Source organism: Vigna unguiculata, chromosome 7 (assembly GCF_037176805.1).
Source record: "Vigna unguiculata cultivar grain cowpea cultivar isolate G323 ecotype 2 chromosome 7, ASM3717680v1, whole genome shotgun sequence".
NCBI lineage: Eukaryota > Viridiplantae > Streptophyta > Magnoliopsida > Fabales > Fabaceae > Vigna > Vigna unguiculata.
Genome location: NC_140798.1, coordinates 39,057,944 through 39,130,032, shown reverse-complemented (window position 1 = coordinate 39,130,032; position 72,089 = coordinate 39,057,944). Strand labels below are relative to the sequence as shown.

At 31.2% G+C, this 72,089-nt stretch overlaps 6 protein-coding genes, 1 long non-coding RNA gene and 1 pseudogene across 7 annotated transcripts; 1 reads left to right on the top strand and 7 right to left on the bottom strand.

Annotated features, from left to right (window-relative positions):
• Positions 1 to 4,949: 4,949 nt before the first annotated feature.
• Positions 4,950 to 7,500, bottom strand: LOC114192734 (uncharacterized). The gene is made up of 2 exons (XM_028082533.2): positions 6,496 to 7,500; positions 4,950 to 5,602 (listed from the first exon to the last, which is right to left on the bottom strand). The coding sequence occupies exons 1-2, from the start codon at positions 7,220 to 7,222 to the stop codon at positions 5,280 to 5,282; spliced, it is 1,050 nt and encodes a 349-aa protein (XP_027938334.1). The 5' UTR covers positions 7,223 to 7,500; the 3' UTR covers positions 4,950 to 5,279.
• Positions 7,501 to 9,958: 2,458 nt separating this feature from the next.
• On the bottom strand, positions 9,959 to 10,918 carry LOC114190884 (AWPM-19-like family protein). Its single transcript, XM_028079955.2, has 3 exons — positions 10,721 to 10,918; positions 10,455 to 10,632; positions 9,959 to 10,364 (listed from the first exon to the last, which is right to left on the bottom strand). The coding sequence occupies exons 1-3, from the start codon at positions 10,845 to 10,847 to the stop codon at positions 10,127 to 10,129; spliced, it is 543 nt and encodes a 180-aa protein (XP_027935756.1). The 5' UTR covers positions 10,848 to 10,918; the 3' UTR covers positions 9,959 to 10,126.
• A 5,571-nt stretch (positions 10,919 to 16,489) lies between these two features.
• On the bottom strand, positions 16,490 to 17,264 carry LOC114192203 (uncharacterized). Its single transcript, XR_003606071.2, has 2 exons — positions 16,951 to 17,264; positions 16,490 to 16,713 (listed from the first exon to the last, which is right to left on the bottom strand). It is a non-coding gene; the product is annotated as an uncharacterized LOC114192203 (long non-coding RNA).
• Positions 17,265 to 18,031: 767 nt separating this feature from the next.
• Positions 18,032 to 22,236, bottom strand: LOC114192382 (ABC transporter G family member 21-like). Its single transcript, XM_028082089.2, has 5 exons — positions 21,743 to 22,236; positions 20,746 to 21,553; positions 19,359 to 19,529; positions 19,091 to 19,269; positions 18,032 to 18,995 (listed from the first exon to the last, which is right to left on the bottom strand). Exons 1-5 carry the CDS (start codon positions 21,974 to 21,976, stop codon positions 18,342 to 18,344), a joined length of 2,046 nt encoding a protein of 681 aa, XP_027937890.1. The 5' UTR covers positions 21,977 to 22,236; the 3' UTR covers positions 18,032 to 18,341.
• Positions 22,237 to 28,198: 5,962 nt separating this feature from the next.
• Positions 28,199 to 28,825, bottom strand: LOC114191398 (phosphoserine aminotransferase 1, chloroplastic pseudogene; annotated as a pseudogene).
• Positions 28,826 to 46,468: 17,643 nt separating this feature from the next.
• Positions 46,469 to 49,143, top strand: LOC114192562 (V-type proton ATPase subunit c''2). Its single transcript, XM_028082316.2, has 4 exons — positions 46,469 to 46,655; positions 46,744 to 46,821; positions 48,412 to 48,582; positions 48,697 to 49,143. The coding sequence occupies exons 1-4, from the start codon at positions 46,531 to 46,533 to the stop codon at positions 48,863 to 48,865; spliced, it is 543 nt and encodes a 180-aa protein (XP_027938117.1). The 5' UTR covers positions 46,469 to 46,530; the 3' UTR covers positions 48,866 to 49,143.
• A 557-nt stretch (positions 49,144 to 49,700) lies between these two features.
• LOC114191463 (phosphoenolpyruvate carboxylase 4-like) lies at positions 49,701 to 57,103 on the bottom strand. Its single transcript, XM_028080635.2, has 20 exons — positions 56,813 to 57,103; positions 56,228 to 56,391; positions 55,970 to 56,084; positions 55,571 to 55,648; positions 55,387 to 55,455; positions 55,156 to 55,234; positions 54,968 to 55,044; positions 54,796 to 54,891; positions 54,187 to 54,322; positions 53,739 to 53,843; positions 53,434 to 53,501; positions 53,112 to 53,357; positions 52,845 to 52,970; positions 52,665 to 52,766; positions 52,446 to 52,592; positions 51,920 to 52,018; positions 51,503 to 51,591; positions 51,240 to 51,366; positions 50,948 to 51,154; positions 49,701 to 50,694 (listed from the first exon to the last, which is right to left on the bottom strand). Exons 1-20 carry the CDS (start codon positions 56,966 to 56,968, stop codon positions 49,870 to 49,872), a joined length of 3,111 nt encoding a protein of 1,036 aa, XP_027936436.1. The 5' UTR covers positions 56,969 to 57,103; the 3' UTR covers positions 49,701 to 49,869.
• Positions 57,104 to 65,127: 8,024 nt separating this feature from the next.
• On the bottom strand, positions 65,128 to 65,951 carry LOC114190830 (protein IDA). The gene has a single exon (XM_028079879.2). It carries the CDS (start codon positions 65,666 to 65,668, stop codon positions 65,387 to 65,389), a length of 282 nt encoding a protein of 93 aa, XP_027935680.1. The 5' UTR covers positions 65,669 to 65,951; the 3' UTR covers positions 65,128 to 65,386.
• Between the last annotated feature and the right edge of the window lie 6,138 nt (positions 65,952 to 72,089).

The following is a 72,089-nucleotide window of genomic DNA, read 5'->3' as shown; positions in this document are numbered from 1 at the left end:
TTTAAATCATACTCATTATTCTTTTAATTATCATTTATACTTGTTTGCTACTCTTTACATAATTTACATACCTGAACTTATTGTATATTTTCATTCTTACAAATAATCTTAAAAGATAAATAAAAGACGGAAAGGTAATATAATAATTTCCAATCCATCCTCCTCCAAAAAAATATTAATAATTTAAATAAAAATTCAAAATGATTTCACATTTATAAAATTTTTAATTTAACTTATTTAAAGATGTAAATTAATCTACAATATATACAAACAATGCAAAAAATCAGCACTTAAACGTGTTTTTGTCTATATTTTAAGCAAAATATACATTTTACAAATTAATTTCAATCATAAATTTATAAATTCTCATAAATTTATAAATTGAGGAGATGTAAAGTCTAGAATAGATAAAAAAAAAAAACACTTCACTTTTGAAAAAAGAAATTAATAACAGTAACAACCCTTCATAAATTAAGACTATCAAGTCTTCTAATAGAAGATATTAGTTACAGACTTATGATATATTACTACTTTTATACGATAATTTAATCATAAATTACGATATTGAAAAACGCGTAACTTAAATGGTTTTTTTTTCTTGAGGAAAAATATATAACTTAAATAGTTAAAATTCTTATTTCATCATTGCAAAACCTACAACTATTTCAAATGTTTGGAGGACCACACACCAACCCTTGTCCTTATCTTTTGTAAGCATATCACACCAAGCTTAGATTTGAAGAAACTATAATATTAATGGCTTAAGTTTGAAGAAATAAAAAAAATAAAACACACTTTCAACTACAATGTCTATTACCTACTACTTTGTATTTAAAATTTACATTTTTTTGCCTAACGCAGGCTCTTATTTTAATGGCCATTATATAACCTTCAATATGAACTGTATTTAATTATTGTAAATTATTGATTAAATATTTGGTATTTAAGATAAATATGTCTTTTCTTTTTAAAATTTGTAAATTTTAAATATTTGTGTTAATCTCTTAATCTAGAAATACATATTTTTTTATCTCCAGAAATTAAATTTGAAAGATTATTTTTTCTTCTAAAACTGTTTTTGAAAATTTGGAGGCCTAAAACGAAAAAATAGTTTTAGTTTTTGGAGATTAAAAATAAAATTTTATCTTCATGAAAAACTCTGGTTATAGTAAAGAGTTCTCGGGTGGATGAATAATTATTGACGTAATTAAGGAATATGTTTTAAATTAAAATAATGTTTAAATTTTAAAAGTAATTAGACAAAATTTTGTAAAATATAATAACTTAAATTAATTTGTTGTACTACTGAATGTGACAAATGAGAAAGTTAATTGTTGGCACTAATCGCTTTTTGTGAAGAAGAACATTGCGATGAATTTGTATTTTTTAAGTAATGAAGACATGTGAACACAGCACCATTGTTGTCACCAGCTCATGTTTTGGTGGCACTGTGTCTGTTTCCACTGCATCATCAACATTTGTTACACTCACATTATAGCAAACAAATGCATCTACATTAATATGGTGTTGGATCTGACTTTGCTTTTCATCTCTCTCTGCTGTGTCCTTCTATTTTTATTTTTTTTTCATTTTTCCATTTATGAAGCAATGAATTCAAGATTATCAATAACACTGCGTTTAATACTAGACCTGAGTATTTCAGCATACGTCTTTATTTCTATGTTCTTCAATAATATTTTATTATTAAAATCATACTATTACTAAACTATTTTTAACCTTACATATTAAACAAATTCCCATTACTTTGCAATTTAAAATTGACATGCTCATTACTTATTTTCTAGCCCAGACAGGTATTTGACCAAATTTAGTCCTGCATCAATAATATTAGTGGGCCACTTTCAGAAAGAAAGGCTTTTTCTTCCTGCAGTTCGTGATTATTAAACGCACCTTCATATTACAAACAAGAAAGCTAAAACACCTTCCCTTGTGCATTTCAAGCCAGAAAAGAAGAGAGATTAAAACAGCTGGAAATATTGTTTTGAAAATCCTATTCCAAAAAATATTTTGGAAATTTATTCTAAAAATGTAAAAGATTTTTAAAATATGTAATCTAAAAATCACGTTTACAAAACTTAAAAGAATCATTTAAAAATTATGGAGATACAAGAAAAATTCTCTAAAAAGTAACCGGTTTTTGTGAGTTGTATACAGTTCACACCATTTTCTTCCTGCACCTTTGAAAATTTCATCATGCACCAAAACATGATGTCAAGTGACCAAATCACCTTTTCAAATTTAGCTGTATATTTAGACACAAAATAACGGTCGGAAACCAAGTTGTATTTAAATTAGCTCCAATAATATTTTATTGTTAAAATCATATTATTCTTTAGTTCATTCTCAGCTGATAATGTTATAAAAAAATTAACGTCAAATTAAAAAAATTATATTTATTTATTTTTAAAATTTAAAATTAAAATATATTAAAATTTTGAATAGAAATCAATGTCAAAATTTAAGAACTAAAAATACATTTAATTTTAATTTTATAAATAATATATATTTTAAGATAATAGTATTAAATTAATTTTGTTTCTAAAACGGTATTTCCAGAAGTTAATTTGTTTTGACTTTCTTAATAATGTTAATTTGTTCCATAATGTTCTTTCCCAAAGGGTTAAATTTTGTTGTGGAGACACAACAAATTTTGAAAAGAGCATAAGAAGTTTAATATTTTACATATTTTGGAAGGTGAAAGAAGATCTTAAGTGTGTGTGAAAAAGACCCACTCTATTTTGCAAAAGAAAACAATACAAATTCAAAGCAACTGTATTTATTCAATTATTTTAAAGTGACTTATAATATATATATATATATATATATATATATATATATATATATATATATATCCAACTAAGAATAAGTAAAGCATAAAAAGAGAACAAGGTCTTAGTAAAACAAATATACTAAACATGACTCCTCACTAAAATTGTCAAAATGTTCTTAACTCTTACCTCACACCAATCACACCACTCAGTTTCCAACTTAAACTTTTAAATGTATGATTTATATTGACCATGTTTTACAGTCAATGTATACAATTTAATTTTTGTTCAGAATACAATATATTAACAAAAGGACATGTGATGAACAAAACTGCACGTGACAAGAATGAAAATATTTTATATAACCATACAATAATGTAATAAAATGAGATAGCATATTTTATATACATTTATCGGCTTCCTTAAGTTCCTGGTGCTGATAATTAGTAAAGGAGAATTTATCACGAAAACGAATAAAATTAATTAGGATTTTACAATTAGAAATAGAAATCTAAGTGTGAATAGTTACAGAAAAAAGTATAGTTAATAATTTTTTTATGGTTATCATAAATACATTTTTTTTATGATTTTTTTGTCAATGGACATTACAGAAAAAAGTATAGTTAATATATTTTTTTTATATATACAACATTTAAAAAAAAAAACTTAACAACCAGGATAATATTAGTGTCAGTGACAAAAAATCATTAAAAACATTGATAAACAACTAACCATGACAGATGTTAATAAAAATATATAATTCACATCCACCAAAAAATAAAAACAATCTTCACAACACTGATTAAGTAATATCGAATAAGAAATAATAGTTATCTACAACAGTAATAATATATAATCATAACAATTTAAATAAAAAATAACTCCTATCAATATCAATAAAACAAATCATCACAAAAATAATTATCAGACCAATATTTTTCGATTTTAACAAAGTCGACAACATTCGACTAAATTTGAAGTGTGGAAACTACTTGTATTGAAATGGAATTTAAAGTTTTTTTAATTTAAACAAATTAATATTTTTTCCTAAATAATCTATTTTATCACGAAACATTTTATATTCTCTATAAAAAAAATTATCCTCGTGATATCTTCACTCTTCCTCAAAATAATTAAAACAATTAAATAACGATATTTAATATTAAACTAAAAAACATTATATATATATATATATATATATATATATATATATATATAATATGATAGAAAAAAAATGGTGAAACGTAGAAAATAGAGCCTTTAATGAAAGAAAACAATATATAAGAAAATAAATAAAATAAGTCACCACGTTTCTTTATTTCTTTATTTCGTCAAACCTAACATAAATAAACAATAATTGCATGAATAGGAGCCTCTAAAAATATTTTCATATATTTTTTTTTAAATAGAGGGTGGATGACTTTTGTTCATATTCCTGGACTTTTTTCTTTGATGCTTCAAAGACTCTACCTCCTTCAGTAATTATAATTCCAAAAATATCCACAAACTACTAACATCATGAGTTAGTAACTGCATCAAACTTATGTGGTAAGGAAACCCTGTTAAACTTGATAACCTGGAATCCATTGATTCTCTTAAAACTTGCATGGAAGCTCTAAAAGTGATTTTTTGAACTGTATCATTGTGATGAACAGTGATAGTAAAATACAATGGTGTATCGTGTCTTGAAAAATGCAGAAGAAATGATAAAAATAAGATGAAAAGGAAGAAGAAAAGAGATTGCGTGGGTGGGTGATAAAGTAGTAGGATTGGTGAGTTAAAGATGCTGGCTGGAAAGGCAGACTGTAGACTGTACTAGGCAGGAAGAGAGAGATGGGACGAGAAGGGCATTTTGGGAAGTTCAGTGTATCATCGAGGAGACTCTATCATGGTTTTGGCGTATATGAGAGGAGGAAGAGTGAGAAGCGTAGGGTACACAACCCCAACTGGTGGGGTTCCTGTCCTATGTGGTCAAAAGAAATTGACTCAGAGTCTTTGACTGTCCCTAGTGAACTACTACAATTCTATTGCATTCACAACACAATCATCCATCACCACTCTCATAATGCCCTCTTACCTTCCATTCCCATGATGTCCATTTCACTCAACAAAACCATTCAAACAATTAAGAATTTCTATAACTAGAGAAACAAACAAATGTGAGACAATAATTAAATTAAATTATATACATCATAACAATCCCAGTGAAAAATTAATGTTAGAGATCATTAAAGAATTGGAACATCCTTCACATATATATAAGCTACCTCACATACAACATGTGGGATCTCATTCATACCCAAACCTCCTCAAAACTATACCACAACAATTGAATTTTAAGAGAGAAAAGAATGCCCGAGTACCATTTTCTAATAAATCACATACTATAATAATAAGAAGAATAATTAAACAACTAACTAGACAATGCAATGGCGATAAGAAGCATATATTATTATATATTTTGCATATTATAATTAATTAATTAATTAATTATCTTTGGCCGTGGCGTTCAGAATTAATGAGTGATTGAATAGCACCGGAAAGGTTGGTGACGGCTGCAACAAGGGTGGCGATGCCTTGCCGGTGAACCTCAGTGCGAGCTTCCTCCATCTGAAGCCGTCTTTGTTCCAGCTCAATCAGTTCGCGGTGCCGTATCTCCTTCTTCTCTTCACAGCTCCTGAGAGCTCGTGCTAGAACGGACGCACCCCGCATTATGCTTGAACCAAGATTTTTAACTTTCCTACGTTTTGATTCCGATCCATCATCAGCGTCATCCTCACTGTGTTCCGTGCCTTCTGATGATTCCGACCTCTCTATAATCAAACATGTTCCACAACACAATCACAAAATCAAAATCCGTCACATCACTACAATTAAGGTTCATTAATTATTAGAGCTACATATGTGTTATAGTATTATTATATTTGATGGAGGGATGGATATATAATATCTTGTGACAAAGACTAAGTCCCCAATAGAATGTGAATGTATTTAATGAGTATTTAATTTGCATGAGTTGGGTTATGAGAGGAGAGGGTGTTGGTGAATGAATGCATTGGGTACGTGAAAAAGATTACTTATTTGTTTAATCTAGAGTGAGATTTGAAGTGTTTGTTAATAATAAGGATTAAGGATTGTGTTAATGATTACACCCAGAGAATTAAGCGAGTTAGAATCTATTTTCTTGGACAGCCCACAAAATCCATGACAATCATGAGGTGGTACCCTTCCACACACCGGTCTGCATGATTGTACTGTAGCGCCCTTTATTTTTCTCTCAGTGTTATTTTGAATGAATAGAAATGAGAAAATAAAATGGAAGCCAGGACATTTTCCCCAAATTTTTTAATGGGGAGCAGAATCTTTGTGCAGTGGAGCAACGTGGTGTAAGATGCCACCAATAGCACCGCACTGCCACACTCTCCTCATGCACCGTTCGATGCACCCCACAGCTCCATCCAACGGTCATAAATCAAGTTGTATTTAAAATAGCATGGAGGTTATTGTACCATATAATAAAAAAAAGATGGAAAATGGGTCCCATTAAGTGTGGCAGGGTTTTCAGACCCTGCAAGTTTGACCGATAACCCACACACAACACAACATCCAAAAATTGTCAAAAAGAAAACTAAAAAAAAAAAGTGTAAGAGAGTGTGTGTGAGCTGTGTAGCACATTGCTAACGCTAATGCCAGTGTTGATGCATACCTGAAACCGCCGGAGGGGTGGAACTAACCGGTGGTGGTGGTGGAGGAGGTGGTGATGAGTCTGTAATTAATGCAACCGGAGGCTGTGGTTGTAGTTGTGGTTGTCTTTGGATTTGGGTTTGAGATTGTGATTGTGGTTGTGGTTGTTTCCTTTGAAGGACTTCGGTGATGGCGTGATAGACTTCGTAGACCATGTTGGAGGGGAGGTTTTGTTCCTTACGTTGTTGTTTGTTTAGAGTCCAATAAGAAGGGAAGTGTTTGATCTCGTGAGAGTGTTGATGCTGGTGTTGCTGTTGTGATTTGGACTCGTAGTCACGGACCTTTTTGTAATCGCGGAGGAGATTGTCCCATTTGTCGTTGCATTGGTTCTGGCTTCTCAAGCAGCCATGGCTCCAGCAATAGTTTTCGACCCATTTCCAGCGTAGCTCACCGCTGGTTCTGGCGGAGGAGGAAGGGGAGGTACATGCAGGCCTGGTGGGGTCGTGTGGGGTTTTGAGCCTACGTTCGTCGTCTAGCTTCTTGGCAGTTATGAGGATGAGGGTCTCTTGGATGGTCCAGTTGCCCTTGCGGTATTCTCTAGCGAGGGAGGAGGAGGAGGACGGTGGTGCAGCGGAAGCGGCGCCCTGGATGAGTGGCACGGGGTGGTGGTGGTGGTGGTGGAGGGGTTGGCGGTGGGGGTCAGGCAAGAGTGGTGGATGAGGCAATGGGGTGGTGGAAGGGTCAGACATGGTTTTTGATTTGGCATGAAATTGAAGTGAAGAGTGGTGGTGTGAAGAAGTGAAAAATGAATGATGTTATGAGTGTGTAATGTGTGTGTTTTAATTTGATGGTTAGGGTGTTGCGTTTGATTTGAGAGTGAGATTTGTGTGTTGAGGGAAGGGAATTGAGGATTGTGTGGAGAGCGGAGTAGGTGAATGATTTAGAGCATCGGTTATGGAATGGTGCCACGTGCGGAGTGGGGTGGAACGCAGTTTAGCTGCACGTGGCTCCACTGTGGAATTGGATGAGTACTCTTTGTAAGGAGTAAAGTTGATCCCTTTCCCTTTCCATTGAGAGTGTTCCAGTTCCTGAGTCACACCAAATGGAAATTATCATGCTAAAACCATGTACCCACCCAAATTTACCTCCTTCTCCCAACTCATTAATACAACTATCAACTAACTTCATTGACAAACATGTAATTAAATGTTACTAACAGTGCTTTTTTTTATACTAATATAATTAATTACACTGTTTTTAATCACCAGATCTTCATTTTATTTTTATTATTGTATACCATATTGAAAAACTATAAATGGGAGAGACAATTCAATCTTCAAAATCCTCCTTTTCAAAGCTTGAGTATTTCCAAATATTGGTGTTCTCTCTCATGCAAAACATTGGACAAAAATACAAATTTTAGTTTGATGTGTGAGATGGTAGGTCTTACACAATGGTGTCCCAATAGTTATGGGATATATAACTGCTGTCCCAACAATCTTTAGTAAATGACTAAAATCCCAAGTTCCCACTGATTTGGAAGCTTCAATGGTCACAAAAGCATCGAGCTTTAGCAGTAGCTTCTTTGGCATGACATTTTGCCAACAACATATACTATATTTGCTATCTCTATAGTTGTGAGACATGGAAGGCCAGTAGAACCACTTCCAATTAAGTTCCCGAAATTTCTTCTCATTGGGTGATACGCAAGCTTGAATATTCATATTCAATGTTGTACAATCCCGTCCTAGGTACCTTGTTATTAGCATGTACAATCCAGCATTGTACCCAGAGTTCAATCACATAAACAACATCCCATCTCCATTTAAACTACTACATATTGTACAATATTTGTGCATTCCCTCTTTCAAGCAGCCATGTTTGCCATGCTTACAATGCTTTCTTGGTCTCCTCCCAAACTTAGTTTGTGGATCCCGATGTCTATGAGAGCACTTTGGATTATTCAAATCCAAAAGGAACCTTTAGTCTTTGTTTGGATCTAATTGTCCCCGTGTGAGGGAAGAAAATAGGGGATCTGTGAGAATGAGTGACCCATTAGATGATATTTTTTGAAAAGAAATGCTATAAAAAATTGTAGAACCAATATATGCACCATTCAAATCTACTCTTGCTTAGGGTGCAAAATGTTAATATTATTCCGCTAGTTCTGCCACTTATGATAGGATGAACATAAAGATACTGCAGGAAGGAAGCATGGTGTTGAAGTGAGTATGGAACTATGGAGGTACGCTAGTGTGGTATAAAGATAGAGAGTGAAGCAGAAAATTAAGTATTGAGTATGCTGACGCAGGGTGTAGTGAACAAATAGAGACACTGCTTCCTCTAACGCAAAAAAGGACTTTTCTGACTTTTATAAAGATTTGAGTGTTTTTTAAGAAACGTTTAAGTCAGACCAACCGTTTTAAAGTTTTACTATAAGGAAAATTATGTTTTGAAAAAAAAAATTGTCAAAAGTTTTCATAAATAAAATTAAAAAGTTTTTAACTAAAATGAAAAATAAATAAATTAAAATAAATATTTTTTATTTTTTAATCAAAATAAAATAATAAAATTGTACGATGTTTGCCAAAATAAAATAAAAATAAAATAATAAAATTGTACTTGTCAAAATTTGTTAAAAAAAAATTGAAAAAATTGTATTTTTTTTCTTAAATTGATAATTTGTCAACATTTTCCTTAATTGTCTAGAATAGTGAAAGGTTGATATACGGCAAGACAAAAACACTCAAATGATGATATTTTAGTTAAAGTTATTTTTGTTAAGTAGTGCTTCAAAAATACTTTTTTAAAAAAAAATAGGATAGCTTTGCTGTTATCTTGTTATCTGTATAACACGTTTTCTGTGTATCTAGTGTTGTGCACAAATATGGTTCCCCTTCATTCTGAATTAAAATTTTTATGTTCTCATTTTATATCTCCTATCTGGGTTATTCTACCCCCTCTGTTTCACTTTCTCTTTTCTATTCCAACAATTTTATATTATTAAAAAGAGTGTGAAAGTATTGTTTTGAGGATTGTCAAAGAATTATTTTCCATATTATTTTAATCTTGTTTCTTTTTGTTTAGTTTTCTTTTTATCACGTGTAAACAAACATATATGTTACGATGGTTGAGTTCCATGCTGTCGAAATTGTAGAAGTAGAATATTCGTTATTGAGTTACGATAATGTGAGATGAGGAAGTGACAATGTCGTGTCTCACATTCATAGTTTTGTTACTCCTTTAATTATATTTGTATGCACTAATTAGTTTCAGGTTGTCTGATTTGTTTCAAGATATTTATGGATAATGAAATCGAATAAGTATATTTATTTAACATGTTTTTGTTATATGGTAATTTATCGTATAATTTGGTCATGACAGTCATAAATTATTTCATAAATTTAAATCTAAACTCTGCTTAACTGTTTCTCTTAAATAATTTAACGTAAAAAATATGGGGCAGAGGGAGTGAAAGAGAGATATGGAAGCAAAATAGAAACGCCATTAGAAGCATTTGATTGATATACAGAATTTGATGCTACAAAGGGAGTTTTGCAAGAGATGCAAAGAAAGAAAATGCATGGAAAGAAAAAGGGAAAAGAAAAGGCAGAAAGATAAAGTAGAAGACGATGGAGGAGAAGAAGTGGAGTTTAGACACGAGTTCCAGTAGCAGAAACAGGCGCAGGCTTGTGCATTGCATCTCCTGTAGTGGCTCCCATAGGATAGTCATTGTCACGGTAGCCGGGACCATATCTGCTGCTATATAACCCCGCGTGTATCAGCAACACGTACAACAACTGTGTGAATGTGAGTATGATTATGAACGCCTCCACCATCTTCAACCTCCACCCTCTGTGCCCTCCGATGTTTATTTCCTTGCAAGCCAACCTGCAACATATACATAACTCAAATCACTTTCTTACTATCTAAATTCAACTCTAAATTCAATTATTTATACCCATGCATGCTTTACTTTACCCGAATGCTAGAGCAGTCACACCCCAAGCAACCACTGATGCTGCTCCTGCAGATGCTAAACTGTCACTCCTCCATGTCCTCATGTGATTGCCACCCAAAAACTTCGACACTATGCCCAGAATCGCTGCTAGTATAGAGAAGGTTAAGAAAAACATGGTTGCACCGTTTCCTCCGAAACCTGCAACCACCACAGGGTCATTTCATTTAACGTTTTAGCCTCCGCTGCAAAACAAAAAGAGGTGTAGAGATACGAAGTGTGAGCTTACTAGGGTGGTAAGTTTGGCCATTGATAAACCTGTTCAGACACCAGCTAGAAAAACCTAGAACTATGAAGTACATGATCAGGTTAAGAAACAGCAGAGGAGCTGCCACGTTCCTTCCCACTGTGGCCATTGCTCAGAGCAGCTACTGATTTTTTCACTAATTTTTAAGATAATAAAGTGAGGGAATTTGTTCGTGTTTGGATAAGGGTAAGGTGCATTGTGAACCCATATATATAGATAGGGACTCCAAAGGTTGTCGAAGACACGTGTCACGCAGCAAACTCTTGCATGTTTGGTTTCGGGTACAGGTGGCAGGACTAGGACACTTGTCGTTCTTTTGTTATTGTGTTTAGCACATTTTTTTTCGGCTGATCTCTGTTCAAATTGGAATCCAGAAGTTTGATAAATCGGTGCATTATCCAGAAAGAAAAAGAATAAAACAAAACGCTTTGGTTTTTCATGTACAATCGAAACAAGAACTTTTGTTGTTAGAAACATATTTAAAATTATGCTTATTTTCCTTAAAAATGATAATTATTTTCTTTGATGCTTATTTTTTATGTATTCATTATAATTTAATATTTTACCAAGTAGAAAAAAGAATTTGTCGCGATACATCTTTTTCTGTTTTAAAACACAAATGAAAGTCCGAAAACTGAAATATAAAATAGTATTTAAATTTCTTGCAAGATTTTGAGTCAATAATAAAAAAGATATTGATGTATTATTTATTTATCAGAGTGGTGCAGTGCAGGGTGGATATGTATTGGTTGAACACCTGTGCAGATGTTCAGTCCAGAAGCATCCTTATCCAATTGGGCAAATATAATATGATGAGAATTTGAAATATTGTGTTTTGGAAGTCACCCACCGTTTCCAAGGTTGAAACTTAAAGCTAGATTTTTTATGTTTACTTACGATAATCGTGTTTATCTGGTGATATTTGAGAATGATATTAACACAAAAAAATCTTTTAACGTATGATATTTTTGACTTTTAATGTCTGTCTAAATATTGACGTTGTACTGGGTAACATTAAAACAATGTCAGAAAACAAAACAGACCTCACTTAACGTCAGGGCAATAGGGATCCGACATTAAAAGCAGTATACGTCAATTTTCGCGCTAAATGGAACAAAAAAACAGAGTAATTTGACTTCTGTTGGGCGCTGATAGACGTTAAATAACGTCGGCCACAGTAAGCTCAGACGTTAAATAATGTCTGTCAGAGCACCACCAGACGTCAATCTGCTCTGTTTTTTTCTTTAATTTGGTTGTTTTTACAACATTCCCACACCTGAAAATTAGCAAATTCTCAGAACAGTTTCATAATAATTTCAGCACAATTATGGAGTTACAGTTATATCTAATAACACTTAAGTTTCAACATATATTCTAAACTAATATACACAATTTCCATTAATCTTCTTGCTTGTTACACTAAACATTACAAATAAAATAAACACATATCAAAATCATAAGTTGACATACAAAAATTAAGAACTTTAAACTAAATGAGTTCTAACCTTTGAATATAATACTTTAAGTTGTTGGCCTCTAGGCTTACTCACAATTCTAATGAAATTTTGGAAACATAAAACATATGTTAGTTTTTATAACTAAGTAGATACATAGGTTATGATTGAAAAAAATTAATACTTACTCTTGTAACATGTTTTTCAAAGCAGATGGAATCTTCCTATGACATAAATAAAACCATACAACCGTGCATTGTCTTGGAATGATGACACATAGTTGCCAATGATACCTACCGTTAATCACAAGTACTTAGCAGAAATAATTAATAATACTTCATAAAATATTACTAGAAAAAAAACATACGCATCAATGTATGGCGCAAAGTAGATTTCTCTATTTGACTCAACCATCCATGTTTGCAAATAAAGTTTGATGTGGTCATGTGAGTTTCCTGAAGGTTGAATGGTTTGAGGTTCAATGAATCCATATACGGCAGATCGACCTTGGTCCACATTGAATCTATAATAAATCTACATACATAAAATAAAAATTAATGCAACAATAATATTAAAAAATCAAATACAATTAGTCCAATTTTACAAATAACAATAAATATAATTTTATTTCGTAATTTTACAAATATTATTATAAAAATTCAATTAAAAAAAGAAATAGGCCAAAAAAACTAAAAAAAAAAATAGTCTAAGATAAAAATTATAATTGCAAATAAAAAAATACAAGCAATTACATACATACAATGAAAAAGAGATAACAAGTAAAATAATCTCAAAACGAAGCAAATGGGGATGAAAACGCATAATATTCGATTGAAAACGCCTAAAATCAACCCACAATCAAATACTAACTAGTTTGGTGGTGAAAAATGTTCGAAACTCACCTAGAGGAGGTTGGAATAATGGTCACCGACGGGAAGGATCGCGAAACACTGCAAATGAGGATGGAAACGGAAAATATTCGGTTCAAAACGCCTAAAATCAATCCATAATCAAATCCCAACAAATTTGGTGGTGAAAAACATTCAAAAATTACCTGGAAGAGCTCGGAATGGTGGTTGCCGATGGAGAAGCTTTGCGAAAAATTGGTGGCGTGACGAAACAATTAGGGTTTATGCGTTTCGCGTAGAGAAAACTCAAAAATTAATGTCGAGGCTGCGTGGTCAAAGATTACTTAACGTCTGTGCAGAAGGGGTCAGACGTTAAATTAAGTCGGGGCAGAGTAGGTCAGACGTTAAATTAAGTCGGGGACAGAGAGCTCAGACGTTAATTTTTACATAACATTGGGGTACTGTGGGTCAGACGTTAAATTACGTCTGTGTTGAAATGAGCAAACGTTAAAAAAGTCAAATAATTTACAAAAATGCCACCGATTATTTTTAACGTGGGACTTTTTCTGGACAGACGTTATATGGGTGACGTTATAGGGCTTTTTTGTGTTAGAAGAAAAATTGTGAAATTGACTTATTTTTTATTTCTCCTCAATTGTGAAATTTTTGGGTGATGACAAAAATCACTCGTAGTTTCAACTTATTTATATTTTTAAAATTATATATAATAATAATTAAAAAAATATTTATCAAAATTTTTTAAATATATTATATTTTTATTAAAATATTTTTTTCAATTATTTATTTAAATATTTTTACAAAATAAATTTTACTCGTCTAAATATAATTTTAAAGTGCCGATAATCATGTTTTAATTGAATTTAATTTTTAATCTACCACATTTTCTTTAAATTAAATTTTAATTTTAATTTATCACACAACACTCACCTATTTTCACAAATTATACTTTTAAATTCAATTATTTTTATCCCTAAATCTCTTAAAAAAACAGCTTAAACTTCATTTCATAATACTTCTTCTAGATATTAATTTTCACAAGAACAAAGTTACTTTATCTTTTCGATAACTATAGAGTGATGTTAAAAGGATCTATATATATATATATATATATATATATATATATATATATATATATATTAAATATTAAGAAATTGTGTTAAAAGTAATTATATAATATGATATTATAAAAGAATTTACACTCTTTACATAATCCTTTTATTGTTTGAAACCATTTCAATCACTAAATAAGGCTTTGTGGGCAGCGCTTTAGTTATTATGGTTTCCGTCTCTTCCCTAAATGAACAGCCAAACATAAAATAGAGACGAAAATTTATCATTTAGTCATATCTAGCATAACTAGAGAATAATCATCATATATAAAAGGCCAATACATATATATCAGAGGATTTAATGTGTCACTGTTATGAAAAAGTAGAGATACTTTTCTTGGAAGGCTTGGGAGGAAGTTTCTTGAGAGTTGATTTAGAAGTTGGACACTTGGATGCACCATTTCTAGCTTTGGCTTTGGGGTACCCTCCATTTTAGGTCTTTCTCACCCTTTAGGATGCCATCTTGCTCAAAATATCCAAAATAAATTAATTAACAATCATTATAGGATATACATTTGTAACTACATGAGTTTTTCTTTTTATTGGAAAATTTAATTTGAAAGTTATTAAAAACTACTGTAATTGGACGAAGGACTAATTTGTATGTGAATTATATAAGAAAATGTTTTTGTTGTAAAATTATTGAAAGGGATATGAGGTTTTTTTTTTTTTTTTATTATAGCAATAGTTGATTGCGTATTTAATTATTAATGAACTTTGTACACAAAACTTATTTACTTGTAATTATAAGTCATAAGCTTACCATAATTTTTCGAATATAATTCTTCTCGAAATAATATTATTGCTTTAAATATTCAAGTCTAAACAAAAAATCCAATCTATTGGAAATCTATATTTTAATTGAAACTAGCAAATCAACCATTTAAGTTTAGTTGAACCAGATTTCAGATTCATCTGAAAGCACAAAGTTAGAACTGTTTTTCTAGAGGACCATTTAAAATTATAATACTAATTACCCAGTATTATTTAATAAAAATATATTGTTTTGTAGTAATTGTGGCCAGTAATGTTATTTTATATTTTCTTAAGCCCAAATTTAAAATAAAAGATAATTAGTTATTATGTTTGATGATCTTAGTAAAATTTTAAATCGAATCTGTCCCACAATATCCATTCCAATATTTTTCATTAACCCTTTTAAACTCATATTTGCCCGAACTCATCCAAGGCAATTGCTTCCTCTGCACTCTATCAATTCAAAAGATGGAAGTGGGGTTGTTATGGAGTGATAAAGGGTATTTAAATGTTTTCTTATATTTCAGGAAGAAATTGATGGGTGCACGAAGCAATTGGCCTCAGCCAAAAATCAATTTTAACATGTGGTTTGATTGGGCCTGATCCATATGTTTGATTGTTCCATCCCATTAGAGGGTCAGTTTTTCCCACACCTCTATAAATTTCTTCATGCACCTATATATAATTTCTTTTTTCTTTTTTTAATTACACAATTCAAAAATTAAAAATTATTTTAAATTTTAAAACTTTTTTTCTAGAATATTAATTTTTAAATTTTACAATAAGCCTTTGTAAGAGAAAAATTAGTTCCCAAATTGCATAATCATCCGAAAGCTAAAAAACAACTACCACGTACATTTCAGAAAGGTTAAAATAGGAAATTTATTTGTATGGAGTTTAGGAAGAAGCTTATGAAGCTGCACGAAGAAACTGTCATTTACAAGTCCGCTCAAGACGAGGCAAATTTCAAATTTCGTAAATTGAGCGGATTAGTTAAGGTGTTTATCTGTAAAACGGATAAAAAAATTAAGGATTAATTAAAATGAAATAAAATTTTGAGATATTCATTTATAGAAAGAAAGTTTAATATTTAATTAGAACGAAACTAAAATTTTGAAGTGTTTATTTATTTCTAAAGTTCAACAGAAATATTTTTTAATTACGCATCCAATTTCATCAGTTTTAATACACAAGGAAGGAGCAATCAAACATGACAGGATTTTTTTTTTCTCACATTAGTTTATTCTGTGGACGGTTTACGTTTCTGTTTTTTGTCTTCTTGGGCCGGTTGCGGGTCTTATTTATTTTTCATTCTATTTACGCTAGTCTTTATACTTACAAAGAACAACTAATTTTTTATTGGCTATTTTCATTCATTTCAGCAATAAAATTGTTTTTATAATACTTTTTTGCTAAAAAAAAGTATTTGTAATTTAAAACTTAATAAAAAAAAAGGAGTCTGAAAGAAAAATTATAAAGTATGACAGGTATTTTATATCTACACGGGTGTGTGAGAGAAAAAGATAGTCAAAATTAAAGAGAATTTGTGCTTGATGAACATGGTTATACAATATAAGTATATCTTTTATTTATCAGGCCAAGACAGCTTGCACATGACACGAAATTAACATAAGCAAGTAGTACAGAGTCTATAAACAGCAGCACTGCTTAAAAACATGTTTGAAAAGCACCACATAACAGTAACCTTATCAAGTCTTCCCATAATTCCAAGACCATTCCTATTACTCATTCTTTCATACATCTTCAGCTTATTTATTGCTGCTTCCCTGAAAAAGCATGAAAAAGACTATTCGATCAGTGCCATAGAGAACTAAATTAAGGAAAATCACGCATGCATGCATGCATGCTTTCATTGTTGTAGGCTATGTTGTGAAATCATCACTTTCCAAACTGAGATACATGATTACATGAAATGAACTTGAAAAGAATTTGTTTATATATATATATATATATATATATATATATATATATATATATATATATATTCACACATATATAAATACCTTCTTCCTTGTCTGGGTTGAAGTTTTCTTTGGAGCTGGTTTGGAGGGTGGGGCTTTGGGATTGCCTGAACTAGGTTTTGCAGAAGCATCTTTCTTGACCTGCCCTGCAGAGTGAGATTTCTCAACAGGTTTCTCAGCTTTGAGTGATGCCATCTTACACTACTCTTCTAAGCAAACACTTCTCCTAGTCTCAGGTTTTAACACTACACCATACATCAATTTATAGCAGAGTTTAAGCATAGTTACACCAAATTGCCAGAAACCAATGGAATAAACTCAACTATGAGCTAATGGAGGGATAATGCTGCAGCATCTTATGCTTTATCTTAGTTAGGCAGCAGATATTATTGGATTCATATTCTACAATTTGGTTTCACATGTTGAGGCCTGCATCATTCATATGCTGTTTTATCAGAACCCTTCTAGAAGACTGGTATTTCTTCCTTTGATAACAGCTATATATATATATATATATATATATATATATATATATATATATATATATATATATATATATATATATATATATATATATATATATATATATATATATATATATTAGGCAATAGCAAAAGTATTTGTGCCTGACATATTCCAAGAATTAACAACAGATAAATTAATTGTTTGTACCTTTTTTTTTTTTCTGTTAACGAATGAGATTGATTTGCTATAAAATATAAAGTGGACCGGAGGTAACAAATATACTTGTTTTGCGTTTTTTTTTTCTATATTTATGCACGAATTTGTTAGTGGGAAAACAAACTTTTTCTTTTAAGTTATATCTGCATTGATTAGTGTATAATTTGTGATTCTTGAGAAGTCTTGCGTTGTCTCTGCCTACATTTTTATGTCTTTTGTACAAATTCATCTCAACTAGTTTTAAGTTGAAATCTGTATGTGATCAAAGAAGCCCAAAATTGGAAGGACCTTTAACTTGTCCAGGATAATACATGAAGACTTTATCTGTGCATTCATTCTTTTTTACATAATAGATTAAACTTCATATATGATGAAGGGTTCCTTGATGTAGGAGTGTAAGACATAACAGAACATAAAGAAGTAAAAAAAATTACATAAAGAATGAAGAATGGAGTGCTGGTCTGATAGATAAACAAGGCCAAATACATACTTCTTAATAATAGGTTACAAGTTGCTACAAGAACTGTGTCAAAGAAGATCTAGAATCACCTTTTTGATGGCAGCAACAAACCATTGCCCTCTTGATAACTAATACACTAGATGGAGTATACGGGTTGTTCTCCATAAAAAAAATTGGAATATATATTCAACAAATTTTGGTCGCTTCATTTATGTTAATCAACAGGGCTTAAGATATTCGAACAACCAAACATGAAATAAGTAACAGGGTCTCTAATTTGTTAAGTCTTTAGTCAGTGAGGCTGCCCCATCCTCAAGGCTAGATATGCTGCAATTCTGTATCCAATTAACATTACAGTCAATGCAGCCACTTCACCCCACATGTTATCACCAAGCTCAAGACACTTTATTGCTGGGAAATCTCTCACTCTACAATGTAACCCTGGTCCACACTCATACACCTCATTTATTGGATACTGCACTGCTACCAGAAGCTTATAGCAGTAGTGACTGAAAGAAATGTACTTCAACCAAGCTATAAAAGCAGGCATCTGCTGAATATAGTAACCACCGGCCAAGAGAAACACCAGCATGGTCACTGAAGCTAGAGTTGTGGCTTGCTTCACATCCATGAGGATGGCACCAAGTGCTAGGCCTATTCCTTGAGACACCAGCACATTGAAAAGCATGATCAAGAGGGTTAACACAAATGTGACCAACGAAGGCTTAAGTCCACCCATCCAATAGGAAATAGTTACAAATATGGTAGGAAGCACTAGCTCCATTGGTAAGTCCCCCACCATTCTGGCAACATAATACGAGGAGAGTTGGTACATCCCCGAAGATCTTTCCTTTATTAGCATTGGCCTCTCCAGTGGAAATGCAAAGATGGCATTGAAGAGAGGGAAGAATCCCCAGAAGATGGAGAAGAAGAAAAGGAGTCCCACCTGTTACAAGGGTTATATTGTTATAAGTTCCACTGAATCACTTTGTAGTGAGTTTTTAATAACTGACACAAGAATATAGTTCATAAATAAAATACCTGATCTTGTACATGTGCAGCATCAGAGTGCCACCACAAAAGTCCTGAGAGAAAGGATACAGACAGGACCTGGAAAATCCTTAAACCAGAAAAAGATTCATGCCTCCTCTCTTGTAAACCTCTCTTAAGAAGCACCCTGAATTGCTCCCACCAGCTGGTACTCCATTGGTTATCAGAGCCTACCGGGCATAAGCAATGACCATTTAGTCATGGTGTTATGTATAACTAACTGTTGTCAACATCAAGAGAGAAAGAAAATTTCACTTACGTCTAGGTGTTCCTGACGTAGAAGCCAGAGGGTCACTGTTATTTTGCTGAATGTCTTCTTTAAGAGCAGGGTATAAGTTCTTCTTAAAGGATGAAATTAGGGACTGTTTCACTGAAGCTTGATCCTCATGGTGGTCTATCTGATCATCATGTTTCACATCAGCAACTATGCCTGCCAAACCACAGAATCCAACCAAAGTATTAGAGCTCGTCACCATGCCTTTCAACAAATCCAATTCCAATCCAACAAACGATGTTACTTATGTGACCAAATATTACAAGACATCCAACGACTACTCGTCAATTCAGATATCTTGTGCAATTCTAGTGAATTCAGTTTAATGTCTCATCTAGTTTTAGAATTAAAGTTGGATGGCTACATCATCAGCAACACTGGCTTAAAGAGTCCATGGTTGTTAGGTTGTTGATTAAATTGATGCCTAAAATTGCGCTGACAGAAACATCTTTTGCCTTGAAGAAAAAGTACCACAGCAGCAAGCGTGAGGGTAAAAGTAACGACTCTTTATTCAAAGAAGAAAAAGAATAGCAAGCACTTATGCAAGGATAAAAAAAGAATTGTTTTTTACAAGCATTCATAAAAAATATTTGAAGGTAAATGAAAGACAATAAACACAAATCAACTCTAATTAAACCCAGACCGCACCTATATCTTTCACAAAAACTTTATCAGGCCACCATGAGAATCGGACCATTCCAAACACCTTTAACATTTTTTTTAGATAACGTTTGTGTGTGGTTATTAAAATAAAAAAGATTACATAAAGTTTGTTCAGTATTGATGTATGCCAACACAAAAGGGGATGAATAACTTTCTCTGATAGTAAAGTCTTATCAATTTACTGCTTCTAATGACCCATTGTTACCAGGTGTCGCCGCCTTGACAATGGTTCATGAGTTCAGATAAAATCCTCAATCTTTAGACACCTCCATTATTTAAAATCTGAAAAGGAACCCTCACCTACCCAGCTTACGACAAGTGTAAAATCTCAAGAGTCAATCTTGTTTCGTGAAGTTGACATCCACAAACTCCCAAAATTTCCTTTCGCATCACAGAAATAAAAAACAGCAACGTTTCGGTTTTCAAAGTCATAAAGACATGTTCAGTGCCCCATTGACAGACTTTCGAAACAAATTCCCCTCACCATACCACATATTAAAAAATTTGTGGCCAGCATTAATGTCACCACACACTTCTCACTGTACTTTATATTAAATCTAATCTAATCTAATCAATCATCATGTTTAGTTTAACCCTAACTCACTCGACAGGTAAAAATTTAAACAAGTATAACATCATATGTTTTAAAATCATGTTTAACCATGCATTACTTTTTACTCAAAATAAAAAGGATGAACTTGGTACTTACCATTAGCAAGGTCAAGGAGGAAATCTGCCGGGTTCATGAAATTGAAAGCCGGGACATACCCAATGGATCCGAGATAGTCCATGACCCGATCCGCATGCCCGCTATAAATCGGGTACCCGTCAGACAAAACCACCACCTTATCAAACATCCTATACAACCGGCTGGAAGGCTGGTGGATGGTGGTGACTACGGTCCGACCCGCCCGGGCGAGCCCGCGGAGCACGGACACAATAAGTTGGGCCGTTGTGGAGTCCAAACCCGAAGTTGGCTCATCGACGAACAACAAACTCGGGTTGACTAACATCTCCTGCCCGATACTGACCCGTTTCCGTTCCCCACCCGAAATGCCCCGGAATAGAGCCATGCATCCTCCAACGGGGCTATTACGGCACCGTGTGAGGCCAAGCTCCACGATCACCATCTCCGCGTGCTCCTTCTTCTCTTCTCTGCTCAAACTCTTGGGTAGCCTCAATAGAGCTGCGTAAGTGAGAGTCTCCAACACTGTGAGGTGAGGGTAGAGAACGTCGTCTTGGGGAACGAACCCAACCTTGCGTTTCACGAAGGAGCTGTCGCTGTGTCCGTTGTACGTTATCGTGCCGGACACTTTTCCGGCAAGCCTCCCCGCCAGGGCGGTTAAGAGGGTCGTCTTGCCGCTCCCCGAGGGACCCAGCATTGCCGTTAACTCGCCGGGATTCGCTACTCCGGTCACGCCGCTCAGCACCTTTCTTCTCAGCTTGGACTCATTACGTAAAACGCAACCCTTCTTCTTCTGGCTCGCGTAGGTTATAGTGTAGGACACGTCTTCGAACTACACCACACAAGATAGACCAATTTACAGTGATTAGAGAAATATTCTTGTTACAACCATCTATTATTTCATGCTTTCTTCATATTAATCATATATATATTTGGACAAATATTTGAAGCTATGAAATAAGATAAAAACAAATGTAACATATAAATATATATGATGAGGAGAGAGGAGATGGATGAGTACTTTGAGGGTAATGGGGCGCAAGGATTGGTGAAGAACGGATAATCTTGGTGGTGGTGGTGGAGTTGGGTGAGTGTGATGCTGCGAGGGAATGCCATTATCATCCAATTCCAAACTTGGTTTGATTTTGTTAGTAGCAGAAGCTTCTGGTTCATGATGGACCGAGCTGGTCTCTGGTCGGGTTGATATGGGTGGAATGTTTGCTGCAATAGTGGTTTCTTGCTCAGGGGGCATCATCTCAGAAGTTAGTGATCCAGTGAGATATGAAAGAAGAGATGGTAAGTGTGTATGAATTAGAGAGAAGGAGGAGTAGAAAGGAGAAAGAAGAGGTTTGTAGAGTCACATGAGAGAACAGGTGTATGTATAAAGTGGGGAAGCTAGGCACGAGAAGCACACAAGGATGTGATTGAACGATAACACAATATATAGTCTTAGGAAGAGAGACCACCATCTGCGGCTACTGTTTCGGTGTTGCTGTCACTACTGTTGTTTGCTGTTCAATCATGTTTTTGTTTTGTAATCTGTTGGCTATGCTCAAATATAAGATAATAATAAGAATAATAATACTAAAAAAGAATGGGTTTTGGTATCTGCTAATTTTTCCTTTTGGGTTTTACCTTTACAACGGGAAATGTATTGTTGATGGATGGATGGATGGATATCATGCATTGCATTCAACCCGGCCACGTGTGTGGAGGGCATTTATTTGATTCCTTATCTTTTCTGTGAAAAAAAGTATGCAGATTTTTAAAGTTTCTGGGAAAAGGTTTGTAATAATACTAATAATCAAAACACCTTCGGGGCCCAATATCTGAATTCATAATATCCACTTGTCCTCAAAGTATGAAAATGTGTAATGCCTTTTCTGTAGCTTCCACTCCATTATTTTCCTTTTTTACCATCGTCATTAAGAGAATCACTAAACATTTTTTAAATTTATTCTATAAGTTCTAGGAATGTATATATATTTATATTATCAATCATGTTTTTGTTTTTGTTTTATTCTTATGTGCAGTTTGGAGTAACAGAAATTGATACATCTATTAGAAAGAAAATGAAAAATGTAATGGACATAGCTGTGATATGAATGTTAAACTACCTTAATAGATGTGAAGTGACGACCTTTCTCATTATGTAATCAAAGTCAGTGAGCATGTACTTTATTTTGGATAGAGCTACCCGAAAATATCTGAATAATAAAGTAAAAAGTGAAAACCTTTTTTTACACACGCAATTGCCCGAGAATAAAGCTGGCCAACTAAAATTACATATCATACATCAATTATCCGTATAATTGTAAAGTACAACTTCGGATAAACAAAACAAAGTAATCTATATTTCATTAAAAACAGAGAGTAATATGAAATCTTCTAAAATGAGAAAAAACGTGTTGTAAGTACTAAATACGAAACTAATTTCTTAAAAAGATAAGATAATTATGAATTTTAGCAGGAGCCATTATAACTTATTCAAAAATTTGGATCTTTTGTTTACCCTTTCCAGCTAAACATTAACAGAGTTATCTTAAAAAAATCTTATCTCTTCTACTTTGAGCGCTCTACTTTTCTTTTTCCTTTTGACCGTAAACAACATGCATGGTAGCACCACATAAAATATCTTGAATTATATGTACTGGTCTTAGGAAAGATTAAGAATGCAATGCATTGTCCCAGACTCTTGTTTTACTGTAGAAGACATGGGGTAGGACACCAAACAAACCTGTACTGAAAGCACATGAAAATTCTTTTTATATATGTATGTAGGTAGGATAACTACCAAAAAAACACTCGTTTTCCTTAGACTGTCTTTATAGGGTATCTGTTTTCCGAGGGTGTGTTTGAAAAAAAAGAAAGTATAAGAAAAAAAGCATGGTTCCCCCAAAGACTTTCTAGGTGTCAAGTACCGATTCATCGATAGAAGTAGTGGCGGAGATTAGTGTCGTCTTTCCCATAAAAGGCATGGCTTACAGAATGGAGTCATTATCAATGAAAGGGAGCTTCTTTTAAACCTTTTACTTTCATTTAACCAATTGGGGTAGCTCAGTTTTTTTTTTTCTTTCTTCTTTTTTGTTACTTAGAAGAAAAACCTTAAGGATATCTCAGAATATTTTTATTCAATTTACCGGTATTTATGTAGTTTAGAACTCTAATATATCTCTCAAGTTAGAAAATTGGCATCGAACAAAAATGTTAAGTTATTCTGCAAAATATGAGGTTAATTAGGGTTAGGGCTTGAAATTGTTGTTGTATTGAAGGTGGAAAGGTAGGAAGGACGAATAATATATTCAAAACACGGTAAGATATTCCCACTATTTGGCTATATATGTTCCACCTCACAGTTGGTGGCTGATCAGAGGAAGCTAGCTTAAGAAGATTTGAAATGAGGTAAAATATTCTAAAACTCTTTCGACCAAATATTCAGATTATATCTTGACGTTACGTGTCCAAGTTCTGGTGTTGTAAAGGATTAAAACCCTGCCTTCAACTAAGAGACAAACACACAAGACATTCAACCTTAAATAAACAGTTAATGAATGCATGTTTTTCCTAATTCAGAATTTCAAATGTCATCATAATGCAGCTCCTTTTTCCTTCAAGGATTTCATTAATGCAAACTAATATTAATCATTTTTGTGTGTAAGATAGTAAAATTAGTTAATCTATCGATACTTTTTTATTTTTCTCCTTTAATATTTCTTCATGAAAAGATTCTAGTCTTTTTATATTACAAACCAAAAATTCTGGAGTCACATTCGATCCATAAAAGAATTTCATCCCTTTAGATTTTGCTTGCTCCATTTTTATCATCATACCAATCAAAAGCTTATACATAATATCATTATAAACTATTAAACCAGTAACGTATTCTCAACTAGATCTTTTTAAAATATATCACGAATAAGCTGGACAGCCTTTAGCTGTTCTCTCAGTAACACACTTAATTACTGAACAAAGGTTTTTTCTACTCAACTGTGATAATTTTTTCCACCTTCTCACAATAACATACAAAATTAAAAAATTCTAAAATTTTAAATTTATCAATTGAGTTAATCATATCACCTTTAGATATAGCTCCCTAAAAAGCCGTGTATACCTTTACTGGTGTCAAAATCTGAAAATAATTATTAAATGTTGAATAATATACTAATTTATAGTTAAATAAAAATATATTTTATATAATAATTAAATTCTTCAATTATATTTTCTGATTTTAATTTTTAGTTTGCATTATTTGTTTTGTTTAAGTTTTAATTACCATGATGGTTATTAGATAATTAAATACATGTGATTAATAGTAAACTGCGAAAGACATGTATGTATGTAATTAAAAAATTAAAGGGAGTTATGAGGGTCATTATATATAAGGACTTAAGAGATATAAGGTAATTTTCCTTAAATTTAATTACTATAGTTAGACAAAACACGTCTTAAAATATTTATATTTATACACTTCCAATTTAGTATTAAATATTTTTTATTTACATCCTTAATAATATCGGTGCAAGATCTTTTTTTTTTATCGGCAAAGAATTAAATTAAATTAATAATAGAGCACTTGAGGGGGTGCTCTAACCCATTTACAAAAGGATGAGAAAAGATGCAGTGCATCTCCAAAACCTGTCAAAACAATGATAAAATTTTCACGTACAAAAGCTAAGACACCCCGAGACATTGGACATAAAATATATATATCATAGGGGCAATCGAACAACATCTAAACAACATTCTTGGAAAGGAAATAGAGCTTGAGTAGGAGCTAACAACATACTATGCTTCTACAATAATTTGGCAGGTGCAAGATCTTATCTATGATAAACTTAATTTTGGAAAACTATTAGTCTTGTTTTTTTATCAGCAATAACTAATATATAAGTAAAAAAATGAGACATTAGCAATGTTTCAACCCGTGTACAAAACTAATCAAAACAAAAGAGATGAGAAAATAACCTATAATACTAAATCTTCTTTTCAACATACAAATCTTCAAGCAATATCCAAATCTGCATATGATAAAACATAAATGAGATGCATCTTATCATCTTTATAGACCCAAAATATTACAAAGAATATATGTATACAATTGTGTCGTAAGGTCATCTCCTACCAAGATAGATCTAATAATCTATATATAACATAAAATAAATTTGTAAAAGACGTTGAACCGATTTTTCGAATACACCACACAAGGTGCATAAATTGCAGGATAATTTCACCTCTCTCTTAACTAAATTATCTTTTGTGACCACACAATTCAAACTCACTCATCCAACAAAGTGTAGTGTACTAGGGATTGCTTTTAATTCCCAAATATGATGTTATAAGCTTACTTAATAGTAAAAATTTTGGTCTACTCTCCCTTCCATTCCCATGTGTCTTGTTCTTGAGTTGATGGTCTATAACGTGAGATTTCTTCTCTCAATTCATTAATTTGATTTAATTCTCACTCAAACCATTCTCTTTTTCATTTAAATTTCCATTCCCATGGTTGATGTATTTATCGGAGATCTCATATAAAATATAGATAAGATAAATAAATTTATAACAAATATAAATCTCATCTTACAATAACTTGATTTTATAAGGCTAAATTATATTTAAAATATACTTTTAAAATTATATCAAAATCATGTTAAAATTTATCCTAACGAAATTTGTTATGATGAAAGTGTTGAAGATTATATATCAACTACTCACAAGAATCTTATCTTAGAGACTAATTTTGTAAATTTGATTTATAAATAACACCTATTTCTTAAAAGTATTTATTATACTTGTTTAAAATATTTATGAATTCCAAAATTCAATTTTTTTGTTCATCTTTTTCGCAATTAATTTTTTTTTTCGTTGAAAACTTTCCTTTTTCATAAACGAACTTGGCTTAAAGCATAGCTATCGAGTATGCATATACCAACCATATTATAATTTATAAAAGAAAAAAACCAATTGACTGGTTGTGAGTCAACTTTTCTAAGAAGGTGAAATAAGGTTTTTAATTCCTATTTTTTGACGTTAGTAACAAACTAAAATGACCCATTTTTTTCATTCTAAACTTTAGAAAGGGACCCAAAATCCTAAAAATATAGAAAGAATATTATGAGCACCGAATGAAGAATGAACTTGATTTATGTTTTGTTAGATGGTTGTGTGGTTAAATTTTATGATTTCATTAGGATACGATGATATTTTGTGTCTCCTACCCATATAGAAACACAATAATAATATTACATTGGAAAGGATTAAGTCAAACGTATTGAAAGTATCAAATCTCTTTATTTAATTTTTGAAATGTTGAATAAAATTGAAATGTACGTATATCCATTCTGCCTTTTCCTTCTTTTATTGTAGGGCACACATTGTTGTGTTATTCCTTTTTATAATAATTAAGCACAAGTGGGTACTTGCCAAGTGTTCGAGCATTGATCTAGTGTCGGACGCTTTCAACAATTTCCAACATGAAAAAGAATAAAATGACTCACTTTATCTTCAAATTGGAACCTTGGTTGACAATTTGACACCGTTTTCTTTTCAATTAAATCTTTCATTCCATCCTCTTTCTCTCAATTATGCATCTTATTTCTCTTATCAAAATAACAATAACTATTCCGTTTTAAAGTCATGACACGGCACAAATCATGATGTACGATACTTTAGTTTTTACTATATCTCTCGTGTATTCACAACTCTACACCTCACAAATATTATATAAAAAATATAAGTATATAGAACTCTATTCAATGTCAAAATCTTAGAGAATGTTTTAGGTTGGTTTAATAAATAGGTCAACCGTTTACATAATTACAAACTGTAGAGAGAAGAGTATGATGTTGTTGAAGATTAGTAAAGCAAGCTTTTTCCCCAGTTTGATAATCTTGTTATTGGGAAAATATGATAATTATGTTAATTTTTTCTTTTGTGTTTGTCAAAACACTATCAAATCTATATATTTAGTAAAATTACTGATTTGGTTTTATGTTTCATTTTCATGTTGAGAAATTATGAATATTTTAGTATTTTATTGAATATTCTTTAATATGTTATATTAAAACAGACGTAAATGTCATTTTGACCTCTTAAAATTAGGTTAAGTTTATTTTTATCTCTCAAATTTCTTTTTATGACTCCCTAATTATATCAATTTTGATCTTTAAAAATCATTTCACAATAAGGACCATAAGTGGATTATTTTTAAATTATAAATTAAAAATAACACTTTTAATATGAAAGACAAACACTAGTGCAAGATTCTCATTTTACCTCGCCTTATATGTCTCGGTTGGTCAGGAATCGAAGCATGTAATGGCGCTGTGACATTTTTGCAATTAGAGCCAAATTTTAGGCCTCGGTTCTCCAAATACCCGAAGCCAAAAAGGGGTATAGGCCCCGGTTCGCCCAAAACTGGTGCCAAATAGTGGTATAGGCCTCGGTCCAGTAAGACCCGAAGCCAAAAAGTGGTTGGACGTTAGCTGTTTGGCCTTGCTCCAAGCAGACCCGGTGCCAAAAGGGGGTCTATGGTTACCTTTGTGTACTTTTCGGATTTCCCAAACCAGATCACGTTGGGTTTGCAGTACTTCTGCGCCTCCTTGGCGGCCTTGTCGCCCGAGGAGCCCGTGACGATGAAGTCGACGACGTCGTCAGGGGAGCAGAGATTGAGCAGCACGACGGCGAACTGGGTTGTGGCGCCGCCCTGGAGGAAGAGGACAGAATACTCTGGCGGGATCTGGAGGAGGGTGCGGAGATCCGATTCGGCCTTTTGGATTATGGAGAGAAACTCCTTGCCGCGGTGGCTCATTTCCATGACGCTCATGCCGGATCCGCCCCAATTGTAGAGCTCGGATTGGGCACGAAGGAGAACCTTTTCCAGGAGGGTGGCGGTGCCGGCGACGAAGTTGAAGACGCGATCTTGGGCGTGGGTGAGGGGTGGGGGTTGGGTGTGGAGTTGGGTGGCGCATTTGATTGATGTGGGTTTGAAGAAGGTGGGGCGAGGGGAAGAGAGGCGGAAAGGGGTGGTGCGGTTCTGGAAGAGAGCGGTGTGATTGAGACATTGATTAAAGGGAAGGATTTCAAGTTGGAGATTTTCAGGAGCCATTGTCTTTTGGTTGGGTTGATGAGGCTGGTTAAAGACAAGAGGCATTCAAATGGAATCTGCCCTGGACTGAGGCTCTTATCAGTGATGATTGCGGAGATGAAGTGGTGGAGAGTAGATCGCTGCCGGAGAAACTGATGGCGGATATGGCACCAGTTTTGAAACAACCGAGACATAAAAGTGGGTATATGGCTTCGGGTGATAACCGAGGCCCAAAGGGGTATATTTTGGCCTCGCCCCAATATATCTCAGTTCCAGACCCGAGGCAAAATGTGAAAAATAACCGGGACTGAAAACCCTTACTGCACTGATAAACTCGGCTCGAATTTGAGAAATAAAAAAAAACATTGAATACTTATCACATAATACGAAGGAATTTTAAAGAGAAAGACAATTATAAGAAAATAAGAAAAACATTGAAGTTATCCATTTTTATTAATTGCATTTTTTTAATCCTTTAAAGTATGTCTTTTTTCTTTAATTTGAATTAAAAGTTAATTAAAACCTACAATTTGCAGTCTTTATTTATTATTATGTCAAAAAGAGAGTAAGTGGTTGATTTTGTAAATGCAAATCACATTCTTAACTTTTTTAATCAATAATAAAAAATTAAATAAATATATATAAATAAACACTTCGGGAGTTCTAACTTTTGCATAAAGCTATATCTATAACAATATATAAAGAGATTATCTCTTTTGTGTCTACATTTCATAATACCAATTTTATCCTTTATAATATAATTATTTATTAAATTTTTTTAAATGAATGTTTATTTTTACCTATTTTTTATAAAACTGTTTATTGTTTTTTCTTTTTTTTTTATTTATCACACTACAACAAAAATCACTTTAGATAACAACATAAAATTATGATATAAATTATAAAAATCGTGGTCTAAAGATTAGACCACAATTTTTTAGGCGTGGTATAGGTGAGTGTAGCTATAGGTAATAGACAACAGTTTTTAGTATGACAATATTTTTAAAACCGTTGCTTAAAATTCTCACAATAAACAACAATTTTACATGTTGATTTTATACCTTACCTATGTTTTTAGACCACATTTTTACTAGTTTTGCCCACATAGTTTAAAGCAACAATTATATAATCATGGACTTTCATGATATTTATACATCATTTATAAAAATGTTGTTTATTATATGTTTAGGCTACATTTATTTAGTCGTTGTCTATTTTAGTGTGGTCTAAACTATAAATTGTTGTAGTGTCAACAATTCATTTCACTTTATTTTATATATTAATTTAATAACATTACATTATTATCATCTACTAGCATATTATCATTCATATTTAAAAAATACGTACACACAAACATGATAGTAATACATGAATGGGATACTATTATCCTGTGCATATATAACAATCCAGCAAACTAAATTCAAAACCCTTAATACCATATTATTTCATAACTTTACATGAACGATATACCATACAGTACAAGAAAAAAATAGAGTTATTGGGAAGTAAAATCCGTTAATAATAACAAAAAACTATCAAAAAATAAAATCTACCAACAATTAATTAACGGAAAAATAAATTATCGATAAATTTATTGATTGATAAAAAAATATTTCGGTAATTATCACCTGCATATTATAGTTTTGAACCTATCCTTACACAACATTTTTAAAAAAAGAACAATATAGGTTTTTATGTGTTTTTAGTATAAACAAATATATATATATATATATATATATATATATCGTCAATATGAAATATGAATTGAGAATTCTAATTTTTTTTTTAATAACATCTATGTTTACTTCAGTTAATTCAATTTTTTGTTATAAACTGCATGATATCCAATTTGAAAATGAATTGCACCAATCCAATACGTAAAGAAGTCTATGAACTTATCCGCATCCATATATATGTTATCATTTCGTAAACCTTTATCGTTCATTTACAACATGAACATAGTATTCACTTTGCGAGTAAGAATTTGTTGTGCTCTCACTTAGCTTGTAAGAACAAACACAGTGAGAATAAAGTTACTGAAAGTTTTGAAGAAAAAAAAAAGGACTGAAAATATAATTAAAGAATCAAGTACGCAAATATTTACTACCATATATGTACGTGTCCAAAGGATCTGTCACAAAAACTAAATGGAGCTTGACTCATCCATGAAAGGTAAAAGCAATACCCCATTAACGCACGCACAACATAATTACATGCCTTCACAGGACACTAGTCAACCTTGTCATCGACAAAAATAGAACTCTAGGACAGTCGTAGGTTGCATTAATGTTCAGTTTGTTTTTCATATTTAATTTCATAGTCGCACAAAATATATATATATATATATATATATAATATGTGTGTACTATATATGTATGTATGTATCATGAGACTACTGCAACACAATAAGCCGTGACAGACGTGTACGACATTGTAAACCATTGGGCAGCACATGTGGGAACATGTACTCTACGGAATGTCAACTAGATTCATTATATGGGACTTTAACAGACCTCCATGCATTAGTCTTTTAGTCCTTTCTGCGAACCTTACAATTATTGATGATTATTGCACGAAATTTTACCTTCTGGAAACACATCTACTATAGGAGGTAACTTTTCATATTTTGAGGACCAAAACCCTAAATAAGTGGTATGATCAAAGATTACTAGATCTTCTCACCTCTCAACAAAAAATAATGCACAATTCTTTATGTATGAAGAAAACTAGGTAGCTAATATGTAATTGTGCCTCTACAATGTGATATGAGGATAGGCTTCAACTGTATCTTGAACATTTAACCTCTAGAAATGCTTTTTTGTTGTGATTATTTTTAGGGTTAAGGATTTAATTAAAAAAAATAGTGTAGGTAGAGTTCGAGGTACAAAATGTATATTATTATCACATTTTTTGTTGTTCTGAATTCAAATTTATATTCATCATTTTTAGTTATTTAGACATAGGTTTCCAACTAGCCAGGATCACACATTATGATTCTCATATATAGTATAAAGTGAAGTCACGTGGGAACCCTTAATTAATGAGTGTATGGACCTAGCTCGGTTCAACTCTTGCATTAACTTGATAAGTAGGACAAAATGCACTACCAAAGCTAGGTTGTTCAAAGCAACCTAGAATTAACGTTTATCTTAATTCAAAGGTTTGAGCACTCATGGGCCAGAAGATCCAGGAAAGGGAATCGGATCTGCATCTTGGTGATAAACTTTTAGTAATAAGTTTCAAGTAGCAATGCTTTTTTCCTTGCCCAGAGGCAGAAAAGGAGATATGATCAATATAAGGGCACAAAGGACCCAGATAGAGTTGTGTACACGAAGGTCCCAATAGTTGAGGGACACATAAAAAAGACAGCAGAAAACTTGTCCACCTTCTTCTTTTTCCATCAAAATCCTGGTTCCACTTGAAACCTCATTATATGGTGCAAATCTAAATGCTAAAACTTTGCCACCTATTAGTTGCTGTTATACTAAAGTGAAGCATCCACTAAATCTGTCATGTTCACCATTTTTTGAATTGCCTTTAGTTTTGTGTTTGCAACATTTTAGTGCAGATTGGCCTATATATCAATTAATTCTTCTAGTGAGCTCATAGCTTCATCCAACACGTCATTCTCACAAGTGGCAAAATGCATGCTAGAGGCCAAAATAGCTGGTCGATTTCACTTCCCTATCTTCTTCTCCATATATCCCTATTCTTCTAGCGTCCTTCACTCACACCATAAGGTCAATTAAAATCCATCATCACCTTTAATTTTAACCATTTGATTTTGCTAGCAAAGTCTCATTTCTTTTAGTTAACTATTCTAAATAACTCAAGAATAAGGATGACAACAGATCGAGTCAGACACGGATAATGTTACTTGCAACCTGACCTACAACAAAAAATTTACTCATTACCGTCCCGTTATCCACATAGATACCATTTAAAAAATACTCACAAATTTCAAAAAAACTAAGTGTTCTTTTTAATTTAATTTAATTATTTGCTGATAAAAAAAATTTTCAAAAAAAACATGCAGATACATGTGAATACTCGCGAATATTTAAAAATAAATATTTTATAATTTTTTAAAATAAAATTTAATTAACATTAAAAAAATAAATTAAATATAAATTAAATTAAATATAAACTTAATTTTAATTTTAATTCAATTTAATCTAATAAAACATAAATTTAATTTTAATTTTAATTAAATTTAACTAAATAAAATATAAATAAATTTTAATTTTTTGCACATAAAAAATATCTATAAATACGAATAGTATAATAGTTATATCCGATATAAACAAATATTAAAATAACCACTGATTACTATTCACGATATTAATTATCCATATTTTATTAGTATATTCACTAGTAAAGGATATTTTTTCCATTCATACCAAAAGGCCGCAGAAAATATCAGAATTTCGATGCACAACGTAAAGTAATTGCACTAAATGCTGCAACCACTAAGAAAATACCCTATATATAGTGAAAAATATTAGACTTTGAAATTGCCTTTGTTGGTATGACTTTTCTTTAACGGAAATGATATTCATAAATCAACAGTAACATGATGAATACATATTAGTAGAATACAATGTACCGAGTTTTGTACTAACACATCTTTTTTTTTGTCAATACGTGCATCATATTATTAATGAATACAATGTACCGAGTAATGCATCTATATTAACAGTTTGCTATGTGTAGTGTTTGATCTTGTCTGGAGTCTTCGTTATAAATGATCAAGAGAAACAATACAACATAATCAAACTTTATATCATTTTGATCAATTTGATTTACCTTGAATATAAAAAATATTAAGATTTAGAAAATGATGAGATTGGCTATGATTATATAGTTGGGTCCACTAATTAAGTGAAGTTAAGGAAATTTAATATATAAAGTGGTAATAAAAATGAAAATATGGAAAGTGGAATGAAGAATGAGACGATGGCAGTCAAAGATGGTGAAAGGAAAGCAGATAGTTATCGATTATAAAATGTTGTTGATTCTAGCATTTGACGAATATTTAAAAAGTAAACCAAAGTATGGTACGTAAGGTTCATCTCCTCTTAAGTGAGTGAGTAACCAGCAATTTCCAAGAGGAAAAATGAGAACAAAACATCATGCTTCATCGATATGCTTCATTGGTCATTTCAAAAATAGTTTATTCCCTTATTCCGTATCTTCTTTCAGGGTCCAAACCCTTCCACTTGGACACCCATTGTCCGTTCTTCCCAAGTGAGGTGGGAATTTTCAATGCTTATTCCCTTCTAAAATAAACATGGATACCATTCAATTTTCAATTTTGTTTATTTAACATTCGTAGTATAATATATGAATATATCCACCCAAGTTTCCTCTATAATGTCTATATATATTTTGCACAATATTGTCTTTTTGTTTCTTTTATGAATGTAACAAAGAATCTATGCAAAGATGTTTAATACAGAATCTACCAACACTTAAGTAATGGAACAAAACTCCACAATCATTAACTGTTCACAAGAATGAGCACCTCTATGAGTTCAAATTTTTGGCATTCTAGCAACCTATTCTCATGGAGTTTATCTGAAATATTAAATATACATGTGTTAAATGTTCTCACAAAAATATACAAAGATGAATCGTGAATTTTGTGCATGACAATTTTGCCTGGAAAGAAACAAATTATTTACACACTGCCTTCAGATTTTCTTCAAAATAATAGTTTAATGAACAGTGTTTAAAGCAACTTATTTGTCAACATAAATTAAAAAATATACTATTATTTTTAAATGATTAATATTATAAAAAAAATATTTTCTACTTTATAAAATTATGTATTAGACGGTAAGGAATATAGTTTCATCGAGAACACAGCATTATTGCATATTTAAAGCATGGAATATTAGGACTTTACTCCCCATATGCCTTAACACAATAAGTTATTGTCAAGATCTTTAATTTATTAGAGTTTATCCTAAACTATCAGACATGACGATGTAAATAAAATAAAATAAAACTACAAAACATGACACAGTTATCTGGTTCCTTTATTTTATTTAACAATAATTAATTCTCCTTCGTATTAATATTAGAATTACACTTTAATTAAATATATAAACAATATAAAAATATTTTTCATACTGTTGATTAATTCTACACTGTCATAAATTTGAAATTAATCTATCACGCTACACCTGTTTATTCCTGTGCACCCAAAAAAAATATCATAAATCGTAATGAATATACATGCACACGGTTCAGAAAGTGGCAAAATATTAGTGGTGAGTTTGGAGAAGAATCAAAAGTAGATTTGGGTCGGTAATGTGTATAGATGATGTATTTTTGAATTTAATTTTTCAATATACTGATTGAGTTTATGTGTAGCTAGCTATATATATCCATAGACTTAATAAACTGGAACAGTAAGAAGTTTGAATTACATCAGAGAAACACTGATGATGGTTGTGAACTAATTAACAATGCGGCATATACATTGCGCATGCTGGTCAAAATCAAAATCTTTAATTTGATAGTTCCCATGTTCAAAACTTCATCCATGTTTGAAGAATTTTACACGTGGAGGAGTTGCGTACGAATACGTCTAATTCAAATAATCATAACTTTGGTGATATTTTGATATAGACCACCCAACTTCGCACCTCATACACTGTAGTACGAATTCACAAATAGTTGAACACTTGTTTTTCAACCATAGACTAATTAATCTATTACACTACACATTGTGGGTTGACCAATTTTTTAAAGCTTCATTATTAGTAGTATTATATGGTGCCACCATAACCCACCACGCAAGCTAGGAAGGTCAAAATGATAACTACATTGGACCTAAGTAGTGATCCCTTCTTCAATGCTTTCTCTAAAATTGTCAATTAAACTCATATAATAACATAGTGCACCAAAATTAATTCAGATATTTAATAATATATCCCACAAACAAAACTATGGAAGCATCCTAATTGACCAAGTTAAAAGCTTAATTATTAACTTTTTTGTTGACTACTTTTAGTTAATGAAGAATTTTAGAGGTTGCTAATGATGATTTTGGTTCAAAATGAAGGAGATAAAACCAAAAAGCAGCATCATGATTTAGTGTTGCAGTAAGTGGTTGAGCCAAGTGTATGGACCAAGTAGTTTAAATTTTGTTTCTGTTTCTTTCGCCCCCCACGTTAGCTGGTGCGACATCATTAATTGGGATGCTGATTCTAATTACGCATGTGCTCCATCTTTATGTTTTTTTTTTTTGTATATCAATTGATATTTTATCCAATATATCAAATAAAAATAATATGAAATTCTTTATATTGATTAATTAAAAAATATACGTAAAAAAAGTATATTCTGAATTTTAGTTTTTAAATTAATCGGCGTAGAACATCTTGTTTTAATGTCACTTGAATTTTTAAATATATGATGTTTACCATCTCAACCAAATCAACATGGAATCAATCAAGAAATAATACTCTGCAGATAAATCAATATTCGGTTAGTAAATAGTATATATGTATGCCCTCGTTATGTAAAAATGAAAATTTTATTTTATTACAGTGTAAGATAAATTTGTTGGAGTTTTATCTAATAACTATTTTTAAAGTCAAATTTATCATTTCTAATTAAGTTAACATTATAAGATTTTTAAGTAAAATCCCCAGTGCATAAAAATTAAAGCCTGTCAACTCTTGGTAGCATATCAACCTTCTTTAATTATTAAAATTCAATGTAATGTTTTTAAAAAAATAACAACCTTTTTGAGTGCCGCGATGAATTCCCATACTACCACTAACTTTATTTTAAGACAATATTAATGATTGTGATATTAAGCACATAATCTTAGGTCATGCATAAAATTTACAGTTTTTTAATGACGCGTAAAGTCAATTTATGGGTGGTCAATTCAAAAAATGATTAAAAAAAAAAAAAAAAACTCAATCCAACGTCAATAGGAATCCAAATACATCATGGTCACAAAAAGTAAAGAGTAACGTAATCCTCATAAAAAAAAAACATTAGAACTTAAGTCAAGTCATGTATAAAATGCGTTAGTTTTATACACAAGAGAATTCTGATGACAGTATGTCCAAAGTATCTTCTTCAAGTCCAATAATTAAAAAAAGTAGTGAAAAGCTTCGATATTACATCTTTAGAAACTAGTTGGTTAACATTATTTTGGGCAAAAACTAGCAATCTAATAATAACAACAACAGCAGTAGAAAAAAAACAGCACAGACATTGTTATAAGTTAGTTAATTAGGTGAATAGTTTATGTTGTTTTCTTTTCCAAGCTTATTCTGAGTACATCATACATTACAAGAAAGGGTATAGGCCTTTATATGAGTTGCTGTTTATGAAAATCAATGCAGTAGGCAAATAGTTTCTTATTTGGGTATCTTCTAGTTGTGTAACTTACTTTACATATAAAAATGTTATCTTTCTATGAAGAAAAGGAAAGGGAGAGCATATAGGACAAAGAACCGGACTTAAAATAATGTCATCATAATGTCACTGAAGTGATATCTCTTGTGAGTTTTTGGACAAACTCTGAACCCATGTCACTAAGAGAAATGTTTGTCCCATTAAAGTTAATGGAAATCTTTCAAACCTTGCAAGTGGACGGAGACAAAATACTAAAGCCATCATAATTGTCATCTAACTTGCACCAACTTGCATTCCAGTACTACTTCAAAACAAATATGGCATTATCATCTTTTGTTTATGATCCTCACCACAAAACAATATCGTGGAAGAGTATGAGAAATTAATCCTGGTCAAAAATTTCGTTGGTCAAAGCTTCTTTGGCTACACTAATTTTAATTTCAGAAGCACCTCTGATATGTTGAGTAGGGTGTATAAATTGAACACTTGTAGTGGGTTTGGTTATGATAAGAATGTGTTAGTTATTTGCACCCATTTTATGCAACGAAGAGACAAATGTTCATTCAAACTCCACTTGTTACCCCCATTTTTGGACTCTCCTTTGTTCTTACACAGGCACTTTCAAGTGGTGAGGGAAGGCCGACAAATAATCCTTTCCACAAAGTTGAACTCTCTAACTCTATGCAAGTTTGTCCGTTTTGAATTGCATTATTAAGTGTGAAGGAAAGGAAACTGAGGCACTGTAGTATTGCATCAAAGTGTGGATATGCTATAGTGGACCCCTATCAGTTCTGTCATGTGCCATAGACTGGTATTTTGACGTTTGTTTGATTTGTTTAACAATATTGATACTCGTGCATATCGTTATCTCCACAAACTTTTCAAATCTTCCATTTACATCAAACAGGACAGTAACAGCATGGTTCCATTTCTGTAACATTTTTTTGATGGAGCAAATGAGTCCAACCAACTTAGAGCATGGGTGATGAAATCGGTATAATATCATTAGTTCATTGCTGTTTGTTTTAAAGAAACTGAGGCGTCAACTCATTCATTGTTAGAGGGTTTTGACAGCAGAGGCTCACAATGCAGGGTTGCTTGATTATATGCTATGCGGGTGAAGTACTTTCCGTTAAATGATGTGATTTCCTGTAAAAGAAATTATTCCAAACTGTTAATGAACATATTCTATATATATTGTATTCTATTCTATTTTTGAGAAAATTTTGTTCCATCTGAGCAATGTGCACGTAGCCTTTATTTATTTGAGTTAGGCCTGTTGGCACCTGAAAGTAAACTATAGTTCCAAACATTGTATATCATCAAATTCTTTCAAGAGATAATGGAAGTCAGAATCCAAAGAAGAAAAACAAAACCAATTATATAAGAAATGAGGTGACTTGATTAGAAAAAAAGAAGGTGGCAGTACAATGGTGTGTATTAGTGAGTGTTAAAATGGCACTAGAGGTAGTAGTAGTACTGAAGATTCAAACTAAGTTGGACAGCACTATGACAATATCTTGTGTTTGCTTGGGGCAAGTTTCAATTATGGCATTTGGCTGCAGTCACCTTGATTGAACCTCACTGGCCTGAATGCTGGCACGGTATCTCCTTTAAACAACATATGGCATCTTGTGGTTTGTGTGAAAGGGAGATACTGATGAAATGAAAAAGTTATGTAGATAGGCATGTAAAATTGGTGATAGATCAGATTCCATTTCTGTGGGGGACAATAGTTTCTTATTCAATAAGAAATAATGAAGTGAAAAAAATGGAAAAGGTGAAAGCAGTAAGTTGCAGCCAACAAGGCTACCCCATGCCTTCTTACTACCATTTTTAAAGTTACACAGAATGCAGTTGTGAATTGAGGGTTGAAAATGGTAGAGCTGCTTTTGTTTTATCTTACATCTTGAACCATATAGTGGAGACAGTGGGGCACAATCTGTTTTTATTGTGGATGAGCTAAGAACTGAAAACCTTATTAGATCATAGATTGTGATCATTTGAGATGACAGGACCCATCACCATCTAGTTTGTGATGGATGGCATTGCACTGAGATATGATGATGTACAGCTATTGGAGCTGGATGAGTATCCATTGGGCTTGGTTGAGGACTCTGTCAATTTCCATTTGGGCCTGCATGATGTATGGGATGTAATATCAACCATCAACTTGGTGCAGTTGGATCACAAACTTTCCAGGTCTTTTTCATCAACTCTTTGAAAACGTGATAACACGAGGAAAAGAAAATGCATGATTTTGATTGACGTATAGTGAACATTTCTTCAGTAATCAACCTTGCTAATAAGAGAGACAACACAAGAGATTCCTCTATACCAGCTTCACCGAGTTCAATTTTTTAACATCGATCTAGTTCAACACTTACCAATACAAAGTTCTTTCTTATTCGATTCTGATTGGTTGAAGTAACTACTGAGAAAATCAAATAAATAAACTAGAATTTGAAGAATCAAGGAATAATTTTTTTTGCATCCAAAGCACCGACAGCAAAGACAAAACAAAAGAAAAAGGAGAAAAAGGCAGAAAGAGAAGGAGAGTCACTGGTTGACGTATATCCCAATTAGAGTGAGGGAGGAAAAAACCGATTACTTCATGAGATTGACCATCAGAACAAAACATTAAATGTGACAATTTTCCCTTCAAGTGAAGCTGTGGACTCTCTAGAGAACAGTCCAATTGTGCTAGAAAATAATTTATTGGATGAGAAACTGTTATCTCAAACCGTATTTTTATCAGAGTTTAAAAGATATTATAATAATGTGAAAATTTTTGAAATTCAACTGTTACTGAAAGGAAAAAATAATTAATCACTTGAAAATTGAAATCTAGTTTCTTAGTGAAACTGGTTTCGTTACAGGGAGAAAGAACTGCTTCTTGTCGATAGGGTGCAGTAAGGATTTTGTTAGGGTGCAGCAGGCAATTGTCTATTTCAAAAGGTATGGATCCATTTCTTACCTGCACTCTCAATCACCTGAAGTCCTCTTAAAGTTAGCTTCTTCATGCACCCCCGTATTTTCTTCCTGCTTATGATAGGAAGGTGAAAATACACTTTTGCACTTTTTGAAAAAATAAAATAAAATCCCAAATTTCCTTCTTTCCCTGCTCTCCCTTATGCCTGTTTTTCGATGGGAAAGTGAAGATTGTACCACTTGAGGATGATACAAAGAATTTAGAAAGAAATTTTCGAGGGTTGATTTCTTTCTTTTAGGATTTCTCATAACGTGCATCCACACAATAACCAATCCAAACCTCGCAAAACCAAAATATTTGGGTATTTCATTTATCTCATATAGTAGTTTTTGCTGTGGAACATGTCTGTAATATGTTAGAATAGGCTTAAGAATTTAGTGTTTATATATCTATATCTATATATTTTTTTAAAAGAATTAATGTAGTTTAACGATAAAAAGTGACAATAGATCAATTCAAACCTAACACAACTTCATTATTCACCCGCATCCATCACCATTATCGCAACTACATCCAAATGCTCTAAGAACAAAGAACAAATTGATGGAAATGAATTCTCGACACCCCTTCCCCCAAGTCAGACCATGGTATTTCAGCAAGTTAGACCATAAAAAGGTGGCATGTGAGACACATTGATGGTAGAGCACAACACTGGAAGAGCATATTGTTAAATTCTTGACGAGTGTACTAAGTCGTATACGTAGTAATCATCACATTTATTACAAATATGGTGTGTTGGTCAAAGTTTAGATGAGTGATTATAAAGATTGGGTTGTACTTATTGAGATGTATTGGATCAACGTTGGATAATAACATATAATATAAACAATGAGTTATCTAAGTAAGAACCATGTTATAGGTACGAGTCCTATAGTCATGTTTAGAGATGTAAGAAATATTTGTGTATGCATGTATCCATAAATAAAATAGTTAGCATCATACTAGCCGTACTCGAAATATTCATTATCCAAAAAAAAATTAAAATTAAAATTAAAATTTAATTTATATTTTATTAAATTTAATTAAAATTAAAATTTAATTTAATTTAATTTTTATTTTTATTTTGCATATTTAAATTTAAATTTTATTTTAAAATTTAAAAAATATATTTTTTAAATATTTATGAATATTCACGCCAACAAATTTTATAAAACCCGTAAATGTTTTTTAAACCGACAAATAACAAGAATAACACTTAAATTCTTTTGTGACGGATAAGGTAACACGAAGACACAATCTAGATCGGACCGTTGTCATCCTATCACATTCTTTCATATTCAACTAGTCTGTGACCCGTGCAAACGCACGTTTTTTTTCTTTTGTTTTTTTATAAAATAATAATATAATTATTATTATATTTATCTAAATAAATTTAAATATATATATATATACACACATTTTTGGTGTCATATTTTTGTTTTTAGAATTTTATCTTATTAATTATTATTTTTTAATTTATATAATTTTTCATTATAAACAAAATGTTTTAAATTTTATTATTTTATTATTTTTTAACTACTTATTGAATTCAAATAATACTCAGATGTATTAATAAATAAAAAATTGCAAGTAATTGAGTTAAGATTGGTAATAAATAAAACTAAAATGAGTGTCTAATTATCATAATAATACTACTATAAAAATAATATTTTGTATTGATGAAACTAATACTAATAATAAAAATAATAATTATTATATAGTAATATAATAATAATAATAATACATTTATAGAAATATAATAATAATAATAATAATAATAATAATAATAATAATAATAATAACCATTGTAAAGGCCACTTATATCTTAACCCTAATGTTTAAAGGCTGCCCCAAATCAGTTGGGCCTAGGGCTGGCCCATAGGGAGTCAAAGACCCTAAACCTGTTCTAACCATCTCACTTCACTTTCAGAAAACAGTCGCCTTGTTCCTCTCTTTTTCTTCCAAACTATGCTTTGCTAGGGTTTAGAGCTCACTCGTGCTCAAGTTAGCTCAACCAGTTTCGACTCCACGTAAGTTGATTCTTAGCTCATACTAGTTCCTCTATAAGACTTATTTTTGTGTTTCCGATAGAGGTTCATTAAGCTAACCTCGCTTTCATTTTGAGTCCAATTCGTAAATCTGCTTCTGGAGCCGTGGTGTTCATGGGATTAGGTGTCATAGTCGTTTGGCTAGCTCTTTCCAGGTAAGGGAAGCTAGGGTTTCTTATTTTAAGTGTATTTTGCCTGCGTTTAGGTTCTATTATGTATCTCTGGTGATTGTATGGTGTCTGCTTTGAAATGAATATGCTTGGTATACTGTTTTGGATGAACCTCAGATTTTACAGGTATAGAACAGTGAGGGAGAACTGTTATTTTCGCCCAAGCGAGCTCGTCTCGCCTAGGCGAGAGTAGCAAAGGCTCGCCCAGGGGTTTTCGCTCAAGCACTCGCTCAGGCGGGAAATCAAGTTCTTGAGCGAAAAACTATCTCGCGCTAGGCGAGATGACCTCACCTAAGCGAGAGTTCACGAAACTCCCAAGACCTCTGTTCGCAGTCTCTCCTAAGCGAGAGCCTGCAGCTTGAGCAAGAGCACTCCTTTCGCCTGAGTGAGGGCTCTTGGTTTGAGTGAGACCTGCTGCAGACCACACTGTTTTCTCCCCTGATTGTTATTGATTGTATGATTGGCTGGTTTGCTCTATTTAAAGTATGAGGCATGCGAATATGTATGAAATCTCTAATGTTATGGACTGGAAATTGATAAGTTTGACATGATCTTGGCATGTAACACATATGGGATGGTTGGTTATAAATGTGACATGGAATTGGTATGAACTATGATTCTATATTGGTTGATGGAACATGATGTCGGTGTGATCAAGACGTAATTCCACAATAGTTTCGTAGTGGTGTCTCATTCGGTCAGGACGTAATTCCATGAATCTCTAGGTGAGATTTCATGGTAGTGCCTCATTTGGTCAGGATGTAATTCCATGACCCATGTTAGTGAGAGTTTCATGGTGGTGTCTCATTATATAATTTAGTAAGGCTGCAAGGTAAGGATTGCATCCTAACACTCTAAAGAGTCAGTTAGTCTCACGTAGAGCGTACTGACCCAAGTAGTGAGAGTAGCAGGAGGCCTGGAACACTTTAAGGCTAACCTCGTGCGTGGCAGGATGAAACACTTTGACAATTGGCTCAGTAGAACAGTAGAAGTCACCACAAGTGCAAGCATCCGATGAATCCGACTAATTATATGTATCCGAATAAGTCGTGTCTTAAGTCTTAGTGTATGGTTTGTGAGTCATAACATAATTGGTTGATATATGTATCTTGGACTATGAAAGTGTATGCAACTGTATGATAAATTCTTTTCTACTATAACTTACCCTTTCTGCTTGTTGTATGTTCTGTGTGTGTGATTTTTTCTTTCTGCGATGATCATCAATTTATTGATATGAGCATATGTGAGAACTCCTCATGGTCAATAGGGAAATGGTGATTACGTTGCATAGCCTATCTGGGTTGGATTCCACCCATTTATGTCTTCTTTTAGGGTTGTTACCCATGTATTTCCTTATCCTAGAACTTTATTTTGAATACTTTAGATCCCTTACTCTATTTTGTTATTGGCATTTTGGTGTGCCTTAGTTTCTTTCCTGTTTTCTTTTGGACAACTCTACAGAGTAGTGTTTATACTCCATGACTTTATTTATATTATTTTGTGTAATGTTTCATTTAATTATGTTATATTTTAAATGGGACATTACAACCACTATAAATACAATATAATTATCATAATAAAAAAAATAATTTTTCAATTCTACTAATTTACTAATTTTAGTAACTTCTTTTTTCAGGTGAAATATTTAAAGATAAATCAACTACTAAACGGATAAAAAAATGGTATGATTCTGAAGTAAATAAAAATAAAGCATGTGTTTATCTATACTAATAATAACAATATTATTATTATTATTATTATTATTCGCAGATAAAAAAATAATGATTATACAACAACATGTATGTAAAAAGATACACATATTTAATGTCCTCTTTTATTTTTAGAATTTGGTCCTCTTAATTATTATTTTTAAATATAAATAATTATTCATAATAAAAAATATTATTTTTTTAATTTTAATATTTTATTAATTTTGTAACTACTTAAATTCAAAAAATTACTTAGATGTAGAAATAATAATAATAATATAATAATAATAATAATGTTAATAATAATATATAACAATTTATTTTTATTATTATAATTATAACAACAACAAAAATAATAACAACGTAAATTCTAATTGATATAATATCAATAATAATAAAAATTATTATTGTTCTTATTATTTAATGATTTAAAGTATAAAATTAATATAATAATTTTAACAATAATAATAATAATAAAAATAGTAATTTTGATAATAATAATGATTGATATAACTATATTATCATAATAATTATTATAATAATATTCGTAATAATATAAATAACAATCAAAAAATATTATTACAAATAAAAGAATATTTACAATTACTATAATAAATATAATAATATTCACAATAATAATATTAGTAAAAATAAAAGTTAATGTGACAAATAAAATAAAAATATTATAATAACAATAATAATGAAAATCATGAAAATAATATTAGTATTAAAAATTCTAAGAATAATAAAACAATATTAATAATAACAATAAAATCAACTGTAATAATAATGTAATTATAATAATAAAATAATAGAAAACAACAATAATACAAAAAATATTGAAATAATAATAATTATAATGATAATAATATTAATGATAATATTATAATGAAATTAATAATAATAATAATAATGATAATAATAATAATATTAAAAATATTGATAATTATTTGAGGTATAAAATTAATATATTAAAATTAAAAATAATAGTAAAAACACAAATGACACTATAAATAATAATAATAATTTCAATAATAATGACAATAACAATTAATATAATAATATTATAATTATTATAATAATTATTATAACAATATTCATAATAATATTAATAATAGTAAAAAAATATTATAATAAATAAAACAGAAATATAATAGTAATAATCATAATAATATTAATAATAATAATAATATGATTATTACAATTAATATTAATTTTATTTAATGATAATAATAATGATAATAATAATAATAATATTATTATTAATGTAATAATTATAATAAAAAGAATAGCATTAATAACAATAAAAATAATAATTATAATAACTATAATATTTATTATTATAATAATAATAATTATATTCGTAATATTAATAATAATATATTATTATAATGAATAAAATAATAGAACAATAATTATGAAAATTATAATAATGTTAATAATAATAATAATAATAATAATAATAATAATTACAATGTAGTAAAAATAATAAAATAATATTAATAATTGTAACAATAATAATATTACAATTATAATAATAAAAAATAATTATAACTATTATTATAATAATATTAATAATAAAAAGAATATTACAATAAATAAAACAGAAATATAATAATGATAATAATAAAAATAATAATAATAATAATGCTAATAATAATAATAATATAATCATAGTGGCATTTTATTAAATATTGGTAATGTCAGTTGAAGAGAAAAACAAGTCGGGTATGGAGATAAAAGATTGTTTGAGAGGAAAGAAGGACAAGTTTAAAGCTTACGACGGAGTTTTGTTAGATAATCTTTAATTTTGTAAGATAATATTTAGATTATGGAATTGTTTATATTTAACAAAGTGATAAGATATTTTATATTTGGTGAATTAGATTTAAATTAGTTATTATTTTAGTTAGTTGGAGTATCTACAATTTAGTTTGGTAATATGGGATATTATATAAAATTAGATTAAATTAAGATTTAGTTTGATTTATTAATATTTGGTTTATAATTGGTTATATAATAATCCGTTCATTCTGTATCAATGAAATATACCAATACGTTATATACTCTTTTAATTTGTGAATTTTTTCGATCTTCTTTTTTGAGAGATTTCATCTTAACATTGACTGACTTATCCTTTGTTAAATTCTTTATGATTTTTGTGGTTGACTTACCGTTATCCGGATCATAGCAAGGATGTTTATTAGTGATATTTTTGTATGTTCAAAAAGGTAGAAGGTCGTTTAAGTAAATTAGGTATTATTGAGATGCAAAATATCAAATAACAAAAAGTATGTACACGTGTCTAAAATTTAAGTAGGGGTAAATTGGTATTATAGGATCTAAACGACGCGTTTCGTCCCTTCATATCACTGTGGTTAACCAAGCAACTCAGGGATCCAATTACATTCATCGATTTCCTTCAGTTAGCAACACGTTCACAATGTCTGGGACGATTGTGGCACATTCGAGTTCTTGGAGCAGGGCACTTGTCGCGATCTCGCCTTACACCTTCTCCGCCATCGGTATCGCGGTCGCAATCGGCGTCTCCGTCCTCGGCGCCGCCTGGTAAGCCTTCGATATCCGTTTTTTATTTCCGTTTCCGCTTCCGTTTCTGTTGCTCTCAGTTATGGAATCGCTTCGCTCACGCTTGCAGGGGGATCTACATCACCGGTAGTAGCTTGATCGGCGCTGCAATCAAGGCTCCACGAATCACTTCCAAAAATCTCATTAGGTAAAACTGATTGCAATTTTGTTTGCACCGCTTTTTGTTTTTTCTTTAAGTTTATGTTTTTAATTGGACCACGTATATTTCATTTAGGTGTTTCCTACCTTTTTTTTCCAGTAATTTTTTGTACTGAATTAGGTTGATGAGAAATTTTACGGTAGTGGAAGTCTACGTTTGTGTTGATTTTACCTTGATTTCTGTAGTTCTAGGTTAGATTCGTTCGTTTAGATTAGGAGATTGCGTTGCTTAGTTGTGATTCGGTTAAGGATTGGAGGTTGGAGTGGAATTGTTAGTTGTTGTAAATAGAAAAGGATTGTGGCAACTCTGTGTTACAGTTTACAAATTACAATTGCACAGTGGTGGTTCGCAGCTTTCACACACAAAAACAGTAGTCGACAAAGTCTTTGATGGTGAGGAATCAGTCTGGAAGTCCTCTTATGTCAGTGACTTCTACTGGATCTTTATTCAACGATGTTACTTTATTGGTGGCGTAATGCTCGTTTCTGTGGTAAATAGCGGTTTATTGGTAGTAAAATAGTGCTACTTGTGATTTAGTTTTGAGTATGAGGTGATTTTACTGGGTATTGGGCATTAATCTCTCCCCACATAATAAGCAGTGATAATCTTTCTTCATCATTGGGGGAGTAAGGGATCGTATGGTCTGAAGCCTACTGGGTTATTGAATAACTATCTAATACATGAAAAAAAAATGAAAGATATAGAGAGCTTCTTGCACTGAATTTTATTCTCCGTTTCAAACTCCGTCTATTTTTTTTTTCAGCGGTCAGATGCATAAGCTGAAAGATTAATACTGATATTTTAATTTCAAATAAAGGAGAATGCTTTGAAGTTTATTTTTTCTTGACAATGTAAGAATTCTCATGTGCATATTATGCCTGATTTTTTGGGTAGAGAGATTACTTGTACCCTATTTCAAGTCAATCAGGAATGAACACTCTAACTGCTCAACTTCAATTCAACAACCTTCAATGAACACTCTAACTGCTCAACTTCAATGTTGTCGTTTTTGATCGAGCATGGCTTACCACTAAGTGGCATTGTAGTTGGAGTAGTAATTATTTATTTTTCTATGTCAACTTTGTTCAGTCTCACTGGACCTCTGTTTGTGTGCTTTGTTTATTCTTGGGATTATTATGCCGGCTCAAGTAAGGCTCTCAAAAGTTAGTTTGCCTAATATTAGGGCTTGGAAATGCAATTACGGTTGAGCTCAATATCTTTCGGCTTTTAGTGTTTTTTTTTTTGGTCTGAATTATGTAGAGATTTTAGTTTTATTAGCTCTACCAATAAGATGTTTGATTATAAGCTTGTGTTGAATACACAATAAATTAATTCGTACCTAATCATTTAATAATGATTGATTGACCCAACTTACAATGTAAAATAAGTTGTTAGACCCTGATTTTAATGTGAACATAAAAACATTTATTCTAAACTTAAGATTGTTCTATTAGAGTACTGGGAATGTTAATGTTCCTTTCTGCATGTAGTATCTGCATAATAGTGGCTGATATAGTTTCAAATATAAATATCTGTGCCATCTTGTCATTATGGTTCGTGATGTTTGTTGTATTTCAGTGTAATCTTCTGTGAAGCTGTTGCTATATATGGTGTTATTGTGGCTATTATTCTTCAAACAAAATTAGAAAGCGTTCCAGCAGCAAATATCTATGACCCAGAGTCTCTTAGGGCTGGATATGCAATCTTTGCTTCTGGATTAATCGTGGGCTTCGCAAATCTTGTTTGTGGGTGTGTATTCTTTGTTACCCTACCTCTAATATTTTTGCAGGAAACTCTCCCGAAGAATGCAGGGGGACCTTTTCCATGCTGTTGTGACATATTCAATTTTTTACCCTCTGGCAGGTTATGTGTAGGAATAATTGGAAGCAGCTGTGCATTATCTGACGCTCAGAATTCCTCCCTCTTCGTGAAAATTCTTGTGATTGAGATCTTTGGTAGCGCGCTTGGGCTATTTGGAGTGATTGTTGGAATTATTATGTCAGCACAAGCAACATGGCCAACCAAAGTTTAGTTTCCACTGTATCAGAATGTGATGTGGGACTGCAATTATGGTAGAGCGCAATATATCTTCTGTACTTCCCGGGATTGAAGTTTTCTCTACTTCCTGTTGGTAAAAATGTAAAATCCAGCGTAATTGTTTGCCTTCATTACAACTGTAGGCTGTATTATTTACTAATGAGTTGATAGAAGGTTTTGTGTATCATCAGATATGTCAGTCTGTTGGTTGAATTTCAATGTTTTTGGAGGACCAAATCTTTTATTGATCAATAATAAAATTGAATTTATTTAGGCTTGTGAATAAAGACAACAAGCAGTTTTGTTGAAATGTGGGATCTCTATTTGGGTTAAGGTAATGTTCTTGTTAAATTGGGATTAAAATGTACTTGTGATTGGGAGTGGGATTATGAATGTTGGGTAATATAAAAGTAGAAATACTTTTTAAGGTTGGACCGCCAAGAGTTGGTGCCATAATTAATTTAATAGAATAGCAATTAGAAAAGGTTTGCATTAATTAATAACTGCTGCCCTAGGGAAGTAAACTTTCTTTCCAGTGATTCCATTTACCTTATGCAAGAACAGTGATTTTTTTTTTTAAAAGTGGGTCGCTATGAATCATTTATTAAAAAAATAGATCAATTTACTAATTAATTATATTGTAAAAATAGTTTACTAATTAATTATATTGTAAAAATAGTTTACTAATGATTTGATTTCTCTCTATTATTTTTTTGACTTTTATATAATTTTTAAAGTTTTATATACTTTTTTTAAAAATAAATTTTTAATAATTTGATTAAAATATTAAAGCATGGTTACCAAACCAACAAGACCAATGCAATCCAAAATACTGGAAAAACTTATTATGCATCACTTCATCACATTAGAGGATATCTTTAAAGTACAGAACAAAGCATTCGCCATTATGGCTATCTTAATCTTTCCATAGCAAACCTATTATAAAACAAGGGTGAACACATGTGAAGGCTTGTACAGTATAATCTCTGAGAAGCAAGGTCAACCTGTATTCTTCATCCCTGCAGCAATTCCATTAATGGTGATAAGCAAAGCATCTCTGATTTTACGGTTGTCATCATCACGTCTTAACCTCTTGAGGATCTCCACCTGCAACATGTTCAAGGGATTCAGAAAGGGAAGTCTATTCTCAATCAGCCTCCTCAAGCTCCTATTGTTCTGCTGAAGTTTCTCGTGCCCACTAATCACTAGTACAAACTTTTCCGCCGTCATGAGCTCACTTCTCAGTTCACCACCAAGCTCTTGCCTCTCCTGTGACACAAGCACTTCATCATAGTGCTTCGCTATAGGAATGTCTGCTTTTCCCAAAACCATCTCAATCAGGTCTATGGTACTTTGGAAGAACGGCCATTCTTTGTACATGGCTTTCAGATCCTCAGTGAGACCCTTCTCACAAGCTCCTTTCAAACCTGCTCCAACTCCAAGCCAAGCTGGAAGAACAAATCTTGTTTGTGTCCATGCAAATAGCCACGGAATTGCACGAAGGTGTCCAATTCCTCTTGAGCTCTTCCTTCTTGCAGGGCGGCTACCTATGTTAAGGAAGCCAAGTTCTGCCTCTGGTGTGGCTTCATGGAAGTAGGCCAGGAATTCTGGATTTTCATACACCACATTGCGGTAACACTGGCAACTGATGTTCGAGATCTCTTCCATCACATTGCGCCATTTTTCTTCTCTGGGTGGAATAGGAGGACGAAGGGTTGCAAGTAGCACCGCTGTTGTGTATATCTCAAGTTGTCTAACAGCTATTTGTGGCAACCCAAACTTGGCCTCCACCATCTCTCCCTGCTCAGTAGACCGAAGCGTTCCCTACAATGCACCATGGAAAAATAAATATGTTCTTTCAAAAATTGCTCATAATTTTAGAAGGGAAAATGAAACTGAAATTCACTGAAAAATGAGTCAACCCACACATAAAAAATTGACAATACTTTTAACCCAAAACCTTAAGACAATAAATTTATAAATCTTCACCCTTATATTTAACTTTCTCATTTTTATTCAATATAAAACTTAGACTCATACTTGAACTTCCAAAAGAATGCAATGCAACATAACCTACCATGACAGACCCTGGGGGCTGGGACTGAATAGCCAGATATGTTGGCCCTCCACCACGACCAATACTGCCTCCACGGCCATGAAATAGTGTAACCTTTATGCCATAATCATTGCATGCAGCTACAACATCCTCCTGAGCTTTGAAAAGTTCCCAGGCTGCGGTAAAGCGACCGGCGTCTTTACCCGAATCAGAATATCCAACCATAACCTGGATATATAATTTATAGTTCTCTAAGGTAAATTTCACATTACTGTCGTAACAAAAATGAGATGACCTCGGATTAAAATGGTACCTCTTGGTGTCCGTTGTGGTTCTTAATGACGTGTTCACGGTACCAGTCTATTGATAAAAGTTTTCGGATAACTGAACCAGCTCCTCTCAGATCTTTCACAGTTTCAAACAGAGGTACCACTCGCAACCTATTAAGAAAATAGTTCCCGAATACATTATTCCTCATGTCCTAATTTGCATGATAAAACAATTGCTTCAAGTTTTTGTTTCAGAAATAATATTAAAAAAAAACATATGTAAGTTCCACCTAAGTTTCATACTTACGTTCCACCAGGACATGCTTTTCCCGACTCACCAATAGCAGCAAGCTGTGCATCCTTCTGTAAAAGCTCTACTGCAAGGACGTCACTTGCCTGATAATCAAGTATAAAACCATTATTATCAGTGTGAATATCAATTTCAATTTTTTCATGTTTTTAAACAAGTTTGTGTCCTTCATAGATGTAGAGTTGAAATGCCAAAACATATTACATGAAAGAAGTTATCACTAGCAGCTTGACAGAATATAGGGAAAATAACTTTTACATGTAAAATCAAACGCCAAGAATGAATTTTTTAAAGAAATGACTCGATGGATGTTAGAGCATGCAATTTAGTACGCCATTCAGGCTAGGTGAGACTGGAATCTGCAAGTGATTTTGTGCAAATTGTATGCATAATTTGTAGTAGCAAGTTTCATACATTTGAGGCCATAGAGATCACATAAGCTCCGAGAGAATCACTTCCTAGTTCAGCAGCAATTCGGAATGTATCCAAGACTTCTTTAACATCAGAAGGAACCTAAAAGAAGAAATCAAGATACCAATCATAAATAACTATGAACATGGAACAGAAAGAATTGAATTATCACATGCAGTTCAATTCTTTATCACTTTAGATGAATAAGAATGTAAAAAGAATAGTTAACTTTATACTTTTAATTCAAGTGTTATAGAAAGTTCAATAAGGAACTTCTCGGTGTGTCAGTAACTATAGTTCGTTGAAGAAACTAAGGCTATTATTCCAATTTTCACCTATGAAAGATCACAATGACGGTTTTGGAACTAATCAACATTCAGTTAATCATACAGAAAAGTGAGGATGGAATAGCTTCAATTCTTCACCCTTCAACTATGAAACTAAAGTACAAAAAAAAGCTTTCCTGTCCCACAAGACAGTTTGGCAAATATGTGCTTAGTATACCAAAAACTCTAACCATCTCACTCACCTCTATACTAAGAGGAACTAGAGGCCTCTTCCCTTTCAGTTCTTTTGTTAAGAATTCCAACTTCTTTTCTTCATCCCATTCACTGTAAGTACCCATATCTAAATACTCTGTTATTGCATCAAGTGCTTCTGCGTGTCTCCCAGATTCCTGTCATAATTAAATTCTGAGGTCACAAAACCGACTATCTAAGCAATATTAAACATACAATTTAAGTCAGACCTGACGCAAGTCAAGCTTCATCAACACCATTCCAAAGGTAGCAACTCTACGAATCAGATCAGCAAGTCGACCATCAGCTAGCACCCCAGATCCACATGATTGCTGTGAATATATGGAGAGTTACATACTAATTGTGGACAAGACAACCCTTCAGGCAAAAGAAGGAAAGAAAAAGAGTACCAGAGATTCGTAACAGAGAAGCAGAGGTTCCAAAAGCTGATCAGATGTTTCATAGTACTCCAAAGGATCATAGTCACAAGCAACATCCTCCAGAAGTAGTTCTAATCGTCTACGACTTTTCTCAAGCTGAACAAGACATTGCAAAGATGTTTGCATTCATTAAATGACAACTTAAAGTTACTTAAAAAAAATCACTGGAATTCCAAGTAGTGGCATTTATAAAGTCCTTTTTCAAGTACCAATACCGGAATAAAATTGAAGTAATACCTTATCCTTAACATTCCCCAGGACAATTCTATACGGAGCAATTCCAGGAAGTTGAGGCAACATTGGCTCTAAAAGCTTCTGAAAAGTGGACTTTCCTGTCTGAGGTTCTGCATACAATTTCTTTTGACCAAAAGAAGATGATGCTGTAGCTGAAGAAGCACTGGAATTTGCTGAACTTGTTCCTGGAAATTGAATATTGGGATTGACATTTTTCGATGCAGTTGAACTTAAGGCAGCCCCACCATCCTACCAATTAGAAAATATATATTATCTAATATGCTATGGCAGTATCAGAAATATGAGAAACACGGAATTGAACTACCTTGTGATTAGATTGCATGTGATCAGGTCCTGGAATGTCTAGTCTAGGATGCCGAGATTCACCATTTTCTTCACAAAAGAATATGTCCAAACAGGATATGAATTAGAATGTCAAATATGTCTCATCCCTCATGTATGACAGAATGAAGTCCCTTAGCATTGCAGTTATTTTCATGCAATGAAATGAAAATGTCTAGGAAGTTGTAGGAAACAAAAATGTGGACATCAATGACATACAAGTTATATGATATAACATATGATATTCTCAAAGAACTAGATAGAAAACATTAACTCCAATATGTGTACCAGCAATAGAAGGTAAATGAGCTCTAGCTGGAAGTTGTGTTGGGAGTGCGAGACTTCTATTCACGGATTGGTTCCAATTCTCACGGGGATTGTCATGTTTAGCTTCTGCAGAGGAAGAGGTAACCATCAACTCGTGGATACAGATTATAATAGTATCAAACTAGCAGTTGATTTGATGCTAATCTTATATTATTAAAGCTAAGAAGAAGAAAAATCAGAAAACACTTCAAGGAAAATCACACAAAGCTCTCAAGCATCAACATTCACCACACACCCAGTCTGTTGGAGTCAATTTTAAATAGATGAGACTTGGTCTATGGATTTTATGAAAACATGACCCCTCCAATCTTAAGTCCAAAGTAGTGTTAATATTTTAGAAGCCATGAATTATAAAGTTATGCTTTGAATTGTAATGATTTCAAAGCATTCAAATCTGATGTTAAATCACCTAGAATGTCATGTGCCAGTCTTGACAGCCTATCACTGCACTGGTTCATGGATAGCTCAAATCTGAGGCTGTCCACTTCCCTGATATAGAGATCAATTGCCATCCATCTAGATAGAAGTGAAACATCTTTAGTGACCTGAGTAACAAAAAGAAAAACACTTAGTCAGAAACTATTAAATCAAGCAAAATTGGTAAGATAAATGTTCTCTGGCACTGAAAATCCAGCCCAAGATTCTGGTGAGTTGATGATGTTGTGTAAATTACACACAACAGATGATGTCAATGATTGAACCAGTAAAGAATATCCAGCCTCCACTCCAGGGAAATTTAGAAAGAAATATTTCAGGAAGTATTTAACATAATAATAGGTAGCTAACTTTTATTTCCCTCGACAGTTCTCCACGTTCAACAAGCATTAAAATTTTCCTTAACCAAAGCACACAAGAGATGTTTAAATTTTAAATTGATGAAATTTATGACAAAAATATGATTATTGCATTACTGGAAAAGTTCTCACTCATTGAAAAACTCTTCCACTTATTCAAAAAAGTGAAATCATTTTGTAGAGTATTGGCATCAAGAACTTTAATGGATGTTAAAAATGTTCACCTTTGCTGTCACATTTGGGTTCCCATCTCTATCACCTCCCATCCAAGATCCAAACTTTATGGGAGTGCAGGTCAAGGGGAGTGGCTTTCCTGTATGCTGCGAGGGAGGATAGATTGTATTCAAAATCTTAGAGAGAATTTAAAGCCAAGACCATGAATTAAAGATGATAGACCTTCTTTAGAGCATTGCTAACACGTCGTAAGTAATGAGGAACAGCTTTCCATAGTGACTGGTCCACAATGTTGAAACCTGGGGGGAATTTATTGAACAAACAGTTCTCATGTGCCAAATATAATTCCCTTCTTTTACTGTGAACCAAATCATGCAAGTGCTGACGTATAAAATAATGAAGTAGCTTACCAGCTCTAGCTTCATCTACTGGTGTGGGCTTTTGGCGCCTTAGTTCATCTGTTTGCCATATTGAAGTTATCTCTCTCACCTACCAAACCATTTCTGATCTATGAGAATAGCAAAAAGTATTTGCAGAAACAAAAAAATTGCACACACCATTTCATAATTAAAGAAGATTATCTACAATTTAAACACAGTCAAGCACCTTTCTAGAGTGAAAATACAGTTCAGAAAAATTACCAGATCTTCAATCACCATTTCCCGATCTTCAGTGCTAAGATCGGGTCGATCGTTATAATCCAAAAGATGCTACATGGAAGAGGGGGGAAGTAGTTAAAGACTGATGCTTATATGACAATATAGATTGAAATTTTCAAGCTTTTGGAAATATTTTCTATGGCCCAACAAGGTCAAAGAAACTCACAGCAATTCTGACGTGTTTGAATTGTAAGGTTCGACGGTTGATCTGTGTGGGATGAGCCGTGAGAACAATTTCAACCTCCTGTAGCGACAGAAATCAAATTGAATTTTTAGAAGGAAGAGAAGCTGGAACTAGATCACTGATTCAAAGACCATCAAAGTAAACATTGCACTCCAAATCAATAACAAAAGATAATTATACTGAAAGAAAATAAAGAAAGTTTCAAAATTACTAATCTTAGTCTGCATGGTGCATTCAATAATTTCCATAAAAATTCAAGGAAGCGTAGCAGAAGTTTGGATGAAAAAGTTGTCATAGAAGTTAGGCTAAAAACTTTATACTTATCACGGAAGGCCACTTGATTTCAGTTTCATCTTTGCTTGTAAAGAACAAAACAATAACCTGCTTGCAGACTGTGTCATAAAGTTCTTCTGGGGAAACTCCACCCTGCACCAGCTGATTAAATATATCATCGCAAGATTTTGCAGTTTGTGCCATATTCCCTCCTTTACGAACCCTACAAAAGCACAAACTCTATAAGAGACTACCCTGCCCAGTAGTACTCTCGAAGTATTGAAACAAAATATAATTGTTCAGATTTTACAATGATATTATCAATATAATGAGAGTATGAAAACCAATAAGCTATGACCGAATTACCTGTGATGGGTCTCAGCTATGCCCATCAAAGTAAGATAGTGGCTGAAGGCACGAGCAAGGGTGAAAGCTTCTTCCAGTGTCATCTTCGACAACTCTGAAGCCAACTGCTTCTCAAGCAGCTCTGCCATGTTCAAAATACCCGCCTGCCTCATATTACAACCACTCTGCCAAAAAGAGAAATTGAACTCAGTGCCACCCAATTTCCACGTCCAAGCTTCTCATCACACGAACTCACCACATGCACCATCACAATCCATAACAAACAAAAGCTCGCAAATCATGACCCACATGCATCATGGTTCATGAAACACCAATGCATATAAAGAATACCTCAGAAACAGTAAAATAAGTAGAAGAGTAAAAAGTATACATCTTATTCTATCACAAACCACCATGCATGTGAAATTTGTTAATTTTTAAGAAAGATTGGAACTTTAATTTTAGTTTCTGTCTGGCAGAGACTGCAAAACTGACAGAACATAACAATTAAACACAAACAGGTAACAGCAACAACCCCCTGAGGATGAAAAAGAAGGAGAGCCGGTGAGTGAAAGAAAAGGGAAAAGGGTGAAAGGTTGGTTTGACCTGCGCAAGGACTCGAATCCTTTCGATCTTGTCCACTAAGTTGGTGCCAACCTCGCGCTGGAGAATGTCGTTGAGGAGATTCCCGAGCAACCTGCAGTCATCGTCGAAGCTCTGGAAGGAGATTTCCTCGGCCACATCATCAGTGATGTCAGTCATTGGTGGGAAAGAAGGAAGATAGGAAATGGAGGAAGGAGAAGGAGTGAGGAGTGTTATTAATTGAGAGAGAGTGGAGAAGAGAAAGTGGGGTCAGTGTAAAAGTTGAAGGAAACAAAGAACATGTGGCAAGCAGACACAGCAGGAGCCAAGCGGTTGTTATTCAAGTGTGATGGAATGGAACACACTCCAACACTCCAACTATTGTAACCTTGTACACTTGTATGGCATCAATGTGGGTAACTGTCTCTCCTTTCACTCCTTTCATTTCATGTGATCCTACCCTCTAATCACTCTTCCCTTTAATGCTCTTATTTTATCTTCTCACTAAACTCTCCCTTTAGTTTAATCACCACCCTTCTAACATCATTGTATATTCAAAATCGCTTTTTTTATCTGCAATGGGACAAATTTTAAGTTTAGCATATTCGAAAGTATTGTTTCCCAGTCCCACGCCACGCCAGCTAGTTCACCACAAAGTCTGTACTTTAAAAAAAGAAACTTTCTTCTCTCTTTTATTACAAGTCTTTTTAACTACTGATACTTTTGGCTAAGGCTATGGTTGGATTAATAATAGCACATCAAATAAAACTCATCACATTAATTAACATAATAGAATGTAATGAAATCAAGATGCTAGTATACTGTTTGAATGTTTTGTAATATATAAGGTAAAAAAAAAGGTATGAATTTGATCTGTTGTGTACCATTATGCACTTTTCATATTTTATATAAATCAAACAATAAATCCATTTTTCTTTCTATTTATATCCTCTACAATGTAAAACCTAACTGTACTCGGTTCATCTTTCTTAATATAAAAAAGGAAAATTATGTTTTGACATAAGTATTCTTTTGATGACAAAGTTTTCATAAATAAAATTGCACTTTTAACTTTTTAATCAAAATAAAATAATAAAGTAATATTTTTTTTATCTAAATACTTAATTTATCAAAGTTTGTCAGAAAAATAAATTGTCGAGTATCATGTTTCTATAAAAAAGTACCAAAAGACTTTTAAAACATTAAATTTTTTAAAACTATTATTAATCAGAGATAATTTCATTAAAGATGGCTTAACCACTGCTCCAATTATTATTATTTTCAAGTTTCATGTAATTTAATTATTAATCAGAGATAATTTCATTTAAGATAGCTTAAGCACTGCTCCACTTATTATTATTTTCAAGTTTCATGTAATTTAATCTTTAGATCAAGTTTTATTACCATTTATTACTGATGTGATGTATATTTAACTTTATTATTTCAAAATAGTTATTATGTATACGCGTCATGATATTATTAGATAATGATACTTTAAAATGTTATAAATTTAAATTAATAATATTTATAGAAAGTAAGAATATATTTAATTTTCCCCGTGTTTGTTTGGTAAACGAGAAATAGAAAAAAAAAAGTGGGTATAAATGAATTAAATATTGAGAAGAGAAGAAAAGGTAAAGTAAAAAATCATTTTAAAGTAATAGAATTCCCTTAATTATTTCTGGTCTATATTTTATTACCACTTTATATCCCTTTTCAGTTTATTGTGTTTACTGTTTAGTTTTAACATATTTTATTTATTTTTGTCTATTTTGGTCCTGTTATTAAGTTTTGATCTCACTTGTAGCTTTTGGAGGCCTTCTTAAGTTGAGAAAGTGATGTTATATGAAAGAGATGGTTTTACATAACAGTTACGTCTCTGCTTAGAAATCTTGCTTTATAAAAAAAGCTTCACACTTTCTTTCACTGACACAGTCACAGGTATCTGTCGATGACGTGCCTTTTTACATGCCAAGTGCCAATATTTTCTGATTCATCTCTACAACCTCAAAATTTCAACCACCAAAACCCAATTATTTTGTTCATGGATAGGTTTTGTTCCCTTGCACACTTGGACACCATATTATGATGTCCCTTTTCATGTCATATTTATTTCAAATAAAACATTCTACTCTACCTTAACTTATGTTAATAACTAACACTTTCATTATCATTACTTATGTGAATTTATTTGATAACCGATAAAATACAATTTCATAAATATAGAAAGTAGCCCATCAACTTTATCAATATTTATTTTTTGTCTTTTAATTATAAATAAGTTCCCTAACTTAATGATAAAATGTTTGAAAAACTTTCAAATTTCAAATCATGAAATACAATGTAAATATATTTAATTTTGGATACTGAAAATGCAACCAGTTGACATATTTATCATTACAAGATTAATGAAAGAAACATTTTCTTGCTTAATTGTGAGAAGCTAAAGCTAGTCTAGGCCCATATTTGAGTCCAAGTCCAAACTAACATTAAGAGCACTCTTTTGGAACTCTTTGCGAAGCCCATTAACTAATCATTGCAGTATTTCATTTAGCATTTGAAGGAAAGATACTTAGAATATTCTTATCTAAGGCTAGGACAATCATTATTTTTTAAGTTAGCTTTTAAGAGTGGTTTATTTCTATTATAATATCAGAGTTTATCCAATCTTAATATTAGGATATCCATACAGAGCTATTCACTAACTAGGCCAGATTCATTTCTAATAGTAACTCCCACGTAATTATAACAGTAATGATAATAGTAAATAGAAAAATAGAAAAATAGAAAAATTTTATATATGAACATCATAAAGGTTTTTACACCTATGAAATAATAAAATAATAACATTTTTACTTTTATAGTTGATTTTTTTTAAATATTTTTATATCTTAAAATAAAAATATGATATGATTGATAATGGATGAGTATTTATTAAAATATAACCTGTTTATCTATCACCACTTATAAAAATATAGTCATAATAATAACAATGATTATATTTATTTATTTTTGTATTTTCAAAATTATATTAATTTTAGAAGTTGATCTATATGCATGAGTACTATTTCAATCAGGTATCAATTTCCAAAACTTCAACATAAATATTGAATGGATATAAATATAAGTACAGATAATACTCAATTTTTTAAAATTCATATAAGAATGAAAATATATTTATTGCATCTTAATTCTAATATGTAAATATTATATTATCAAGGAAATTTTACTGAATAAAAAAAATATATATCGATACAATATTTTGATGATGAAAAAAATTGTTTAAAAATTACTTACAGATTTTAACATTTTACAGAATTTTCTGTCAATGATAAATTTATCAATAAAATTTGTTTACAATGCATAATTTAATTTTTATTATTGATATTTTCGTCCGTAAAAGAGATATTAAAGTTTCTACTTTAGTTTTGATCGGTAAAAATTTCAGTGATATATTTTTTTAAAAAACATATCGGTGAATTCATCGGTAATTGAACTTTATTTCAATTTTTTAGTAAATTTTTTTGATAATTAAATTTTATATTTTTGAAAATCTACTAATAAATTGATCAGTATTTGATTTTTTAAAATTCGTTAATAATTTTATTGGTAAATCCAGATTTTTCTTATGTACTCTGTCTTAATATTTATCTTCCTTTTAATTGGCTAAAATATCTTTAATGTAATTTAAAAGTTTTACTATAACGTTTTTCTGTCATTAATTTCACAACTTACATTTAAAATAATAAAAAAACATGTAAAAAATATATCTATTCTTTAATAAAAAAATGGAAAAAAATTATATCGGTAAAATATAAAAATAAATATAAATATTTGTTGGCCAAGTGAGTCAAAGTCCCACATTGGATAGAATAGACAAAGTTAAACACTATATAAGAATAAAGGCCCATAACAACATTGTCTTAAGGTTTTTATGTAAAAGTGGTGTCTAAGGTCTTATATGTGCAAGACTAATGTCATATAACTATATAGAAGCTCAATATCTCAATGACCATAACCTATATATGAAAAATATGAAAAAATATATAACCCAACAATGGATAGAATATACTTGATATTTTGTTATAACATATCACATATATCTCTCATATTATCAAAAGTCCTACAAATCCCAACAATATCAACACAAATTTTTATTTGAATATTTGAAATGGAATACTGGAACCTACATCCATCCCATTCAACCTAGTTGTCATCCGTTGTGATTCCTAATGCAGACTATTGTCTGCTAACATCAAATATTAAAATTCACCAAATTCTTATAATACTACACACAAACCAAATTTTAATCTATTTCTGGCCTCCTTTTCTTCAAATCGAGATACCCCAATCTATAACTCAACTTCAATAATTGAGGTCCAAAGATTTCAATGAACTTGCCGCAGCAAACTACTGTGGTGAAGCTGTTATGATTTACGTCAACTCTTACAATTATAAAAAATAAAAACTTGAAACACAGTTGTTGGTGGATAAAATAATAAGAATTATCAGAGGAAGTTGAATTACAAACTATAATGAAGAGAATATTAGTTGAGACTTGTGACGTGTTTTACATTTTTTATTTGATATGTTTTAGTGTAAAACTTCTTATCAACAAAAAAAGGATTCACTGAAACTCGTATATGATTATTCGATTAATTATGTCAAGAGTATATTAGAGATTCAGCTAATGCAAAATAAAGATTAGTTCCGATTGAAAATGGTAAAAAGAAGTAATAAAAACATTTTAAGAAAAAGTAGCAGGTGGATAAAGTGCCAAACTTTATTCATAACAACCAAGTGATGAAAGTTATTACCGATTATCGTGGAGAGTAAAAGGACGACCAAAATTTATAAAATAAAAAATTTATATATATATATATATATATATATATATATATATATATATATATATATATAACACTTGTGCTATTATTACAAAAATTATTTTAGTTGCTTTATTAAAATAATGTTTCAAAATTTTAATAATTAATTTTTTATTTTAAATTTTATTTGTTATTTCATATATTAATATTTATTGTAGTGAAAATTTTAATTTCATTAAATTCATCATATTATATTACATAAATATTATATATTTTTTTAATAAGGACTTAATGTCATTGAGTCATTAATCCACTATCTCAACTACATCAATAATCGAATAGAATTTCACAACTCAAAACTCTAGTCAGAGAAAAGTCACTTTATTATCTCTGTTTTTTTTAATGTTTTAAATAAATAGTTAGGCAAGAAAGTCTAATCTCTCAAGTTAGATTATACTTAAGAAAAGTCTTCACAAAATAATGACTCTTAGAATTAGAATGCTAAAAGTTGTAATTAATTACTATAACGTTTATGAGTGAGTTTAAGTTTGATCGGTTAATTTTTTAATTAAATTTGTTTGTTTGGTTGAATGGATAAACTTAAGTTTGAAATTAAGTTCGATTATTTAAATAACTCAAATTTAACTTTTATAATTGACATCGATAACTTACTACTTGTTTATCTAAATTGATGATAGGATTTCAATGATTTATGTTGTATATATACTGTAGAAACTATAGAATTGTGTATGGTTGATAATATTAAAATTAATTTAATAATTTTGTTATATTTGTAATAGTTGAGAATATATATATATATATATATATATATATATATATATATATATATATAGTAAATTATGAAAACTGATTTTTCTAGAATTTTGAATCTCACATACTGCATTAGAAGCACATATCTGTGTATGTTAATTATCATTTTGAACTAAAATATTGATCAAATAATAACTTTGTAAATTTGAAAGGGAAATTAAGAAAAATAATTAAATTATGAAAGAGTTAAATAAAATAAACTCAAACTTTTTTTTAAGCAAGTGATATTAAGCTTTATAATGAGAGATGTTTAAATAAGTTAAAAATAAGTTTTTAATGAGAGACATTTAAATAAGAGAGGCAATCTTTACCAAGCCAGATTATCTCGATTCAGAAATTGTTTGGGAATGTTGGGTTTTATTTTCTTGAATAAAAAATTCCATTCATATACCTTCGTTTCAATTAAATAGCTCTATATTTTGACTCCGTATATAACTGAAAGGAAAATAAATGTTTTTCTAACTGAATTCCATATTAATTTCAACTTGGAGAGTGTGACTGAAAGTTATAGTTTCGTGTATCTCTCAACTAAGGGTAGTAAACGATAAATAATATTAAAATACACAATTACTTTCATGAATGTTCAATCTATGTAATTGAATAGATTTAGTGTGATCTCATACCCAGCTAAATGTTTTTTTTTTTCAAACATAAAAGTCTTAAATTTTGATGGATTCCCCAAGCCAAGTGAAGATGGAGTGAAAGAAATTGAGGTCACGTCTCTCGCTATATAATATGCTATCAGTAAACATCAGACTCTAATTAGGTATTTTGCATGTTCTATGTCCTCTATTATTATATGCATCCACGCGATTCATTGGCCAGTCATCACTGAACCACAACCACCAATAACCCTTACTTCTCCATCATTAAGATTAATGTTTCAGATTCCAATGAACAAACCTAGAAGGAACTCCAATTATATGTGTTCAAGTAACTGATTTCTAGATACACACCATTTTCCCAACATCATAAAAAGTAGTGACACAAAGTCTTACTCCTCAAAGTGTCACAAACTATATATTGTAACCCAGTAAAGCCATGACTTTGGCTTTTTAAAACGAAAAAAACAAAATTGAGCTTTTGTCTATTAGTTTGAGATTTTAGCATGCATTTTGGTTTTTGAACGAAATGAAGAAACAGTGTGAGATTAGGAGATGATCTAGGCCTGAAAGTCGCCAAAAATTGCTGAAAGGGAACCTATATCCGGAATTCTAGGTATATGGCATGTTGGTATGCACCAAGCCCCCAAGATGAACGTACAAATGGTGTTGACAGTATTCTGTGTTGAAAACGTGTAACCTTTATTTTATTCTCATGTATTGACGGGTGCTACATCTTTTTGCACTGTGCATGCTGCATATGCACTTAAAGTCAGCGTAAACTTTGCAAACATATCTTCCAACTAAAGATTTGCTATACCATTCTGCTCTCTCTAATTAAATCAGGACATAGTTTCGTGATGATGTGTATGTGTGCCCTTTTAGTTTTTAATTTCATTTACCTTATGTATGGGTTTTATGAACCTCCACTATATCTTGTTCCCATCATGGTTGGGTTAAGGAGAAGTTTTTCATGTAAAACACTCTTAAAATTTTAATCTTTTGTCATATTTAATAAGGAAGCAAAATACTGAACATACTACTTCGAAATTCTGACTGTAATGAGAAGTTTCAGAAGCAGAATTTCAGACTACTTAATCCACATTTCTTTTTTCTGAACTATTACATGTTTATGATTTCATCTAATCTTTGTAAAACATATTTAATTTTTCAGTTTATAAAAAAATAAGACCTAATTAATTACATAACATATTTACATTTTTTCTTTCTTTCTCCAGCTGTCAACTTGTATAGTGATATCTATTCCATACATCATTTTCCTAATTCAATTTATTCTTGTTTAATGAATACGTAGGTAGGGTTACCCAAATTCCCCTTAGTATATGGTCAAGGTGACAAACATCACAGTAACTGACAAAATTGAAACTCAATTGGTTTGAAGGAGAAAAACGGTTGCACTCATTAATTTATTTCTGGCATTTATACAGCCGTCGAATTATGAACTTTATTCTAATAATTCCCTTTCCTTGAGGGATTTGAAGTCATTGAAATTCGCACACCATTCCAAGCTACAATGAAAGAATACACAAGATGCAGCCCTTGAAGAAAGTGGACTTCATACCTAATATGGACCCAACATCAAGATCTCAGCCATAGCCATAGCTTGTCCCATTGGACTAATTCAATGGGTACTACGTGCCAAATTTCTTCAATAACACAGCATAGAGGCGTAGCTCATTTAAGGCAAGGAACAGAGTTTGGAAGAAACAAAGTTTTCATTGAGTGGAAGTTTCGCAAGTGAGTGGGCCTTAGTTTTCCCAGGGCCAACTTGGAAGACTTTGAGCCTTCTATTATTGCCTTTTCTCCTACACTTCTGGGAAAGGATCCAAAACCTGGCTTTTTTATTTATCATCATTTATCTTATGTCAATGTTACACGTAGACACAGAACAAGTGGGTGGGGGCATGTACTATGTACTACTTCAATGAAATTCAACCCAGCTCATGTTTCCGAATTCTGATTTGCTACAACACATTAAAAACAACCAAGGTTCAATTCAAGAGAAACCATTTGGTTTCATTTCTCATCATCATCATCATCATCAGAGTTAGAATCAACAGGTGACAAAATGAACATATAAAAAGGTAGCAAAGTCATACCGTACTGAATAATGAGTAAATACATTATTACTATATGCATATATCTTCTGTACAGTAAAATTTAGAATCAAAGCCAAAAATAAAATCAGACCCTCTAAGATCTGATATCAGACTGTAAACGTTGCATCTATCCTCCTATCCTATCAATTCAAAACCCAAAATTTAAAGAAGAAAACAAAAAATGGAGAAACTTGTGCAAAAAGGACATTCTTGTTGAGCTCAATTCTGAGGTGTGGAATCCAGCACCGAGTTATGCCTCTTTGAAGGGCCTGAAGGTGGTATCGGCACCCCTTTGGGGAAGAAGTTGAAAACAAGGCCTCTGTATTGAAAACGCGGTTGTTGCTTTGGCCGGAGAAGTTCTGAGCTTTTATTCAGCCTCATAGTTGCCCCGGTCCTTATTGCAGTGCAGGAACCAACAAGAAGCAAGTAAACAAGGAGGGAAGCCAGAAAAAAGGCTTTGCATGGAAGATGAAAGGTTTTAGAATGATGAGAAGTGGCCATGGAAGTGGAAGGATCGGAATAAGGGAGTTTTGCTTCAGCAGGATTTTAGGTTGTTATGAAGGAAGAGGTTTAAGGAATGTGTCGAATTTATTGCAGAGAATTTTTGACTGTGGAGAAACTAAGGAAGTGGTTTTATATATGGTGGCTTGCATGGGGAGCAATGAAAAATGGGGGTTTGTGATGAAGGGTAGGAAATATGAACAAGTAAAGTGAGATGCACGCAATAGAGACTATTGAAATTTTGAGGTCAACGTTTGTTAAAAAATATTGAATATTTGGGTACAAGTATTTGGCGCCGGCTATGCTTGGACTTGGGGCACCAAGTTTATCACTTTAAAGTGTATGAAAATGTCTTATTTCTAGGTCAATAACAACGATCGATTTCCCAGGAAAACATACCAAAACGTGTGATCGTGAAAAATTGAAAACATGAGCACATGTTTGAAACCCCGACAATTAAAAAACGATTAATTGTCACCGTCAAGTTTCCCCTCATTTCTACGAAGTTTGGGCAAATTAATCGTACAAAAATACAGAATTAGAATTACAACTCTGATATGGCATGTAATGCAGACAGAAAATCCTAGATCTTGAATTCTTCCACCTTTCTAATTTCTTAAGGAATCTTAAATCATGTTTCACGCGCACGAAGTTTTGATTCAAACACGTATGTATGGCAAACGTGGCATTGTAAAAATGTAATGGTCTCAGCTTTTGTAATGTCTTTGAATGAATGATGATTTCACATAAATCACCACTATAAGTCATGAATGAAGTAAATATAATAATATATTGATTATACGATGCTTATAAATTCAACGCTACAAACAATTTGAAATGAAGTTAGTAAGATTTTATTTTTGGCATGACACAGTTTTGATGGGTATGTATGCAGGATTGATTTATAGAGAAACAAAAATTGCTGGAGCGCGTGGACCTCAACATTATGTTTGGCAAACCTTACATTTTTGGCAACAAAGAAGAGAGACTCTTTGGTGAAAACTGAATAGCATTAATTATTGGCATCTTTGTTGAGAAGCCATTTAATAATTCTTACTAAGTGCTAGCTGTCCATGAGATGCTAATTTTTTAGTTCTTATGACATCATTAATTGGGGTGTTTATTTGGAAAATAAAAATATGCCTGGGGTTTCTTCCTTCCACTGAAAAACAAATCTTTTGCGTGCAATGATTTTGTAAGAAAACAACCATTTTTTGGGTCCACTTATCCTTCTGGTACCTTCAACGTATCGACACTAACACTAAAGTAAATTAACTTTTTCTCTTCTTCATCTTTTTTAGCCTTATCTAAAGAAATTATCCAATGGTTATTACTAATAGCAAGCATCCTCAATCTCTAAACAATACTTTAAACTTTTCTGATTGTTTACTGCCAGAACAATAATACGAGCAGAATGTTTTCACTGAAAAGTAATTACATATTCATAGGTCATTTATTGGATTATCATTATCCATAGCTTATAACAAACAATGTGGTCGATTTGAAACATGATTAAACGTGTTAAGATGAAACATGAAAATAAGGACAATGGACAAAAGTGACAGTGTGTATAGATAACGCATTTTAAAATACGTGTGGCAGCGGCTTGATGGCATGTGCAATTTGTAGAGAAAAATTTATGTTGTTGAACGTGCTCGTTTACTGATTAAACTATGAACATGGTGCATATAAATGAGATATAGTCTCACTGAATAAGTTAATTTAGGAAGGTTTTAATGTTTGGATTATAACAGAATGAATTAATCGGATATAAAAACATATTTGAACTGGCGAATAAACTGAAATGATATAATTATAAATACATGTAAATGAAAAGATAAAGATAGTGAATGTGGAATGATGATGATGACGTGAAATTGTGAAATGAAGGATGGATTGAAAGTGGGAAAGGGGTTAAAGAGAGGAAGTAACGGAAAGGGAAAAATATTAGAAGAAGAAAGTGTGAGCGACAAAGAGCAATGGGCAAAAGAAAAGAAAAAGCGGAGATTATGGAAATGTGTTTGGTTGAATATTGGATTGTTGTCTCTGAGAGAGAAGTCTTGGTTAGAAATGGGGAGTAGCTATCTGCTCAGACTTTACGGCTTCAAAACAATTTTGTTCGTGTCATAACGTCACAGATTCCCTTTTACAAAAACTATACATAACATCAAAAACACATCTGTATTTTTATTATATTCAAATAATATAATTTTTAAAAAATAAATAATTGAGAATAGTTTCAGAAAACTATCTGATGATTATTTTTAAGAAGATAAGTTTTGTAATTGATTTTAATTAAGTTTGTGTTTGGATTGAAAAATGAATTTGACGAGCATCAATGAGTGAATTTAAGAAAAAAATAGGTGAGAACGAAACTGTTTAGATTAAAGAATTTAAAAAAAAAAGTTAATATAAGTTGGTGAATGATGTAATAAGTTTAATAAATAAAAAAATATTTTAATTGAAAGATTATTATTAATTATATTTATTATAAATATTTGTTATTTTATAATAAAAAACAAATTTTATTAAGCATAAATTAATCATATTTATTAAAATAAGTTCGTGCTCAATGTAAATTCGTTGGTTTCAAATACTATATAAAAGCGGTTATGAAAATTTTAAATAAAATTTATTTTAATTTATTAAATAATACATTTATTAAAATAAGTTCGTGCTCAATGTAAATTCGTTGGTTTCAAACACTACATAAGAGAGGTTATGAAAATTTTAAATAAAATTTATTTTAATTTATTAAATAATATATTTATTTAGTGTAAAATAACCCTAACATGAATGAGGATAATTCATTTATATATATATATATATATATATATATATATATATATATATATATATATATATATATATATATATATATATATATATATATATATATATATATTCTGACTTCGATCCAAGTTTGTTTGGATACATCGTTAGAAATAATGATTGCGTTCTTGAGGTATTGTCCGTTTTGTAGTGTTGGGGTTTCATCATAGTTTTGTCCTTAAAAAGCACCTCAAATGGTGGGAAGAGGAAGAAGTATTTAAATTACGTTTGATCTCGACTCTTAAGTGATGTGTGGTTATTGGGTGTACTGGAACAATATATATAGCTAATTTTTTGTGTAATTCAAGTTATTTGTTTCACAAGAAAAAGTTATGTTTATAATTTTTAAATTTATATTTAGGATAGATGAACAATCTTATTGATCTTATTGAATTGTTTAAGTATGAGTTTAAGTTTTATATCGAATAAAAATAAAAAAATTAAATACTATATAAAAAAGAAAATCATCTAAAATGAAAAGATCCATAAAATCTTTTCAGCTCAATATTTCAAGAGAACTTACCATTTCATCATATTGTATTAATAAAAATACCAATAAACTATAAATACTATAAGAAAATATTAAATTAATAATGAAATTTTATTGAGATGAAATTTTTTTTTAATAAAACAAAATGTATCAACGAATTTTAAAATGTTAATTACTCATGAAAATATTTGTAAATAAAATTGATCAGTAAAATATAACTTTTATTATCAACAGAAATATTTGTTGATAATGAACCTATTTTTAAAATTTATTGATAAAATTAAATTTTTATTATTGACAAATATTTATCAATAAATTTCGTCAATAAAATAAACATTATAATTTTTCGCTTTAAACTTTGATAATTTTATGATAAAATTTATCAATAATTTAATTTTTTTTCTAATGTATGTTTCTTTTTAATTCACCGATAAAGAAAAAGAATATGAACATTAACAAGAAAAAGAATAAAATCTCAAATTATGATATTTACTTATAAATTTTACAAACAACTAAAATTCATCGATAATATTTATATATAAATAATTGCTAACAATTAATTTTTATCCATCGGTAGATTTTTTCGACAAACATTTTACATGGATTTTTTTGGCTATTGATAATTTATCAATCAAGTTTTTATATCTGTCAGCAAACATTTTGCAAACGAAATTTTTATTGTAAATAATTTTTATTTATTAATGTATTTTTGTTTGCAGGGCAATATCTTTAAAGAAAATGTGATAAAATGAATAAAATTCATTATATGTTTATGAAAAACACATAGAAAATATGATTAAATTTATAGAAAATGCTGAGTGTCGTAAGAACACGGTTTAAGCTATAATTAATGATAATTGCTTTCAGTTTATGTTAAAATATTTGTTTAAGGTACTATTAATATTCATGATTTCACTACATTTATATTAAAATATGGAATAATCAACTCCACTAAAACTAATATAAATTCATATAACATATTTTCTAAAGAAAAAGTACCATTTTAAATTCATAAAATCTAAATTTCATATTTTAATTGTTTTTCTTTTTGTAAAATTTTTATATGTTTAACATTTCATTACTTGACAATTGATATACTTTGCTTAACTTTTTTTTATGTTTGCTTGTTACTTTATATTTTAAGTTTTTTATGTTTAATTATATTTTAATTTTTAACAACATTAAAATGAAAGACAAACAATTAAAAAAAATAGAAACAATACAAAAATATTAAAATTATTTAATTATTTAATTATTTTTGAACCTTTACTTGTATGTACATTAAATAAAAGATTAATTAAAGTTATATAATACTTATAGACATTTTTGTTATCTAAATAAAATAAAACTGAAATTAGAATTCATTTAAGATTTTTAGAATACATGTTAGTAAAACCCTAAATTTATCTATGCTCTTATATGAGTTAACTCAAGATTGATTCATCCTTTAATAAATAGTAATTATTATTATTATTATTTAATATGTCTAAATAAAGGACCGGAAATGTACATATAAAATGCACTTAGACATTTAATTAGTTTAAAAGGAAACATTTCAGCTGGATTTGAAGGTTATTTAGAGCCATGAAGTATTGTAACTATAGAGAAACAAAATGTACTCTAAGTGAGAAGTAAATGTGGCTTTCAAGATTCAAGTTGTAACTTCTAAGATATTTTTAAATTGAGCTGAGATACTTTAAACCTAATTTATAGTGTAACTTAACTAATACTGAAATTAACATACTTAATACACTTCAAATTCTTGACCAGTTGGTTGTGTTCAAACAACATCATGTATATTCATGTTTCAAACATACTTAATACACTTCAAATTCTTGGCCAGTTGATTGTGTTCAAAGAATACTTAAGTCAACTTGTTTTTGCAAAGCTTTCCTTCTTCAATTATATATTAATAACAAGCAATCTAAAAAGATAGGAGTTAAGAAAGATTTATACAAATGAAGTTTTCATGAACTCTTCTATCTGAGATTAGCTTCCCCTGTACTTTCAGGTGTTTCTCATGCACTGAACACATGTTTCTATTAACATCAGTAAGTTATAAAGGCAAAAACATGTTTACTAACTCTGTCTTGAATAAATTAAAATCAAACAATATAGGTGAGAGAGATTTTTATGAAGAAATTAGTTAGTTGACGGAAAGAAGAAACTTGAAGTAAATGCATCAAATCGACTTGATATTTTTTTTTTAAACAAGATTACAATGAGTATCTAAATGATGTGTGTATTTCTGAGAAATAAGTATGTATTAAAATTAAAAAATGAATTATAATTATAAGACTAATAATAAAGAAATATATTAATTAACATATTGCTTAATAAGTCTCAATACTTAGTGGATTTTGTTTAGAAATGTTAGAAACTTATACTCTTAATTGTGTTATGAGATAGCAATTTCTCATAATTTAATCTCATATTTTTTGTGCAAATTTCAAGTAATAAAATTGAGAAAAATTTGCTCATGTGAGAATTATACATGAAGGAGATGTTATTTAAGTGATATAACATATTATAACATTAACATTTATAATATTTTAATAAATCTAATTAGTAATTTGATTCATATTTTTAAGTTTATATTTTTTTGGTTTTTATATTTCTTTATTAATTGAGTCTAGATATTACAATAAAATAAATTTCATTCATTTTTATTAAATTATTATTAACACCGTTTAAAATGTTACGCTTTTACTTAAAACGTCTCTATTTTTTTTTCTATCTCTATCTTCTTCCACCTCCTACCACTTCCTTCAATATTCCTAAATGAAATAATTGTTTTATGATTCGATTTATATTTTTTATTGACTTTTTTTAAATATAAAACTGTAAGAAATCATATAATGTGATTATAAAAATCATTCTATGCATAATCTTGCCTTTATTATAAATTATAATATTATACTTGATAAACATTAATATAATTAAACCCTAATTATTTTTTAAAATCTAGATTTATTTACTTATTTAATAAGTTACTGATTAATTTCAAATATATATTATTATATTTAAATGCAGAAAGCTTTTTGTTTATATCTTGATTTTCATGCGAACTCTCAAGTAAACTGGTTAATGGATGAAAAT

Bases quoted from the DNA above. Each gene is read 5' to 3' on its own strand.
- LOC114192562 (XM_028082316.2), top strand. From the start codon at position 46,531: ATGTCTGGGACGATTGTGGCACATTCGAGTTCTTGGAGCAGGGCACTT. The intron at 46,656-46,743 runs GTAAGCCTTCGA...TCACGCTTGCAG, and splicing joins TCCGTCCTCGGCGCCGCCTG to GGGGATCTACATCACCGGTA. The intron at 46,822-48,411 runs GTAAAACTGATT...GTTGTATTTCAG, and splicing joins ACTTCCAAAAATCTCATTAG to TGTAATCTTCTGTGAAGCTG.
- LOC114190830 (XM_028079879.2), bottom strand. From the start codon at position 65,668: ATGGCCACTTCTCATCATTCTAAAACCTTTCATCTTCCATGCAAAGCC.
- LOC114190884 (XM_028079955.2), bottom strand. From the start codon at position 10,847: ATGGCCACAGTGGGAAGGAACGTGGCAGCTCCTCTGCTGTTTCTTAAC. The intron at 10,633-10,720 runs GTAAGCTCACAC...TGGTGGTTGCAG, and splicing joins TGGCCAAACTTACCACCCTA to GTTTCGGAGGAAACGGTGCA. The intron at 10,365-10,454 runs GTAAAGTAAAGC...TATATGTTGCAG, and splicing joins GTGACTGCTCTAGCATTCGG to GTTGGCTTGCAAGGAAATAA.
- LOC114191463 (XM_028080635.2), bottom strand. From the start codon at position 56,968: ATGACTGACATCACTGATGATGTGGCCGAGGAAATCTCCTTCCAGAGC. The intron at 54,323-54,795 runs GTGAACATTTTT...TTTGTTACTCAG, and splicing joins ACCCAAATGTGACAGCAAAG to GTCACTAAAGATGTTTCACT. The intron at 51,367-51,502 runs GTAAGTATGAAA...TTTTCTTAATAG, and splicing joins AAAGCATGTCCTGGTGGAAC to GTTGCGAGTGGTACCTCTGT.
- LOC114192734 (XM_028082533.2), bottom strand. From the start codon at position 7,222: ATGTCTGACCCTTCCACCACCCCATTGCCTCATCCACCACTCTTGCCT. The intron at 5,603-6,495 runs GTATGCATCAAC...GTTTGATTATAG, and splicing joins CACCCCTCCGGCGGTTTCAG to AGAGGTCGGAATCATCAGAA.
- LOC114192382 (XM_028082089.2), bottom strand. From the start codon at position 21,976: ATGATGCCCCCTGAGCAAGAAACCACTATTGCAGCAAACATTCCACCC. The intron at 19,530-20,745 runs GTAAGTACCAAG...GTGGTTTGGCAG, and splicing joins CCTCCTTGACCTTGCTAATG to GCATAGTTGCTGATGTGAAA. The intron at 19,270-19,358 runs GTAAGTGAAATT...TATGCCCGGTAG, and splicing joins TACGTCAGGAACACCTAGAC to GCTCTGATAACCAATGGAGT.